Source organism: Gobius niger (assembly GCF_951799975.1).
Source record: "Gobius niger genome assembly, chromosome: 3".
NCBI classification, from domain to species: Eukaryota; Metazoa; Chordata; class Actinopteri; order Gobiiformes; family Gobiidae; genus Gobius; species Gobius niger.
In genome coordinates, this window is record NC_136854.1 from 10,161,222 (window position 1) to 10,230,721 (window position 69,500).

Below are 69,500 nucleotides of genomic sequence, written 5' to 3' on the forward strand. Positions count from 1 at the left end.
GGATTAGTTATATAGGCCTATAACCACTTGGTTTTGTTCTGCCTACCTTGTGGCAGCTTCACACAGTTTGATTTGGTTCAGTAATGCCCCAACGGGTCTATATAATTGGCCCGATGTTCTTTGGGATACATTATCTAGAACGTAACACATAACATGAGATCTTGTAGGCGTGATAGCATAGCCAACATGAGAGAGTTGTAAGACCTAACACCAGTGTCCAGTGACCCCATGACATACCGCACCTACAGCCACATCCTGCTTGTGCAACCAGGGCTAAAATGGAAAGCAACATTTGAAAAGTATAGATGAAACACATGAAGAAATCGAAGGAATCCTACTGTCAGAGGAGAAGAATCCAGCAGTTTCCTGAGCTTGAATGGAATCTCTCCTCTGGCCCATAGTAGTGTTTTGGTGTCTTGGGTGAAGGTTTCACATTTCCCCTTTATGTCCGTTATTGTAAACAGCCCCAGGACATGGGCAGCAAGCTTTCCAACCTTTCGTTCGTCTATTAGTTTTCTTTTTCTCACTTTTTTGGCTACATTTTCCAGAGCTTTTTCCGTTAATGCCATCTTTCACTTTGGGACAGCCTCCTGCATGCAACATTTCGCTGGATACAAGTGAATTAATGGCATCCTCCTCAATCTGGACAATGGGGGGATTAAAATGGGATAACAGAATGTAGGATATTTGATTATTTTTGGAGCCTGGCTGGGGAGTCTTGCCTCTCATACATATATCAAATAACATGGAGTGTATTGGACGGTGAGTTGTTATTTTGTCCTCATTGCGAACATAGTTGGTTGCAATACCCTGTCCCAAGTATGTGGGTGACCGAACACGTGTGTGTTAACAATTCTTACATAATATAAACATGTAGGAGTTTTATATAAGGGACATTATCCAAACAAAAGAAATGCACACTATCCAAAGAATAGGCTATAAACTCCCAGTGAATGGCCCCATTTCATCTCTCCTCCAGTCCATTTGTCTGTGGGTGGTAGGGACTGCAGTAGCTCCTGGTAACGCTTCGCTTTTTTTTTTTTACAGAGAATAGAAGAAAAAAAAAAGATGAAGTAAAGACAACAATGGGAAAATCTGAGAACACGTAATTCTCCTCACAGAAGTGCTCCTTTGACTCCTTGTGCTAAAAGAATAGTTTACCATATGACACAAGAAGTGCAGAACTCACTTCCTTCATCTGTCAGCAGTATTTCTGGTACACCAAATTTGTAAACAAAATCAAGTTTACAATTAGTGACCTCGACTGCAGTTTTAGTCTGTTGTGGGTAGGCCTCGGCCCATTAGGTGAAGTAATCTACCATAACGCAAATATACTGGTTACCACCGTTAGTTTACCCATCAGGTCCATTCCCACTTGTTCAAACGGCTTTTTAGTTCCTTTATTTTTCTAACAAATGAAAAGTTGTTGGTGTATAGCTTACTTGTATTGGGCAGTACTCGCTCTCTTCTTTAATGGCTGATCTGGCCCTTTTGAGCTGTAAGGATATTACCCATTACCCATTTCATAATGCCCCACTCCATGCCAGGCCATTAGTACCTGGCTAGAATTACAGCCCTATCAGGCTGTCATGGAACTGAAGAATTCACCCGCTTCTTCCACTGTTCAGACCACCTTTGCATAATGGGTGGTCCCCTCTCTTTGTCTAGAGGTAGAACAGTTTAAATTAGTAATGATTTTAAAGAATAACAGAACATTTGTTGTACTTTATTGATTATATTAAAATGCTTGTATTTCCACACCTGCAGTAGATGGCATTGTATCCACTATAGCACTGTTTAATCAGTGATGGGCTGCTTTAGGACATTTCACCAAGTGCATCTCCAAAGTTCAGAGATGATTTAGATCTAATATGCCACGATGTTGGTATAACTTGCCTTTTTTTCAATCTGTCTCCTCTTGGGTGATATTCCCAGAAATAATGTATTGCCAAGTGCATTGATGACGCGCTGATACTCCTTCACTTCCATTTTTGATCTGTTGAACCAGTTGGAAGGTGTGACACTTCATATATCTAACCCTGTGAGCCAACATCCTGTTACTCCACAGTCTCTCTGCTTCTTAAATGCTTTCAAAGTGTTTGACTGCAGCAACTGAGCACGCATCCAAACTACAGGGATGATTTAATGTGGGTTTTTAGCCGGTCTTACACTGTCTGAAAGCCCGTCTCAGAGGGAGCCATTCTCTCCCCGCTGTGAGGATCTCCATCAGGCTCAACGAAACAACATCAGCACAGAATCACAACACAACAGGACTAACACAACACTTTTCCCTGGAAGTAAACACTGCTAGCATGCGGCAGGAGCTAATTCACTTTTACGTTAACCTGAAGCTCAATTGTTTATGGAAACAGCTGTGGTGGAGTCGCTTATACCTTGGTCCCACAAACTGAAACTTTTATGTTTGACTTTACAAATCCATCCACATATGCTTAAGTGCAGGGATCATTTAATGTATCTGGAAATAATGAATAGTGCCTTAAAGGGATATTTCAGGATTTTTGACATAGGGCCTCATTTCCTAGCTATCCAGAGTGTTGCTGATTTCTGGAGATATTTTATCTTTGTAATTCATGCAGTTCATATATTTGAAGAGTTTCGTGGTGCTAGGCTAGTGCAAGGATGGCACATTTCTATGGTATCAGCTACACTTCATTAAAAACAGTCTGACCCGCTCCACAGTGCACCTGAGGCAAATCACTTATAACACCAGACTAACCATATAAATGTCTGTGTCCATAGAGTCATTTTTGGAATATAACTGACCTTGCATCACAAGAATGATTGCATTTTGAGGGACTATTTTCTAGCAGATCACTCCGCTGCTGCGTAGCTTATACAACCACGAAGCTGATGCTGCTCAAAAATAAAGTATTTTTAATGCAAAATGGTTAAAATGATTCTATCAACACAGAGGGCCCGATCTTGTGACTGGCGCAAGGATGTCGCAGATCAAGGCGAGGCTCCGAACCTGCACGCACACCATGCATGCGCCAAGGTTTGCTCCCAATAGCTAGAGGGCGTCACTCTAAAAAACGGAGGTGGACTGAGGCGTGGCCTGTAAGCCCAACGAACCATATAAGGACTAGCTCAATAATAATAATAATAATAATGATAATAATAATCCCCAGGAGCCACCCAGCTTTAATAATAATTCCCTTGAGTTGTGCTCTACAAATAAATTTTCCTTGTCTTGATCAATATTAAAAGGCTAATGACTACAAATTTAGAGCCAACAGCGAGCCAATGAGACACTTGCGTGTGGCTACAAATAGGCAAGGCCCACCAAACCAAAGCGCGGAAGTCAATTCACAGAAAGTGTAAGTTGAACGCCCTTATTCTCCTTAAGTATGCACATAATTATGACGTATTCTTGTTAATATTTCTCACAGAAATATGGAGTATGTATTGGCGCTGCGAAGGCAGAGGCGTGAACGCGTTCACCGGCCGCGAATCACGTTTTTAAACTATACAGAGAACGAAGCAAAAAAAAAATTGAGAATGAGCAGGGCAGCGGTGGCCGACTTGTGCCATCTGCTCTCAGAAGAGCTGGAGACCAGCTCCGTAAATCCCTATGCCCTCCCCGTTGCTGTCAAAATCACCGCAGCGCTGCATTTTTATGCAACTGGGTCGTTCCAGCATGCTTTGGGATCAATGGGTGGCATTGCACAATCTGCCATAAGTTCAGCAATACATGCAGTAACGTCAGCCTTAGTCCGACATGCCCACGAATACATCAAGTTCCCCGTATCTCCTGACCACCAAGAGCGGGTGAAGGGTGAATTCGGGGCTAAGTTTGGGTTCCCTGGGGTCCTCGGTGCGATTGATTGCACGCATGTACAGCTACGTGCGCCGTCAGAGAACGCTCTGATCTACATCAATCGTAAAGGAACTCATTCAATCAACATCCAGGTAATTTGTGATGCAATGTGTAACATAACACATGTATTTGCGAATTACCCCGGATCCACCCATGACTCCTTCATCCTGGCCAACTCAACCATTCCAGAGCTCTTCCAGGGGGATCCCCCTCTGGAAGGGTGGCTACTGGGGGACAACGGTTATGCTCTGAGGACCTGGCTGATGACACCATTCATCACGCCGGGAACTCGGAGTGAGTTGGCCTATAATCGAAAACACTCGCGTACGCGTAGTGTGATCGAGAGAACATTTGGGTTGCTAAAAATGCGCTTCAGGTGTTTGGATAAGTCTGGTGGGACATTGCTATATAGTCCTCAAAAAGTCGCAGCATTCTTTGTGGCGTGTTGTGTTCTGCATAACATGGCCATTCGCCATGGGTGTCTGCCCGACATAAACGAGGAGAGAGTGCAGGACTATGTGCGACATGATGCAGAACTGCATGTGCTGATGCCCATTGACCCAAATGCACCACAGGCAGCACGGGCGAGGAGGGAGGAGTTGGTCCAGGAATTCGGCCGCCGCTAGCCAGGTATGTTCTGTAATATTTAATTGTTCTTGTATTAATCAATTTATCATTTAACAATTATTTTGTTTTGTTTTCAGAGCTTGAGATCCAGGAGAATGTTCTCCATGGACATTTTATTTCTCGCTTGGCTCTCACTTGGCACTTCAGCTTATTGATCTGTATTTATTTTATTTCGTTTATAAGTTATGGACTTTATTTTTCAATAAATTATTTCAAACGAAATAAGCCTGTTTTACTTTGTCCAGATGATGATCTCCTTTTCAGATGCTTCTATACCAAAATGTCGAATGTTTATGGTCAAATTTGTTACACATGGCCTATACAAGTATGACAAAAATCATTTTGTACATTTGCTATATTATGCATTAACCAGAAGAGACAACTGTTGGAAATATGGTGCACTGTGCGCTCAAGTGTTTGTGATGCTGAGGCGGCACATGCGGTGTGGGCGTGTGCACTTGCAGAAGTGTATGCGTAAAGGCTTACACCCGTTCATTCATTCATGTTTGGTCCTCTGTTTTTATTTTGTGGATTATTGCTAATAAAAACCTACCAAGCCTCATCATTGGATCACGTATCCCTGTGGCTAAACGGTTGGAAACCGCAACCGCCTCCCATTAATTGTTACATTTTTCCACTGCACTGTGTCCTTGGATGATTTAAAACAACAAAAACGCCTTTACATAAGCTCATGGCATTAAACACATTTAACCACACACAAATAAAATGTAGGGGCATAGCACGGTATTGAGTTTGGAAACATTTCACTAGGAACCAGAAATGATTTCGTATTTAGGCATAGGCATAGTTTTGCAGTATTTTTTTTTTTTGCCTCAATAGGCTATAAATTATACCAGACTCAATTCCAATCGGTGGGCTAGGCTACTCATCACCACACGTAGGCAAATCAGTGAAGAATTTCTTTATTAGCCTACAATTTTCGCCCTCCTCGGGTCCGCAGGCGTGGGGTGCCACGGCGGCGCGGCTGGTCACGGGAGGCGCTGGAGGTAGCAGAGGCCAGCGAGCTCCGAGTCCGACTCGCAGGTGGTGACCACGATGGACTGGGGATGGGGGCAGCAGCGGGCAGTGTGGATGGAGTTTCAGGTGGCGGCGGGGAGCTCTGCTCGGCGAGGCGCTCCACTGCTGCGGCTAAACGATTTAAAGGCTCCAGGAGCCGGGCATTGGAGCGCCTGATTGCCCGCAGTTCCCGCTGCAGCATGTCGAAGCCCCTTTTCTGCTGCAGCAGGAACTGGTCCTCCCCACCTGCCGCCACCTGTCGCGGTGTTGGGCGACGCCGCTGCTGCCCATCACTGCTCGTTCGGGTCACTGGCCTCTGCGCGCTTGGTCCAGCCACAGGATCTTCCAGCGGAGCTGAAACAGTTTTGACGTTTTAGAGAATTCGGCTAATTATCAATAGGCCTACTCGCATGAAACTTTGTTCCATACCTTCATGTCCAACCTCCAACCCTCCGAAACCCACCACGCTGTCTGGGCAGAGAGTGGAGGCGGCTATGTCCTCCGCTGGGGTCAGAGGATCCTGGGCTGGACTTGGTCCTCCTCCCGTGGCCCTGAGCTCTTTTCGGGAGGCAGCGACCTTTTGTTTTCCCCGTCTTCGGACATCATTATATCTTTTTCTGCATTGCAGCGGCGTTAGACTTCTGCCCGAAGACGAGGAAACAGCGGTCGCTACCTCCTCCCACGCCTGCTTTACCTACGAATACAAATTATTATTATTATTATTATTATTATTATTATTATTATTATTATTATTATTATTATTATTATTATTATTATTATTATTATTATTATTATTATTATCATTATTATTATTATTATCATCAGGCCAAATGGTCTCAATTTAAACCCAAGAGGTGGAATTTTCAGTGGCCTTAGAAACTTACATTGGAAGCTATGCGCACTTACCTCAGAGGGCTTTGGGCATTGTTTTGGCAGTCCATATATAGTGCATTTTCTTTTGGTCACCTCTCTGACCAGCACCATTGTCTCCTGCTCAGAGAAACGCGTGTTTCGGCTTTTTCCTGGTAACATCTTGCGTCATTTGAGTCAGAGGACTCCCCTTTTGTAGACACATGCCTTTCTCAGATTGGTTTATTACTTAGCCAATCGAGGCATTGCCACAACCCACGTACGGCCCACACCCAACCCACATTTTGCGCCATGTCTGTGCAGAAGATTTCACACAGCGCGACTCGTCTGCGCGTTCGCCTCGGGTACAGCCTGCGTTTGGATCCACAAGATCGGGCCCAGACATTTATATGGTTAGTCTGGTGTTATAAGTGATTTGCCTCAGGTGCACTGTGGAGCGGGTCAGACTGTTTTTAATGCAGGCTAGCTGATATCGTAGAAATGTGCTAGCCTTGCATTAGCCTAGCGCCACAAAACTCTTCAAATATAAGAACTGCATGAATTACAAAAAAAATATCTCCAGAAATCACTCTGGATAACCAGGAAATGAGGCCCTATGTGAAAAATCCTGAAATATCCCTTTAACCGTGCAATAGAAATGAAAGCTCATATTTTATCAACAGTAGGCTAACCTAGCTGCTTGCTCTCCTCTACTTCTCATTTATCAACGTTTTGGCCAAAAATGTTGAAATTAACACAAAATCCATCTCATTCGTTCCTGTCAGTCACTAATTAAGCGTTTATCTGATTCAGCTGTGTTAATGCGTTGCTATGGCGACGCCCACAGCGGAGTGATATCCCAGTGATTTAACTACCGGACTACGTGCGCGGTTATACGAACATAATGCACGCTTGTTAGCCTTGGAATTCTCACTGACCGTGGTATAACAAAAGATTCTGTTAAATATTGTGTGTGACATTATAAATGTTATGAATCATCTTATCCTAATACAAATCTCAGCAAACTTACCTTTAGACGGTCTGCTCCTCACTTGTCCGAGAGAAAGCTGCACTAAGTGGCTCCAGAGCAGTTGAGATTTGGAGGCTTTTGGTCATCCAGCTCTTTTTGCACCTGCAGAACCATCAGGGCCAGGTACATTCTTTCAATATTGGCACTTCAACCTAAAGCGTAAAAATACCAGGAGTACTTCGACATCTGCATAGTAATATCCTCACTTTACTGTGCGAGGAGAGGCTAAATCGTCTGTGCTGTGTTTACGTGACTGAAGGCACAGGTGAAGACCAGATAGGTACAAATGAACTCGTCTAAGCTCAGGTAAGAACAAATCTCAATATGTCAAAACGGAGGCCTGTTCCTTTAACATCTTTTGCTATCTGGGAATGTCTTATTTAACAGTCAACAAGTGTTTGCAACCTTTCTGTGCGAGTCCTTTTTTAATCCATATTTGGCACAAAGACACCACATCTGTCTCGGTTATTACTGATGAGAATAATGGCTCTTATAAGTGAATCCATCCATTTTCGTCCGCTTTATCCGGGGCCGGGTCGCGGGGGCAGCAGTCTCAACAGAGATGCCCAGACCCCCCGATCCACACACGCCTCCTCCAGCTGTTCTGGGGGGACCCCGAGACTCGGAGACATAGTCCCACCAGCGTGTCCTGGGTCTTCCACGAGCCTTGTCCCACTAGGACATGCCTGAAACACCTCCCGCAGGAGGCGACCAGGAGGCATCCGGAATAGATGCCCTAGCCACCTCAGCTGGCTCTTTTCGACGTGCAGGAGCAGCGACTCTACTCCGAGCTCCTCCCGGATAGCTGAGCTCCTCACCCTATCTCGAAGGGTGCGCCCAGCCACCCTGCGAAGGAAACAAATTTCAGCCGCTTGTATTCGCGATCTTGTCCTTTCGGTCATGACCCAAATCTCATGACCATAGTAGATCGATCGGTAAATCGAGAGCTTTGCCCCGACTCAGCTCCCTCTTCACCACAACAGACCGATACAGCGACCGCATCACTGCTGACGCCGCACCGATCCGTCTGTCGATCTCACACTCCATCCGTCCCTCACTCGTGAACAAGACCCCGAGATACTTGAACTCCTCCACTTGAGGCAAGGACTCCCCACCGACCTGAAATGAATCCATTCATTGAAAAGATCCGCACTGCAAGTTTCATTGTCACCTTTGAAATGTGTGTCGTTGTGTAAATCCAACTCTGTGCCACCAATAAGGAAACTGTCTTAACAAATAATCATTAGTACTTTTTCACTCTGGACATTCGGACAGTACAAAATGCTGCCGCTTCCTGAACTCAAGAGTCGGAAATCCTTCTCCCTCCGCCCCAGAGCCCTGTGTTTGTTCGAGCGGTGGATTTACGGCTCTTGTGCTGTGTCCCGTACAGAGGCCGACCCGCAACCCGGTGTTTTATGACCAGGACCACAGTCGTAAAAAACAGCTCCTTTAGCCACGCATGCTCTCACTGCGCCAGGATCAGAGGAGGACACAAGGAGGACTGTGGGAGCAGGGTAACAAGAAGAGAAGCAGGGTAACATGGCCTGGACACAGCGGATCACACAACAGTCTTATTTTGTACTTTGCACACAATCATCTGGTAGACATGAGTGTCGGTACAGCGGTTAGCGCTTGTGCTTCACAGCAAGAAGATCCTGAGTTCGATTCCCACCTGGACGGGGCCTTTCTGTGTGGAGTTTGCATGTCCTCATGTTTAAACTGAGTGTCACACACGACTCATCTACTAAACTCAAAGCACCTGCACAGGTTTTTCCAGGTGTCATTAAATTGCTTCACTTTGGTTCAATTGTCTCAGTTAGGATCAATATGGGGAGGACTGCAGGCTGGACAACTGGCCAGAAGACCATCTTTGATACCCTCCATAGAATGGGTAAGCCACAAAGGTTCATAGCTAAAGAGGCTGGCTGTTCACAGAGTGCTGTGTTCAAGCATAGCAATGGAAAGTCCAGTGGAAGGGGAAAATGTGGCAGGAGAAGATGCACCAGCAGAAGAGCTGACCATGGACTTCAGTGGATTATCAAACAGAGAATCTGGCAGAGATTCGGAAAGAGTGGAATGAGGCGGGAGTCACAGCTTCAAAAACCACCACATTCAGACGCATCCGGGAGATGGACTACAACTGTCGGGTTCCTCGGGTCAAACCACTTCTGAGCCTGAGCCAACGTAGGAAGCGTCTTAACTGGGCCAAGGAGAAGAAAGACTGGACTGTTGGTCAGGGGTCCAAGGTCCTCTTTTCCCATGAAAGTCATGATTTGAGGTGCAATGTCCACATCAGTCTACCAGAATGTTTTGGAGGACTTCATGATTCCTTCTGCTGAGGATCTGTATGGAGATGCAGATTTCATCTTCCAGCAGGACCTGGCCCCTGCCCAAACCGCCAGAAGCACCAAAACCTGGTTTGATGCCCATGCCATCACAGTGCTTGACTGGCCAGCCAACTCGCCGGACCTAAACTCCATTGAGAATCTATGGGGTTTTATCAAGAGGAAAATGAGGGAGACCAGACCCAAAAACAAAAAAGAGCTGACAGCAAGCATCAAGGAAATCTGGGCTTCCATAACTCCCTGGCAATGCCACAGGCTGATTGCCTCAGTGCCACGGCACATCGAGGCAATGATTAGGCAAAGGGATTCCCTACAAAGTATAGAAGATTGACGTATCATTTTGAAAATTTGAATGCATTTTTTTGCTGCAAAATCTGAGAAGTAAATGGTGATCTCTTCCCAGTATTCTAATTTTTGGAAATCCTGTTTTCGTGGGTTTGGTGAGCTGGAAGCCCACATTATGTACAACTAAACAACTACTACTTGAAATCCTTTAGGTTGCAGGCCCTGAATGGAAGTTTAACGTTTTGAATGGAATAATGGAAACAAATAAACTTTTCCATGTTCTTAATATAAGATATAATATAAGATAAGAGATTTGTGGATGATTCAGAGCACACTCGGGTTTGTGCAGATAAAGGCACAATATCAACACAATAGATTAATAGAACAGATGCTACAAAGCAGCATACAGGTATTTGAAGCTGCTGGCGCCTCTGGAGTCTCCTAAACATCAAGGTGTAGGACCCTCCAGAGGCTGCAGTTGTGCATAAACCTTCTATCCGGCCTCCCCTAAACTGTTAATTGAAGCTGATGAACAGAAACGGCTGCAGTGGCTCAGAAATACATGAGGACTCATTTTCAAACATATTCTTATTCTTATTCACTGATGAGTGAATATTTTTTTGGGTTGAAATAGCTTTTGATTTCAGTAAATATGACCTCCTAATGCTACAAATCCAACAAATGACAATTTTCAGTTAATTGCAAGGTTTAAAATGTATTGAAACGATGAGTTGCATAATAATTTGGAACAGTAGATTTGGAGTTTTTTACTATATTTATTTTTGAAAAGAAATACTGTTATCACTGGGAGATTTTTTTCAACCACATTTAAATGATCCTCTACCAGTTAAAGACTTGAAAATTATGCTGACTCTCATTTGAGTTGACAATTTAGAAAATCTTAGAAAAATGTCATTTGCATAATTATTTGGAACGCAGTGTAGAACAAAGGTCTAACAGATAAAACCCTCTCGGGCTGATACAAGTAAAAACAAGAAGAAAAAAAAACAATCAAGATAAAGTGAGAAGAGGTAGTGGCTGAGAAGGGGAAGACCAGGGTGAGTCACATTTTTGGAGATTGAACATTTTCTTGGAACATTCTAGATTGCATCACTACGTCATTTGACAGACAAAACAATTGAATCAATAAACATCCAAGACTATATAGAACAAGAAGTGAACTGATCTTCTGTAGTTGTACTGTTAATCACTGTCATGTTCCCAAAGAAAAGCCTCATGTTTTTGAGTCACGCCCTGTGAGCATGCCCAGCTCACGGTGCGGCTCAGGTGACCGTCTCATCGGCAGTTTTCAGCCTCGGAGTGTCATCTATCAAGCTTATTCGCATGGGATTAGCACGACCTCAGGTAAAAAGTAAATACTACTAATGTCCTCTGAGGTTTTTTTGAAAAGTAAAATCTTTCTTATCTTCTAATGTGAGTTATAAGCTAGGCTACACATTTCAAATTTGTTATTAATGTTTTACTTTCAACTAAATATATACCATATTTATTATACTCCAGTAAAATACCACAAATTTAGATTCTACCTCTATCATGATTTTCAGGCGTACATAAAATGATCTCTGCATTTAAGCATATTTGTCTGGATTAGTGAAGTCAAACATAAAAGTTTCAGTTCGTTGGGCCCAGGTGTGAGCGACTCCACCGCAGCTGTTTCCATAAACAGTTGAGCCCGTTGAGCTAGCTAGCTAGCTTCAGGTAAAACAGCGTAAAAGTGAAATAACTCCTGCCCACGAGTGCCGCATATCGGTGTTTACTTCCACGGAAAAGTGCCGGGTTAGCCCTGTTGTGTTGTGATTCTGTGCTGATGTTGTGTCGTTGAGCCTGACTGAGATCCTCGTAATAACTGCGGAGAATGACTCGCTCTGAGACGAGCCTTCAGTGACCGGCTAATAACCCACAGAAGTCCCGGTGGTCTGGCATATTTAGTGAGTTTAGTAAATGAAAAAAACATTTATTATAAATGTTTAGTTTGTGGGACCCTGGTATAAGCGGATTAAGCGACTCGGAGCCGTGCATTAGACGTTATAATGACTCCGCTGCACGTCGTGGTGTTCTTGACTCCGAGCCGTGCATTATAACCGTCTGATGCACGGCTCCGAGTTGTTTAATCCTTACTTTACAAGATCTGTTTTTTGCTGTGTTAACTTACTCAACAACAACTTTCAACAACAAAAAGCAAGATACCCCAGCTTTAAAAGGTTTGAACTTACTTTATTTATAGTCCATATGAATTTGTGCATTTGTGCATTCAATTCATTATGCTCTCATTTTGTGCGTAAATAGATCCCTGTGTTCCAAGCTTAGGTGTCACTGCATTTATGCATAATGTACTAGCCTGGCACGAGCCAGACTGATCCTCCATGTTAAGAGATACATGGGGATACAGTCTGGAATTGTACAATTTGAATCTCGCTGACTCGCTAACCAGTGCTCCTCCAGGACGTAGCCAAAACAGTGAAGATGGCGGCCCTTTCTTCTGTTTTAAATGAGCTGGACTTGTCGTTAAAGCCACAGTAGGAGCTGTTCTGAGGACTTTCACTGGAACATTTACGCGACAAACAATCATGGCAGAAGGACGTAGCGGAGCGTAGGTGGCTTTGTGTTTATTGTATGTAATTATAAATATATACACCACGTTCCAAATTATTATACAAATTACATTTTTCTCTGATTTCCTATACTGTCAACTGAAATGAGAGTCAGTATAATTTTCAAGTCTTTCACTGGTCGAGGATCATTTAAATGTGGTTGAAAAAATCTCCCAGTGATAACAGTATTTTTCCCCCAAAAATAAATATAGTAAAAAACTCCAAATCTACTGTTCCAAATTATTATGCAACTCCCAGAGCTGTTCCAGAAAACACTTATATTTATCACAAAAATAGTGCTCCATAGTGGTAGAGGTACAATACATCATATACAGTATATGCCTATACTCAACTTTGGAATGGCTAAAATAGCAGGATACAGATCCTTTAAAGTTACTTATATTGTCATTATACAACTGGACAACGGCATGATTTCTCTGCATTTGACCCATTATTCGATGCCCCTGGAGCAACAAGTGAACTGGAGGCAGACATTTGAAATTGAATATTTCACTTACTTCCTGGCACATTAACAGTGTAAAACCTCCAGTGGGACACTGCCATGTTAGGATTGTCAGTGAGAGTTTCTCGTGGTTCAACTAACTTTTTTTTCAAAGACCATTTCTGTAAAACCATTCACTCCATAACATTTACATGTAAATTAGAAAATATTCTAAAATATATGTAAATTGATCTACCTTGTATTTTTGTTATATTGTTTTCACACAATAACCACCAAAACTCGATCTCCCCATATCACGTTGCGACCATTTTATACATAAAAGTTGCAAACAATTGCTTTTCGCGTTTTTGTCTTCTGTACGCCTTCCTTTGTTGATGAAACAACAAACATCGGACTCAAACAGATGGACAGTGTCCGAGAGGAGGAGCTTAAACAAATCATTTGTTTGAAAGTTCAGATACAGACACACGGAAACACCTCACTCGTCTCTATCCACTGCACCCACTTTGAAAAGGTAGGATCATTTCATGCATTTACATCCTTTTGAGTGTCTGAAGTTCTTTGCCAAAGGTATTTTGTTGTGTCCAATGTTGCAAAGCAATTGAAAACAGTGGAGTATCAATGATGATTTTTTTTTTTTTACTACATTTTCGAGTTTGTATCTGTACTTTCTTCTCCACATGAACTGGACTGTAAGCGAAAGCGTGTTGAAGAGGGGTTTAAACACATTTATTTATCCCAGTGACCTTTTTACTGTGGGTTTTAAAGTGGGTTACTGGCGTGTTACTGACGTGTAACCCACTTTAGTCCTGATCTAAACCTGCTTTAAACCTATGTGGACAACAGCACAATTCTTCATTAAAAAATACACTTTTGAATCTATCAAGTATAAAACCATAACAATAAACTGTATATGATGGATCAATAGTCTGCAGATGTAAATCAGTTTAGACAGAGTGTGTTTGTGGGTGTTGTGTGTTCCGTGTTTTTTGTAATCCAGTACAAAAGGGGAAATGACATGACCAACAGCAATATACAGTATAAAAAATCCTCCTGCTGCCACTGACTTTAATGACTCAAACACAACAATGACTAAAAGTGGTTTCAGATTTACCTTCCACACTTACAGCTTCATCACAAAAATAAGAAAAATGCTCTGGTCAAATATTCCACCAAATCCGGTCCTTTGGTTCATTGCATTAACATACAGTGAGGTTTGATCCTCCGCAGTGAAATGTATGCAAATGATTAAAGTTTCCTCTAAATTGAAGCAAAAGCACAAACTGCCTCCATTAACTTTAAAAACAGTGACATGTGACTGTGCTGTGATGACTCGAATGTGTATTTTGTCACTTTTATAAAGTTTGGCTTGTGCAGAATCTTTATTTATTTATTTTTTATCAATCAAGAGTGGTTGCGCATGGAGAATCACTCGGGGGCGGGGGAGGCGGGGAGGAGGAGATTGTGGGGCGGTGGCTTATGGGATGGCACATTGATCTGATCTGACAGCACCATTCGGACCCTTCTTGTCATAGCGGACGCTGACGCACATCCGGTTTGGGCTTAGACCCCTTACCAATTTGCTTGATTTGGATGTACCCGAAGGAAGGAAGGAAGGAAGGAAGGAAGGAAGGAAGGGACGCAAGGAAGGAAGGAAGGAGGAGGGAAGGAATCAAGGAGGAGGGAAGGAAGGAGGAGGGAAGGGAAGGAATGGAGGAGGGAAGGGAAGGAATGGAGGAGGGAAGGAATCAAGGAGGAGGGAAGAAAATAAAGAGGGAAGGAAGGAAGGAATGAAAGAGGAAGGAAGGAAGGAAGGATGGAAGGAAGGAAGGAAGGAAGGAAGGAAGGAAGGAAGGAAGGAAGGAAGGAAGGAAGGAAGGAAGGAAGGAAGGAAGGAAGGAAGGAAGGAAGGAAGGAAGGAAGGAAGGACATTGTGTCCAGGCTTTCCAATGATGTGGAACACAACCCGACAACAGGCGTATGTATAAAATTTGTTTGGTTAAGCCTGTGTCAACTACGCAAACCAAAGCAGCAGTGCCTCCTCCCCGGTGTTTACCCAGTATATAAATACACACAAAGTCCCGCCCCTACTGTACGCTCCCAAATCTCCCAAAGCCGGTTTGAACCTAAAGGTTTACCCTTGTGTCGTCCCTGGGGTCAATAATGACCCCAGGGCCACTTTGTCGATGCGTATCTCTGTCATAGTTTTATCAAATGGTCTGAATTTTCGGATATGCGTTAACATCCATGACTTTTACCAGTAATTTTTTTTTTTTTTTTTTTTTGATTATGTGATTACAGTGTTACAATGCACATTTATTAATACAAAATCATCTTTTTTGATCATGATCTCTTCCAAAACTACTCAGAGCACTAAAATGCATCAGATTTTATGATCTGTGATAAAGATTTGAGTGTTTACAGCCTTTTGTCTCTGCAGGTGAACAGTAGGGCAGCTCATGTTTGGTTCAGGTGACGTTTATAAACACTCAAACTAAACTGTACTAAATACAAATCTGCGCAGTAATCTTCACTTTACTGCGCAGTAATCTTCACTTTACTGCGCAGTAATCTTCACTTTACTGCGCAGTAATCTTCACTTTACTGTGCGGATGCCAAATTACTCCTAGTATTATTACGCCTTACAATATAGTTCCCCCTTTTTATCCGCTTAGAAAATCCACATTGTTTAATTTTGTGTAATTATACTTTGTAGTGTAACACTTCACGTAACCATATTTAAATAAGGAAAACGTGGAAGAGCTTGGTAGCTTCTATCTTGACCTGTTTTGGAGCTATAGTGGAGAGAGGGAGAGGCTAAATGCTGCGTCCTAAAGAACTCGTCAAAGCTAAGGTAAGAATCTCAGTATGTAAAAACGGTGGCCTATTCCTTTAAGCTTTATTAAGTAAGAAAATCCACAACAGACCTCTTCACTCTTCTGCCATGGATCAATTATTAGCACCTGCACAGAGGTTAGGGGCGGGATCGCTATGGCAACGCGGTGTCATCAAACCTGGCCGCGGCCGACTTCAATGAAATAAGGAACCTGATTGGCCAGTTATTTGTGTTAAAATCTTGATTTGGGTCTTAAAACACGTGAGGCAAGAATAACAAGCCTTTGTTCAATATTGACTAAGAGAGGGTCCAAAACGTTTCAATGGAACGTGTTAAAAAAGCAACTTGATCTGAATCTCCTGCTGAAATAACAACAGATAAAAGGCCAAAAACAATTTCAAACCTGATTCGAACAATACAACTCACCATTTCTCCAGGTAAAATGAATACATTAATAATACAGAAATAATAATTTGATAATTAATGTAAGAAAAGACTTGCTGAAGAAAATCCGGAGTAAAAGTATTTCTGTGTGCTCAGGTGTTTAGAAAGAGCCTTGCAGTGCACAGCAGGTTAAAATCAGCTCAATCCCATTATTATGAATACACTTGAGCTCCACTGGACCCATAAGTACAGCGATGACATTATCACTTAACAAACATATGGGATGACCATGTGTTACCATGGAGACGGTTCAATAGTAGGGCTTTCCCACCAAGGTGCTGGTTTCAGGCTGGTTCAGAGCTGGTGCTGGTTTCAGGTCGGTTCCGTACCAATTTAGTTTTCCTCCAGAATACGTTTGTTAAGTGTGACGTCACGACTTCCGCTTCCGGGTCCTAGCATACCGGCACATATGCGAGAAAAAAAACCATGATTAACTCTTTAATACAACAATCAATATTTCTGAAACTCAACAGAGAGTTACTGAACCTACTTATTTCTCAGACTCATTAGCCAAAATGCCGCTCCTACTGCTAAAAAAGCTGATTTACTTCAGTCGTGTTGTTTAGTTCAAAGACCTGTTGCTGTCAGGCTCTTCTCCGACTCTCGCAATGCATTGTGGTCTATATTGACTCGTTTAGTGACCATCGATGCTCACTACTTTTCGAGATGCATTGTGCCCTACTTTTTTCTCTCTGGACATTCGGACACCCCTACAAAATGGCGTGACCACTTTAGAGTGCACTATATTCACCTTATTCCGGAGGCTGGCGTGGGCGCCGCCATGAATTGTGCCCGCCCCTTTTCTCCTACGTGTTAACATGGGACTGGAGAAGTCCAAATAAAATCAGTTACTTCACGAAAACAAAGCCGTTTTTCGGCCGCGCAGAGAAACGGTGCAGTGTTGACATGTTGGTGCAAATGAACATTGGACATTTTGCACAAATCAATCGACTAAACATCACATTTGAGCGGAGAATATTTTCCCTCGTTCTCCGTTAAAATGAATGGGCTTCGTGCTCGACCGGAAGTGTCTGGACAACGGAAGTGCCGAGACAACGCAAAAAGTGGCAAAAGTGGGCGGGGCGGAATAAGGTGAATAGGGAATATTGTGGACATTCGGACACAGCCATGGATAGTAACATCTTTCTACTGTCGCTTATGGTTATACAAATACATACAAATAATTGATTTACTGTAGGGCTGGGCGATATGGACCAAAAGTCATATCCCGATATATTTAGGTTGCGTATTGATACACAATATATATCCCAATATTTATTCCGCAAAGTGAGAGCTGTGAAATGAAATGTTAAGTCAAAGTTAAAGCCAGCGAGTTTTATTCAATATAAAACATAAAGAAACAAACAAACAAAGCTCCGTAAGGTGCCTCTGATCTAAGTCTAGGATCTGACCAGCCTTTTTAGTGACCTCACTTTTGTAAGAGCAGGCTGTAAGAGCAGGCTGTAAGAGCAGGCTGTAAGAGCAGGCTGTAAGAGTGAAGTTTGCGCAGCAGACAAACTCTCTGCTGTCCTTTTTTAGCGATAACATCCGTGTTTACATCAGATTTCAGTTTGTGATCAAACTCAGTTCCCAAATACTTGCAACACCTCTTCGCCGTGAATGTTGCTGGCTTTATGCTCACAATCCAAAAAGCAGATGAAAAGTCTGCAAATAAGAAACGGGCGAAGGTTTTAGGTTTCTCCAGGTGCTTAAAAACTCTGTCCGGGATTAAATGTTTTGTATCATCTAAACCTTTGTGTCGCTGATATGCAAATTGCAATGGGTCAGGTTTGTTAATAGACACAATGATTTATTTTTAAAGTTTCTCAAAAGACTTCATTATTAAGGGAGTCAGGGCAGTTGGTCTAAAAAATTAAGCGAGCTATAGCCGACAATATAATATGTGCAGTCCTGCAGGAAAAACAACCAGACCTCTAAAAACTAGAATTTCAGAACACAGATCCAACGTTCGCAATCATGATGACAAAAGTCCAGTGGCGCTCCACTTTACAAATAACAAACACAAAGTCAGTACCCTGAGATATATGGGGATAGAGAAAGTGAGTCCATCAAGAAGAGGCGGCGACATCAATACCCTTCTGTTAAGAAGGGAAGCTTTTTGGATTCACACCTTGGACACATTGAGCCCTCAGAGTCTCAATGAAGACTTTGATATCAGACCCTTTTTATAATCTAAATGTCGGTACTCCAGTGCTGTGGTTTCTCTATATTGTGGTACACCATCGCTGCAGTGTTGCTATTTACTTTATTTTATGTCAACTTCCATTTTTCACGCGATGTCATACTATGTTGGTTGCTAAACACTACTTATACCTACTTAGAACCAACTTAGGACACCCTCTGCACACATAGAAAAAATACTGGCTACTCAAGATTACGGGTACCCTAAGATTGACATAACAAAAGCAAATGTTGCACACAATCTTTTAAGCTCTCTTTTTTGTATATATTGTAAATTATGTGTAAATACTGTAAATATTGCACTTTGATTGTATATTTCTTTTTGGTTGTTTCTTTTTGTTCAGACATGTGACTGGTCATGTGATTGCTCACGTGACCTCTCTAATCAAACGCACCCTATGTGTGTATTTGTCCTAGTCCTTCATGTCTGAGGAAGGGCGTAGGCCCGAAACGTTACATGTGGTGTAAGTAATAAACACTTTTTCTGGGAGCTACTTAGTTGTGCGGACTTTTCTCTTTTTCATCTTCACAGTCCTGCAGCTCCACCACATGAATGTTGTGGCCGCAATGGTCGCTTCTGAATATCTCTTTACGTCCTGCGTCTTGGCGAAGGCGCCAGAGCAGCACAACCCCTCGCGTCCAAAGTTGGTCCAGTCCTTAAGGAAGTTACAGCCATGTCCTGAGAGGCACCACCCTGAGCCACTGTGACTGAATGGCATATTTGTGGCTGTTTTATTTTTGGAGTTGACAAAAAACAGCCGAATTCAATGAGAATGATGAGGAAGAGGAGCAATAGAAACATGTGCCAAGATTTTACACACAGTAGGGCTGTGCAATTAACCGAAATTCGATTACAATTTCGATTATTACACTAAACAATTACAAAATTAGCATAATCCCCCAAAAAATTGTAAAACAATCATCAGCAAAAAAAAAAGTAGTTTAATTATTTTTTGCTAAGCAGACTTGCATTATTTCATGGCGCTGGGATTATTTTCCATTCGCATTTCACGTGCCATGGCTCATGCTTTTGCCTTACATAAAAACAAACAGCGCTGTGTGACGATGTCATCAGGCCGCGCTGCTCAGTTTACTTGTGCAGGTGTGAGGGCTGGCCAGCAGGGGGCAGGTGTGAAACAGAGACCTCTCCTTAATCAAGGCAAACTTGAAATCATTTGTGCTGTAATGACTGTTCAGAAAACAGAAAATATTCAGCATAGTTTTATAATTAATGAATATATAAATAAAATACAGACTTTTTTTTAAATCGTTTTAATAATCGTGATTTCAATTATGTCAAAAATAATCGTGATTATAATTTTCAACACCGTTGGGGATGACAAGCCCCGGACACACAAGGAACGGTCAGAGTTTTTCGAGCAGAGCGCATGACGCAACACTCTGCACAGAGATAGACAGTTGTGTGTGATTGTGCAGACAAAGGTGCAGGCCGGGCAGCTGTCCCTGCCCTGACCAGCAGCGAACACTGGCCGACTGTTGGGTGGGCCACGGACAATAGTCGGCCTACCCGTGGTGTAGGGCTGGGTGATATGACGATATTAGACCGTCTTACGATCTCCAGAGCTGACGATCTGTCATTTTTGTGAGATTGTTTGATCACGGTTTTGTGCACTTCAGCACAGTTTACTCTTTTAGTTTTCACTGCCGGTGAAAGAAATTCAAACCGCTAGCTTTCAGCTACGCAATGTCAGACGCTAATGCGAGCATTTAGCAGCGAGTCGCTCCACTCCAGGGCGCATATACGACCAGGCTCCTCAATCTAGAGCCTTAAAATGTTTTAAACCCAGCGTCCTGTCTCTATTGCAGCGGTGGAAAGACACTGACATGCAGTGCCGCTGCTCTGCGTAGATGCAGCGTGTGTTTATTTTTTTATCTGGCACATGTGCGAAGAAGCGATTGTGTCCTTCGACCTTTCAGTTCTGTCAGGCGCTGCATCCTCTCATTTGTTTAATTTAAATCCTGGGCTGTGTTCACATATACGCTGTTTATCTATGTCTTTGAAAATATAAAAGTTCTCCAAAAACACCGTGACTCTCAGTTCCTTATCAACAGAGATAAACTGCTTCCTGTTTGAGTTTTACACAATAAAAGTCACTGCATGTTATCGCTTTAGTAAGACTCTTATTGTGAAAGGGTCCAACAGTGACAGAGTGCTACATTTACAACAGCTCGACGTCATGAGAGAGACCTCTCAGAAAAGATGCCAAACACCAACAAACAAGCTTTTACCAACTTACTCTTTTACTTACTTCTACTTAATTTTAATATCTGGAGTTTTATTGTGTTTTTCATTTATAATGTGAGTTTGCTTTAGGTCCAAATCTGTTATTGCTTTGTTGATTATCACAAAGTTGAATAAATTAGTGTAGTATTTTTCTTCTTGTGTGTAATTTAAGTAATTTTGTCATTATAAAAAATCGTGATGAAATCGAAATCAAAAGTTTATACTAAAAAAAATGTGATATTCTATTTTTGCCATGTCGCCCACCCCTACCGTGGTGCCACGTGTGAAGGTAGCCAACCTCTAATAGGCTTGTTGCACAATGTGGCTACGCTAGTTCCTCTGAGCTGAAGCTGTGGGTGCTAGTACTTCCTGTTCGTATTCATTTCCATTAAGATTAGCTCAGACCAGTGAGTTCCTGGTAGAAATATTTCCATAGAGGAGACGTTTATGTTTGTGAGGATCAGTGAGTTTGTCTTGAAGCTAATTTAACCTCTTAACTCCCGCCTGAACCGAGAGGATCTTTTTTCCTCACGTCATCACATTTTTTTTCTCCATCATTTTTGTCACATTTTTGTCATTTTTTGGTCACATTTTTTTTTCTTTCATTTTTTCGTCAATTTTTTATCACATTTTTGTAATTTTTTTTGTCACATTTTTGCCATTTTTTGTCACATTTTTATCACATTTTTGTTATTTTTCGTCAATTTCTTGTGACATTTTTGCCACTTTTCCATCATAGTTTTCGTCGAGAAAACGTGCTCGGTTCAGGTGGGAGTTAAGGGGTTAATGCTTTACACAACTTGAAATAGTGCCTTTATATATATTTTCATAGCATGTTAGCCTTTAGCTTCAAGACAAACTATCAATCCTTCATCATCACAGGCGTCTCTGATCTGAACTTCATGATTTGAACACAGTAAATGATCATCTACCGGGAACTCACCGCCCACAACATAATCTTTAGAAAATATGATTATTATTCCAGGAAAAGAAAACAGACAGGAAGTCCAGGCGCTCACACCTTCAGGTCAGAGGAACTAGCATAGCCACACCGTGCAACAAGCCTATTGCTATGGGCCTGTTGTACCCCGGGCGTTTAAAAATAATTTGACTCTTCTAAAGTGGTCGCCATGAGTGTGCAGCTCTTTTACTCAGAACTGGAAGCTTTGCGCAGCAAGTCCCCAAGAACTCCTCCAGGTAAAGGACACCAGCCTGCTGCTGTCCTACTCCTCCCGGTGCAGCTCAGTCTTAATGAAGCAAACGAGGACTTTTTGTCCTCAACTCAGTCAGCGAGGAATGTGCTTCCCTTTGGTCCTCATGGCGGGGAGCTGACATTGCTGTCAATACCACCCCACTCACTACTTCCATCGCTGAAGGGTTTTTACTTCTAAGACAAGTCATTCTGCTCCTACACATCACATTAAATGCCATATGAAACAAGAGGGCACATTTCACCCTCACCATCTCTGCTATCAGTCCATATCAACCATTTCAGTCATTTACAAATAACTCACCGTCTCTCAGAGGAACACGACAAATGCAATCAGAACCATCAATACACAAGATGCAGCCCATTCCAACACACCAACGCCCTACTCAGTGATCTCTCAGTACCTAACCTAGTAACCTAGTAACCTAGTTAATGTACAGATATAAGCCCTTTTCAGTGATTATTAATTTGTTGTTAATGGACATTCATTAAGTTTAAAGTGACTATACCGAGTTTAAAAATGGTAAAATGATCTAATTTCCTCCCCCTAAATGTTCCAACAATGTCCTAATGTGTAGAATGAGCCCAGACCTGTTCACCACAACTGCCTTCATGCACGCACTTAATATAGAAGGTGCAGTTACACGTATGACCTGAGGTGGCAGTAGTGAGTATAAAATGGTTAACTTGCTAGCTCCTTTATAGTGTTTTTTTTTTTTTTTTTTTTAAAGGCACGATTAAACAACTTTGCTATTAAATATGTGCAGTGTCGATGCAACATGAACATACTGCATAACTTAAAACAGAAAGGGTAATATTACAACTCAGTAACTACGGAATATAGCATTAGTACTGTAAAATATTAGTCATTACATTTCAAGTAGCTTGAGTTACAAGTGCGTTTAAATGGTTTGTATTTATGTGTGAACGAAAAATCCCCAAAGCAAAATGAAGCAACAAATCAAGTTTAACACTGATGTGCAGTTATGTGTAGCTAACGGTGTCAAAACAAAACACGAGAGAATGGGCATAATAAAGGAAAAGGAAATCTTTGACTGCACTTCTCATGAGTGGCATTATTACTATTGTCAGTTTACATTTTCCCAAAAGTAACTCAGCTACATTTTTAAAAGAAATATGTAATACAAACTATTACATTTACAAATATAGACTGTATTACAATTTTAAAGTAAAATGCTCAACACTGAGGCTGTCGTAGCCCAACAGTTGTAAATCTACTGTTGTAATGCAACAAAGGCTTATTAATTTTGCACAAGTAACATATTTCAGCACATAATAAAAACTATTGGCTCACATAAAGATTACAATCATCTTATCTTCTAAATTCAAAATGAACTTTTCTGCTGCCTATGCTCCGCCCCTGCTCTTCACTTCATTTCTGACTGAGGTGCAGCCTCGCACAGGTCTGTGAAGTGCGGACTCTGGCTCCAGGCAACACAACAGGTAGCTACACTTGGTCTCATGTTTTTGTGCGTCGTGAGTCGGGTCACCATAGTTATAGTTATAGTTACAAGATTGAAGAACCAGAGGCGACTGGGGATTTTTGGCCGCAGGCAGAACCAGGACGGAGCGGGAGCAAACAGGTAAGTATATCTCAAAGGTGTAACAAGACAAAAACAGATCAGGCTTCCACCAAATGAGACGGAACTATCTGGCAGTTTGGAGGGGACTGAGCAGAGTATTTGCAGGTGCCTGCCACGCCGGAGGAGCGAACCATTATGAATAATAATAATAATAATGCATTGGCTTTATATAGCGCTTTTCTGGACACTCAAAGACGCTTTACATTGCACTATTCGTTGACTCCATACTCCATACTCCATACTCGGAATGGAGGGGGGTGCAAAATAAGTATATGATTTTATTCAAAAACACAGAATATTACACTAGAATTTGCTATGTTTAGGACCCAGTCTGACTAGAATATTTTGTCATAATTTTAGTCTCGGTAAAATTAAACTTACACTAAATTTAATGTTGTTTATGAGACTAAAACTGTGACTAAAATGTCCAGATATTTCAGTCAACTAAAAGATGATCTAATAAAAATAAGACTATAATCATTCAAACTTCCAATGAGGGTCTCATATTTAATTTACCTGCAATTTTTGTCGATTAAAACTAGACTAAAATGGAAGAAAATTATTTGATTTGTCTCAACATTGCTCAACTCACATCATTGACACAAGTCAGGGTTGTGGTATGTCTTTGAATATGTTTTCACTGTTTTGTTGTGACAGGGGCAGAAGCACCGGCATGAAGCTCGATGGTTTAAACATCACAAAAGGCAAAAAGAAGCACATCGTCTTCCTCCTGCTGATCACCACTGCTCTCATTGTTCTTCTCAGCAACACAAAGGTAGAGAAAACCCTGGTCACTAATGATGGTTTAACCCTCAACAACAAACAAGATGCTATCTTAAATGTTAACCCTGGCATTACCAAATCATTTTAAGACCCATACATTTTTTTTCCTTTAATATGTGTGGGGGAGATGACCTGCAATATTTCTCTAGTTCTTTACATGGCACTCTCATATTGTTGGCTCTTCAGCACTAAGGCTGGGTAACATTACATTTTTTTTTTTCAATACCAGTACTTTATCAATACTTTTCCCGATACCTATAAAAAGTATTGTCATATTGAACCATAAAACAGATTGAATTTTTTCTTCTTCCTTACATTCAATTGCATTTGTATCATTTATTTGAGATGAAACAACCAAGAAACTTCCTTTAACTACACTTTCCACATTCCTAAATCCACTAAATAGAAAATGTTGATGAAATAACTTCAACGTTAATGAAGCACTGCTTTGTTTTATCTGACTACAGGTTTATCACTTCATGTCAAATCAGTGGTATACAAAAGTTGTCCACTTCACAATACCAGATTTTGAGTTAAAGTCCTTGATGTCAGCACCTGAGCCCGCCAGCAGATCCTCTAACAGATCCACACCACAGCGCTGCAGCTACACATACCTCTCCCCTGAAAACACTCAAGAGGGACGCAGACTTCTGGACTCTATAACTTGGCCTGAAACTCCTCCTCTACCCAAACCGTTTTCTCTGGCTCTGACGACGAGCGGTGCCAAAAGTTCCTTCACCATCGTGCCGCGTGACGGAGGGTGGAGAGTGGGGGACGAGCTGACGGTGAGGATCCAGCTGAGGGACTACAATGGGAACCCAAAGAAGAGTGGAGGGGACTATCTCACAACCAGACTCCACAACCGAAAGCTGGGGGCGGGCGTGGTGGGACAGGTGCAGGACCACCTCAACGGGACGTTCACCGCGGTGTTTCCTCTGCTGTGGAACGGGGCGGCTGACGTAGAGGTGAGGTTTGACTTATATACAGTGGGAACCAGATGTTTACATACACTTTATAAAAAGACACATTTAATTTTTTTTCTCACAGTCTGACATTAAACCAGAATTAACTTTTACTATTAGAATTTAAAAAAAATATTTCTATTTGATAAATGCCAAAAGAATGAGAGATGGAGTTTTCAAAAAACAAAAGGTTTACGTACATTTCATTAATGTTTGGCTGCATTGCCTTTAAACTGTATAACTTGGGTCAAGCATTTTGGATTTCCTTCCACAAGCTTCTCACAATAGTTGGTAGGAGCTTTGGTCCATTCCTCCAAACAGAACTGGTGTAACTGAGACACATTTGTCGGCCACCTTGCATGCTCATGCCTTTTCAGCTCTGCTCATACATTTTCACCTTGAGATCAGGACTGTGTGATAATCCCTTCAAAACATTGACTTTATTATCCTGAAGCCACTTGGAAGACCCATCTGCGCCCATGCTTTAACTTCAGGGCTGATGCCTTGAGATGTTGCTCCAATATTAACAGGGTCATTTACTGAGCGTTTTAACACGTACAAACACGGTAGAGTGCACTAAAATGGAGCAAAAGCTAGTTTAAGTCCCAGATATGACCATGGCCTGCATGCTGGATGAGCGCATGGAGCGCTTGGACTTTGTTTTTTTTTGTTCCAGCAACAACACGTGCACTTACACGATTAAATAAGACAACAGACACAAATCAGGCAGTATCTACAGGCTATTTTTAAGCCAAGATGATTGGTTTGCTATAATAATTTAATATAATAATAAATAATATTCGTTTTTTAATTTAAATGATAATTATTGATTGCCGACATCTGCACAGCAGTAGCAGTTTTGCGCAGACTGTGCTTGTGTAGTAAACTCATTTGCGGCACTAATAATAAGCAGTTTCTAATAGCAAATCAGGTGCAACACGCCCACTGCTCATTTCACCATGATGTCATCTATTTTGTGAAGTGCGCCAGTCCCTCCACAGCATGATGGTGCAGAAACGAAACAAAAAGTATATCTCTCATTCTTCTGGCATTTTGCAAATAGAAATCATTTTTGCAATTGTAATTGACCTTGAAAAGAAGAAGTTCATTCTGGTTTCATGTCAGACAATGAGAAAAAAAATGCAAATGTGTCTTTTTATAAAGTGAATGTAAACATCTTGTTCCTGCTGTATATGACCTAAAGGAGCTGTAATGATGTATACAGACCAAATGTGACCGAGGCCTCAGGCCCGGGTCACACATCTCGTGTTTTTGTAAACGTTTTGACCCTGCATTGCCTCTTTTTGCTGCTTTTTTGTAAATTGCTGCTTTTGTTAGCATGCAAAAGTTTGTGCACACCTGTAGATTTTCATGATTTTCCTTTATAAATCCTTGGTTGTCTGGTTAAGACATTTCAGTTAAATATATCATATAGGAGTGAAATAACGTTTATAAGGTTTATGGAAAGTGTGCAAGAATTATTCAAACAAAATTAGTCATGTGCATAAATTTAGGCACCACAAATGAAAAATTTACTCAATATTTTTGGCCATTCCAGAACGTTGTACTTGTTCCTCTGCATGAGCCTTAGTAGTATTTTGAGCAGTGTTTAGGGTTGTTGTCTTGTTGAAGGATCCAGCCCTGGCGCATCTTCAACTTTGTCACTGATTCCTAGACATTGTTCTCCAGAATCTGCTGATATTGAGTGGAATCCATGCAACCCTCAACTTTAACAAGATTCCCAGTCCCTGCACTGGCCACACAGCCCCACAGCATGATGGAACCACCACCACATTTTACTGTAGGGAGCCGCCATGCAGAACGCCCCAAATAACTCTATTTTAGTTTCATCAGTCCACAGCACCTTATTCCAAAATGAAGCTGGCTTGTCCAAATGTGCTTTAGCAAACCTCAAGCCACACCGTTGTGGCGTGTGCAGAGAAAAGGCTTTTTCCGCATTACTCGTCCATACAGGTCCTTGTGTAAAGTGCGCTGAATAGTTGAACGATGCGCAGTGACACCATTTGATGATGTTGTAGGTCTCTGGAGCTGGTCTGTGAGTTGACTGTGACTGTTCTCACCATCCTGCGCCTCCGCTTATCTGAGATTTTTCTTGGTCTGCCACTTCAGGTCTTAACTAGAACTGTGCCTCTGGTCTTCCAATTCCTCACAATGTTCCTCACAGTTGAAACTGAGAGCTTAAATCTCATCACCGTCCGAGATGAGCCCGATGAGGGTAGTGTCGTCCACAAACTTCATCAGTTTTACGGACGGGTGACTGCAGGTGCAGCAGTTTGTGTACAGGGAGAAGAGCTGATGAAACAAGAGGCAGTGAGATTTGGTTTGATGCAGCCTCGCTTCATGTATATTTTAATTACAGAAATTATATTCAAATACATTACATTTCCCTCTCTGTATTTACCAAAAATCATGTCTACTTTTACTTTGTCTAATCATGTTTCACCTTCTTTTCAAAATCACATGTAACCTTTATACTGTACAAGTACCTTGTTACTACCTTATCTGGTTTATCACTGTTACTTTAAGCTTAAGCAATTTTCACCAGAAAATAGTGCTTTCACTTATATGCTGTGAAAAACTGCGTCTGTCTGGCTCATCTCGAACAAGCCTATTGAGTCGACGTTGCACTCTTCCCCAACACAGACAATAGGTGGCTGTTTCTGAATTGTAAAAGGGAGGGGGCTATAGGGTGAAGTCCATCAAAACACCTCTTGTCTTTGGGATTATTCTGCCCACAAACCAAGAGTTACTCTGGTTTATGGAGGCGAAGCGAACACTCTAGTGCAAGTGAGTTCGCTGGGCGTGGGTCACTCAGGTTTAGAGAAAATGAGTCAAACGTCAATAAAACCCTCTGCTCGGGACACGAGAGGGCCCGTTGGCAAATCTGCCTTGGCCAAAGGGAGGGGCTATAGGGTAAAGTTCAACAAAACACCTCCAGGTGCAATATATCTATACGGATCACAAGTAGACTATTGTGCACACCTCTTGGTGTGCCTTTGGGATTATTCTGCCCACACATCAAGAGTTCCCTATGGTGCCTGCAGGAGTGGGCCTATTGGCCTGTCTGCCTTGGTCAGAGGGAAGGGGCAATAGGGTGAAGTCCGTCAAAACACCTCCAGGTGCCATCCATCCATCCATCCATCCATCCATCCATTTTCTTCCACTTGTCCGTTTCCAGGTCGTGGGGGCAGCTGTTGGAGCTGCCCAAATCACATTGCACCAGCCCCTTATGGCTCCTCGTACAGGTGGTGGGTCCACGGGAGGACGGCCTCATGGTTCTAGCTGGGCCTGTTGGTCTCTCATACGGGGCTTCTAAACCACTCTTTGTCTGATCCGTCACTTAGGACCTGTTTGCTATGGGAGACCCGACCAGGGGCACGAAGCCTCCGACAACATAGCTCCCAGGATCATTCGGGTGCTCAAACCCCTCCACCAAGTTAAGGTGGCGGTTCCAGGGGGGGATTTCCAGGTGCAATAGATCTATACGGATCACAAGTAGACTATTGTGCCGTGACACCTCTTGGTGTGTCTTTGGGATTATTCTGCCCACACACCAAGAGTTCCCTGTGGAGCACAAATGAAAGGGCCCATTGGCCAGTCTGCTCTGGCCAAAGGGGGGGTGCGGGGAATAGGTTTAAAATCCTTTGAAACACCTTCAGGTATGTTTTATTCCCTATGTAGCACACAGGAGAGGGGCCGTTGCCAAGTCTGCCCTGGCCAGAGGTAGGGGTCTGAAGGGTGAAGTCTGTCCAAACACCTCCAGGTGCAATAGATCTATACGGATCACAAGTAGACTATTGTGCCGTAACACCTCTTGGTGTGTCTTTGGGATTATTCTGCCCACACACCAAGAGTTCCCTATGGAGCACAAATGAGAGGGCCTATTGGCCAGTCTGCCCTTGGCAAAGGGGGGTGCGGGGTATAGGTTAAAATCCTTTAAAACACTTTCAGGTATGTTATATTCCACACAGGAGAGGAGCCGTTGCCCAGTCTGCCCTGGCCAGAGGGAGGGGTCTGAAGGGTGAAATCTGTCCAAACACCTCCAGGTGCATTAGATCTATACGGATCACAAGTAGACTATTGTGCCGTAACACCTCTTGGTGTGTCTTCGGGATTATTCTGCCCACACACCAAGAGTTCCCTATGGAGCACAAATGAGAGGGCCCATTGGCCAGTCTTCCCTGGCCAGAGGGACGGGGCAATAGGGTGAAGTCCGTCAAAACACCTCCAGGTGCCATCCATCTTTCCATTTTCTTCCACTTGTCCGTTTCCAGGTCGTGGGGGCAGCTGTTGGAGCTGCCTAAATCACATTGCACCAGCCCCATATGGCTCCTCATACAGGTGGTGGGTCCACGGCAGGATCGCCTCATAGTTCAAACCGGACCTGTTGGTCTGTCATACGGGGCTTCTGAACCGCTCTTTGTCTGACCCGTCACTTAGGACCTGTTTGCCATGGGGATCTGGAGAAAGCGTTTGACCGTGTCCCTCGTGGTGCCCTGTGGGGGGTGCTCTGGGAGTATGGGGTCCAGGGCCCTTTGCTAAAGGCTGTCCGTTCCTTGTATGACCGCAGCAGGAGCTTGGTTCGCACTGGTTCACATTGGTCTTGTTCCCGAGTGAGGGACGGATGGAGCGTGAGATTGACATACGGATCGGTGCAGCGTCAGCAGTGATGCGGTCGCTGTATCGGACTGCCGTGGTGAAGAGGGAGCTGAGTCGCGGGGCAAAGCTCTCGATTTACCGATCGATCTACTCACCTATGGTCATGAGATTTGGGTAATGACCGAAAGGACAAGACCGCAAATACAAGTGGCAGGGCACGCTGGTGGGACTATGTCTCCGAGCTGGCCTGGTTTCGCCTTGGGGTCCCCCCAGAACAGCTGGAGGAGGTGTGCGTGGATTGGGAAGTTTGGGCATCTCTGCTGAGAATGCTGCCCCGCGACCCGGCCTCGGATAAAGCGGAAGAAAATGGATGGATGGATGGATGGATGGATGGATGGATGGATGGATGGATGGATGGAAGATTCACGTGTGAGACCATTTGCCAATCCCACACCCCTTCCCCCCTCTAGCCAGAGCAGAGGGTGGTGGGGCGATTGGAGGTTATAGGGTGAAGTCCATCAAAACTGTGGGGCCATGAAGGCAAAACAAATGCTCTCCCCGGTGGTGAACTGACTTCTGATAGTACTGCGATCCTATGAGGCTCAGAATGACATACATGCCGTTGCTCTTGGCAACGCTGTCAGGAAACAGGAAGTAAACTCTGTGCACGGAATGTTGCAATTAGTGATGATGTCATCCCAATAGATACAACGGCATCTCTGGAATCTCTAATTCTCTAATTATTCAAAAACTACTTTACAAATTCAGAATATGAATGAATATTCTATGAATATAGTTTTCTACGAAATAAAGATACAAACACATGGGGAGGAGCAAAGTGGTTCAACAGCCCATAAATACATAAATAACGGAGAATGCTAAGATAATGCTTCATGCTAGCATCGTTCTAATGCTAATGCTAGCTACAACTGCCGTTTTTTTCCATTCTACTGAACAATCAGCTGTGAATAAACATCCATTTGGACCCAATTTAGACTTGACTTTACTTGTATGATAAATAAGTTTCTTTTTTCCCACAAATTGGCTAAAAAGTGAAAAGATTCTGTTTTTATGTATCTGTATTTATGTATACCATCTGTATTCATGTATACATTTTTCTGGCAAAGATGTAACAGTCCATGGTCAAATAGCCTAATGATTCTGGTAAAGTGGGTTCAGTTAAAATTGTATGTTGGTACAATTTTAAGGGCAAATAGCTTCCACCACCCCTGGTTGCTGAAAAAAATTCCTTGCGGTCAGTTTCAGTGACTGCTAAGGATTTGTGATGATGATGACAACTTTGAACATCATGCTCTCAAGAGATGGGACAAAGATTCAAGAGTAGAGGCTACAAAGAGGAAGTCATTGAAACAGCTTATCAAAAAGCTAAAAGTCAAAATCGTAATGACCCACTAGCTAAGAAGCAAAAACAAGAGGATCGTGTTAATCAAGTATACTTTGTGACACAATACAGCTCTGAAGCAAACAAAATTAAACAAATTATAAAACAGAACTGGATTATCCTCACAAGCAACAGCCTACCGAGAGAAGCTCTCCCAGAAACTCCAACTATCAGTTTCCGAAGAGCTCCTCCTCTACAAAAGAAAACTTAGCTTAGTTCAAAACCAGGAAACTACAGATGCGGTAACTGTACCCACTGTGACACCATTAAGACCACTAACTGCTTTATGGACACTACATCAAATAAAAAATGTATTAACTGTAACACCAGTTATGTGGTCTACAGGCTTGAGTGCCCATGTGGCTGTTTCTATATTGGTAGAACTAAGCGCAAGCTAAAATGTAGATTGGCAGAACATAAACAGGCCATACGTACAGGGAATCCTCTATACCCCATGGCACTGCATTTTAAACACTCTAACCATGGACTTAACACCTTAAAAGCCTTTGGTATAGATCACATCCCTGAGCCCTTAAGAGGAGGCGACAGACTTAAAAGTCTCCTGCAGAGGGAGTCCTTCTGGATCTACACTCTTAAAGCAACAGAGCATCCAGGTCTCAGTGGGGAACTGGACTTTACCCCTTTTTTTTAATGCTTCTGTTTATAGAAGATGTTTGTATATATGACTGTAAATGATTTGTAGATATTTGTATATCATCTTGATATGTATTTCTGTGTTCCTAGTATTCTGAAATCCTGCTCATAGGATGTACTGCATCAGCTGACCGAGTTCCAGCCCATATGGGTCATGTGACCACTTAATACAGTTTAAAAGCTGCATGCTCACACATCACTCGAGTACTGCCCTGACCAAGGCCTATACGGCTGAAACGCGTAGGCAATGTTTTAATCTAATGGCCATGCTGCAATAAAGGCCTTTTGCCTATACTTTTTCGTTGAGCGCCTCTGTTTTGTATCTTTTTAATGTATGTTGGTATTTTTTAAGAGGGAATGGTTCACTGGATATTTTTCTGACATTTTTCTGAAGATTCACATGACCTTTATGGACAAAATCTATAGGCGCAGCCAGGGGCCGGAGGGTGTCCGGTTTGGGAGCCTCAGAGTCTCATCTCTACTGTTTGCGGACGATGTTGTTCTGTTGGCTTCAACAAATCAGGACCTTCAGCTGCTCTGGGGCGGTTTGCAGCCGAGTGTGCAGCGGCCGGGATGAGGATCAGCACCTCCAAATCTGAGGCCATGGTTCTCCTCCGGAAAAAGGTGGCTTCCCCTCTACAGGTCGGTGGGGAGTCCTTACCTCAAGTGGAGGAGTTCAAGTATCTCGGGGTCTTGTTCACGAGTGAGAGACGGATGGAGCGTGAGATCGACAGACGGATCGGTGCAGCGTCAGCAGTGATGCGGTCGCTGTATCGGACTGTCGTGGTGAAGAGGGAGCTGAGTCGGAGGCAAAGCTCTCGATCTACGTTCTCACCCTCACCTATGGTCATGAGATTTGGGTAATGACCGAAAGGACAAGATCGCGAATAAGAGTGGCCGAAATGAGTTTCCTTCGCAGGGTGGCTGGGCGCACCCTTCGAGATCGGGTGAGGAGCTCAGTTACCCGGGAGGAGCTCGGAGTAGAGTCGCTGCTCCTTCACATCGAAAGGAGCCAGCTGAGGTGGCTAGGGCATCTGTTCCAGATGCCTCCGGGTCGGGAGGTGTTCCAGGCATGTCCTAATGGGAAGAGGCCTTGTGGAAGGCCCAGGGCACGCTGGTGGGACTATGTCTCCGAGCTGGCCTGGTGTCGCCTCGGGGTCGCCCCAGAACAGCTGGAGGAGGTGTGTGTGGATCGGGAAGTCTGGGCATCTTTGCTGAAACTGCTGCCCCCGTGACCCGGCCCTGGATAAAGCGGAAGAAAATGGATGGATGGATGGATGGAAGATTCACATGTGTAAATTGTAAAGCTTTTTGTGCTATATTAACGTTGGAAAACTCTTTATAGCTTATTCATTTGTTTTGGGTTTGTAGTTATTTGCAAATGAGATTTAAAAAGGAGAATAAATCTTCTAATCTAAGAATGTTTATCCACAAAACAAGTGCAAACAAGTACAAATTCTCATATTTTTTCTTATTATTTTAGGCTTTGGTATTTTTTTTGTTTTGTTTATAAAGTGTCGTAGCTCTATCTGTTTTTTTTTTTTACAGCACTTCCATTGTAATTAACCTTCAAAGCCTCACTTGAACAGAGCACATTTTCTCCCAGCTCTAAAGGTTTCATCAAAGAATTGTCAAAAGAGCAACAAAAACAAGACACAAATGTGACAAATAAGTGATGTAGAAAGTGGCAAAGCTGCGATGAAAAAAATGTCAAAAAAGAGATAACTTTGCCAGGAAATAGATCAGTTTAGATCGGTTTTGTAGGTCTTCAAATGAGGCGTTACACTGAATGTGTTCTCAGTGCAGGCTGTAAACTAGTTCCCTCTCTCTTTGCAGACTCACTCACATTTAGATTTTTCACCCGAGAATAAACCAACCCTGTTCATCATAGTGCCCCGGGACATTATTGCCACATCTGGTTTATCATGGCTTTGAAACCCGGCTGCTTGACAATGCTGCTCAGGTGCAGACCTTGAATGACAAAGTTCCAAATGAATTCATCCACGCTCTTCTGTGAGACCCTCTTGACATGCCACAATTTAAGCTGTTTGGATGAGCCTTCATCAGATGAGGCCGACTTCCTTTTCAATGGAGCTGCAGTGAGATTTTTGTATCTCTCCAGATGATTGGCATGTTTCCTCTGTTTGCAAACAAATCTAAAAACAGGTCAGCTTAAATGTATTCCTTGCATTTAAAAAATACAGTCACCTATTTGTAATACTGAGATACAATACAAATTAATTAACAACTTGATTTGGTAAATTTAAGTAAATTTATGTATTTTTGATTTGACTATGATAATATGAAAGCTAACAATAAAATAGTATTTTCCTCCCCCTACATGTTTCAACAATGTCCTAATGTGTAGAATGAGCCCAGACATATTTACCACAACTGCCTCTAAAATCCTGCACTGTCACTCAAAACGGTGTTAATTCGGGTCAGAAGTGCCGTCATGCACGAGCTTAATATAGAAGGTGCAGCTACACATATGACCCGAGGTGGCAGTAGTGAGTATAAAATGACCAACTTGCATCTAGCCCCTTTAAAGCCAACAGCAACAAAAAGTTCTTTCAGGTAAGGCCATGGGTGCCGTGTTTCCTGTCTTTCCGTGTCGGTAAGTAGAAAGTAGAAAGTACAGAAACATGTGTTTTAAAGGTAAGGAGTAAAAATAAAAAGTTGCCAGGAAAAAAAATACTCCAGTAAAGTACAGATACCTGAAAAATCTACGTAAGTACAGTACTTCGTTACTTCCCACCTCTGGGTACAGGGACGATGGTGGCCCCCCGCCTGGATCACACCGTGAGAAATTGGAACATTAGCCTACATAATTCTTAAAAAACAAAGAAAAAAACAAATGGCTAAAATAAAATTAATAAAATTATGAACATATAATGGCACTCTGGTAAAATAGCACGCACATACGACAATAAAATATTATAATATGCGCTAATAAAAATATGTATATTTTATCTACATGATCTGGCGACCCCTCAAATTTGTCTCACGACCCCCTTGGGGGTCCCACTGCCATAAGCCACTGCGCCAAACCCCCTCACCCCCCTCGCCCCCACCCTCGAGTGATTCATGCGCAACCACTGTTGATTGACAGGAGCACATTTAATAATAAAAATAATAATAATAAAAAAATAAGATTCTGCACAAGCCAAACTTTATAAAAGTGACAAAATACATGTTGGTCTCCACAGCTCAGTCACATGTCAGTGTTAAAGACTCAGTAAACAGATTAAATGCTTTTGCTTTCATTTAGTAGAAACTTAAGCCACATGGATCATTTGCTACTGTAGCTTTATGAAACACTATGGGACACTAACACTAAAGGGAAATGTATGGCTCATTTGGATTTTTTTTTTCTCCTTAAATGCCTTTGTTTGGACACTATGTTGTTGTTGGACACTACAGTAGGTGGCGACATGCACTTTTGTTTGGCCTGCACTCCACCAATAACTTTAAAGGAGAAGAAAAACAGCTGTTGGTGATGTCACTTCCCTTTCCCCTGCTTAAGGATGGACGGATTGTTCAAAATGCTGCTGAAGCTCTAGTTCACTAACTGCATAGATCTAACAGTCGACCCCATGAAAGGTTAAGGAGTTAGTTGCTAGTGTTAGTGCTTAGAGGCTACAATTTGATGGTTTCAGACGCAGCCCTTGTTTCCCTTGTCCTTTGTCGCGTCATTGTCTACGTCAGCCCCGGTTTGTTTGAGTTGTTCTCTGTATTTGGCTTTGGTTTGGTTTTCGTCATTTATTAAACTTCGCCAGTTTTGTTGCAGTCCAGCATTTTGGGTTTTATTTTCTTCGCACCATCGTCAACCATGACAGCGACAGTGTGCACCTGCGGGATTCGAACTGCCAACCACACTTTGTGTCCAATAGACAGAGCCCATTTCTTAGATTTTTATTAGACAATATAATGACACTAATAATAATTAAAAAATTAAAAAACTGACCCAAACTTGAGCATCATGCATGATACCTCTGTGCGATCCGGCCGGGCTTGGGCATAGAATCTTACCTCTAACATGGCTGAAACATGTTTAATAACAAACTAGGTGCGAGCTTGCATGCTTCCGGTGTGAATTCACCATTACAATTTCTTGCATGTCTTTCCTGTATCAACAGTTGTCTCAACCAGGACCCAACACTGTATTACATAAGTGAGAGGGCGACTGAGCGATGATGTGGGTTCAGTATATTATCAAGTCAGGTGCTCTTCCAGGATCCGTATGCAAAAAGCTTCATTCGAAAAAGAGAAAGGAGGTCTGACTTATAACTAAAAATCCTTTATTATGTGGAGGGACACCACACTGTACATGACATGTGAAATGTTAAATTGACTTGAACCCTCTGAATGAATGTTAACTGATTCCAGGTGCTGCTGGTGCAGACGAGTGAGTCCATCACAGTTTTAAAGCGTGTGGATGAGGAGCAGCCTGACAGGATCCAGTTTAGCAGTGACTTCAGGTTGGGAAGTGTCACCGAGACAAGCACTTGTAACGTGTGTCTGGATCCGGACAAGGCTCCTCTGTGCGACTGCACTGACCTCCACACTGGGGAGCAGTGGTTCTGCTACAAACCCAAAACTCTGGACTGTACCACCCGCGTGAGCCATGTGGTGGTTTGGCTCGGCCTGAAAATCAGCAAAGAAGAAAGTCTCCTCTTCCAAAGGTATAAACAGTACTTTTTACTCTGCTTTATGTACATTACAGTCAATGTGAATACTTTTCTAATCTTAGCTCTGTAGCTCAACGGTACAGTGCCTCTCGTGAGTATTCATACTCCTTGAACTTTTGCACATTTTGTCATGTTTTCAACCCTAAACATAAAGATTTTATTTTGATTTTTTTACTTAACGTTCACACACAAGTAACCGACAACTGTGAAGTGAAAGCAAAATGATCCATTATTCTGTTATTTTTCAAAAAATAGAAAAGTGAAAAGTGGGGCGTGCATAAGTATTCATACAGCATTTTCTGAGAGCATTAAATTGCCTTTATAACATTCCTAATGACTCCAGAATGTTCACACCTTGGCCTAACGTTTAAATAGAGGTCACCTGTGTGTAATCTACTCTCAGTTTAATTTCAGCTGTTCTTTTAGGCCCTCAGAGCTGTGGTCGGAGTGTATTGGTCACTAAACAACATCATGAAGGCCAAGGAGCACCAGAGAGGTCAGGGATAAAGTTCTGTAGAAATATAAAGCAGCGTTAAGTTATACAAAGATTTCCCAAGATTTAAGCATCTCCCGGGGCAACTGTTCAATCCATCATTCAGAAATGGAAAGAGTATAGCACCACTGCCAACTTACCAAGACACGGTCGCCCATCTAAAATATTAGATCAAACAAGGAGAGCACTGGTAAGAAATACAACCAAGTGCCCCAAGATAACTCTGGAGGAGCTGTGAAGTCCTGCCGCTGAGCTGGGGGAATCTGTACATGGGACAACTATAAGTCGTATCTACACAAATCTGGCCTTCATGGACGAGTGGAAGAAGAAAGCCATTACTGAAAGGAGGCCATAAGAAATCCCGTTTGAAGTTTACTAGAAGTCATATGGAGGACACAGCTCCATGTGGAAGAAGGAGCTTTGGTCAGATGGGACAAAAATTGAACTTTTTGGCCCAAATGCAAAACGTTATGTATGAAGCAAACCTAACACTGCTCATCATCCTGAGTGCACCATCCCCAGTGTCAAATATACGGGGGGGAGCATCATGATGTGGGGCTGCTTTTCCTCAGCGGGGGCTGGGGAGATTGTAAGAATAGTTGTGAAGATGGATGGAGCCTAATACAGAGAAATTTTGGAGGAAAACCTGCTGGAGTCAGCAAGAGAACTGAGGCTGGGGCGGAGATTCACCTTCCAGCAGGACAATGACCCTAAACACAAAGCTAAATCTACAATGGAATGGTTCAATAAAAACATATTAATGTGTTAGAATGGCCCAGTCAAAGTCCTGACCTAAATCCTATTAAAAATCTGTGGAATAATGTGAAAACTGCTGTTCACAAACGCTCTCCTTCTAATCTGACTGTTTTGTAAAGAGGAATGGGCTAAAATGTCAGTCTCTACATGTGCAAATCTTGTAGAGTCAAATCCCAAAAGACTTGTGCTGTTATTGCAGCAAAAGGGGGTTCCACAAAGTATTCATTCATGCTGTATGAATACTTATGCACGCCCCACTTTTCACTTTTCTATTTTAAAAAAAAAAACAGAATCATGCATCAGTTTGCTTTCACTTCACAGTTGTCTGTTACTTGTGTGTGAACGTTCAGTAAAAAAATCAAAATAAAATCTTTATGTTTAGGGTTGTAAACTTGACAAAATGTGCAAAAGTTCAAGGTGTATGAATACTTTCGAGAGGCACTGTATGTCAAATAAACCTGCACGCTTGATTCATGACGACCTCTCTTCGATTTTCATTTAATATAGTCTTAATGTTTACCATAACGGACTCAGCACACCAGTAACAGAGAGCACACTTTACCCATCCTCAATACAAGGTGTTCATTGAAATGTGAATGTTGTTGTTGCAAGTTTATTAGATCCATTCTGTATTTTCTTTGACCTCTCTGTTAAACCCAAGCCAACAGATGGTAAGTAAGTAAGTAAGCGCTTTATTGTCATTGTACAACGAAATAGTGTTCAGGAGTCAGTCCTGAGCCGCGCTGCCACTTTGTGTCAACCTAACCCGCATGACCTTGGAGGACCGGGAAACTGTAGCACTCGGAAGAAACCTGGCTGGCTGCCCTCTGTCTCCTCTGAAATGGCGCACCACCTCCAGGGTTTGTTCCAGGTGGTGTCCTGCACTGGTCAGCTTCCCCTCATTTGTCCCTTTGTTTCCTGTAGCTCCTCTTTTGACGCCTCCACTGTGCTGTGTGGGGGCTCTTGGTGCCTCTAAAGTGTTTCAGAAGAAGACATTTGTAGGTGTTTAGCTGATAAGCTAAGAATGGTTAAAAGCTCACAGTAGGTTAATCGTTAAAGTTCTAGGACGCATGGTAAACCGCTGTCACGTGTCATGAGCTGTAGCACGCCGCATTTGTGTCAAATGTGCACTCAATGGTGAAAATGATCATACCTCTTATCTCTGGTGATTATTAGATGCAGGACTAAACATGGTGAGTGGCGAGGGTGTCACAAGACGGAGAACATGCATCACGCAATCCAGGCTAGCTGCAATGGGACAATGAACTGCATTTGTGATCAACTTGGTGTAGTTTGTTGATTTGCGAACAATGCTATAGTTTGCAAATAGAACTATGCTATAGCGAACTATGCTATATATACTATGCTATATTCCAGGATGAAATTCCTTTAAATTTTCATGCACTTGTTTGTGTGACTGACTGTGGATACAAATTGTGAAAACTATTAGTATTGTTTATTCTTTTCTAGGGGCATCAACATGAAAGTTCTCATTAAGGCCTTGGGAAAAACAACAGTCACAATTTCAGCAAAAGCAGGTAAATTTTTTTTTTTTTTTTTACTTGGTTCTTATTTCATTTCCAAATTTTAACCCTTGCCTTAGACATTCCCCTTCATTCTGCGCATACATGAGAGATCAAGTGGTATCCCAGTTCTGTTTTGCAGTGAGAGGTACAGGGTCTACGCACACCAGCGACACGTGACTTCTGAGTAAATTCTCCAGACGCCGCTGTCCTTCCTCTCTGATTAGACTTCATATTTTTTATCTTTTTATTTTATCGATGCTAAAAATGAATGGGATTTTTTACGTCCAGAGGGATCCGTAGGGGTCGGGTGCCAAGAAGACTGGGTGGCGTGTGCGTAGCTTCTTGCGTTCGGGACATGGAACATCACCTCGCTGGGGGGGAAGGAGCCAGAGCTTGTGCGGGAGGTTGAGAGATACCGGCTACATATAGTCGGGCTCACCTCCACGCACAGCTTGGGTTCCGGATCCCAACTCCTGGAGAGAGGCTGGACTCTCCATTTTTCTGGAGTTGCCCACGGGGAGAGGCGGCGGGCTGGGGTGGGTTTGCTCATAGCCCCCCAGCTCAGCCGTCACGTGTTGGAGTTCACCCCAGTGAACGAGAGGGTCGCGTCCCTACGCCTTCGGGTTGGGGACAGGTCTCTCACCGTTGTCTCGGACTACGGGCCCAACATCGATGCAGAATACCCGGCCTTCTTGGAGTCCCTGGGAGGGGCACTAGATGGTGCTCCGACTGGGGACTCCATTGTTCTACTGGGGGACTTCAACGCCCACGTGGGTAACGACAGTGAGACCTAGACGGGAGTGATTGGGAAGAACGGCCTTCCCGATCTGAACCCGAGTGGTGTTCTGTTTTTAGGCTTCTGTGCTAGTCGCGGTTTGTCCATAACGAACACCATGTTCGAGCACAAGGGTGTCCATAAGTGCACGTGGCACCAGGACACCCTAGGCAGGAGGTCGATGATCGACTTTGTAGTTGTGTCGTCTGATCTCCGGCCGTGTGTCTCGGACACTCGGCTGAAGAGAGGGACTGAGCTGTCAACTGATCACCACCTGGTGGTGAGCTGGATCCGCTGGCAGGGGAGGAAGCCGGTCAGACCAGGCAGGCCCAAGCGTGTTGCGAGGGTCTGTTGGGAACGTCTGGCGGATCCCTCTGTCAGTGGGGTCTTCAACTCCCACATCCGGAAGAGCTTCACCCAGATTCCGAGGGAGGCTGGGGACATGGAGTCCGAGTGGACCATGTTCTCCTCCATTGTTGATGTGGCTGCTCGCAGTTGTGGCCGTAAGGTCTCTGGTGCCTGTCGCGGCGGCAATCCCCGAACCCGGTGGTGGCGCCCGGAAGTAAGGGATGCCGTCAAGCTGAAGAAGGAGTCCTACCTGGCCTTGTTGGCTTGTGGGACTCGTGCGGTCACAGAGGCAAAAACTCGGGTCTGGGAGGAATTTGGAGAAGCCATGGAGGAGGACTATCGGTCGACCTCGAAGAGATTCTGGCAAACCATCCGGCGCCTCAGGAGGGGGAAGCAGTGCTTCACCAGCACTGTTTACAGTGCGGGTGGGGGGCTGCTGACCTCGACTAGGGATGTTGTCGGGCAGTGGAAGGAGTACTTCGAGGATCTCCTCAATCCCACCGTCACGTCTTCCTCCGCCATTCATTGCTGCCATACGCGCATTCACTGTATTCAGCCACAACTCATTCTATCATCTTTACAGCAGGTTTTTTTTTATGTAAATAGGCAGTGGATTTTTCTAAAATAAGCAGCTTGTGAATCAGAGAATGCTTTTATGGAGTTTAGTGTCTCCTATTTTCCACATTGTGTGCTTCTGTGCGCAAGTTCACATTACCTCTGCTTTTTGGTATGCCCCTCTCCTGATCCTGGCACTCTCAGCAGGGTCAACCCGTCATTCCGACACTTTTTGATACCTCTATTACGACAATAGCTTTGAGTTCAGTTTGTAAACTCCACTATCCTTCAGTCTAGGGCTAAGGTAAGTTTAGGATTAGTTTGTAAACTCCACTCTCCTTAAGGTTAGGGCTAAGGTAAAGTCAGGGTTAGTTTGTAAACTCCACTCTCCTTAAGGTTAGGGCTTAGGTAAAGTTAGGGTTAGTTTGTAAACTCCACTCTCCTTAAGGTTAGGGCTTAGGTAAAGTTAGGGTTAGTTTGTAAACTCCACTATCCTGAAGGTTTGGGCTGAGGTAAAGTTAGGGTTACTTTGTAAACTCCACTATCCTTAAGGTTAAGGCTAAGGTAAGGTTAGGGTTAGTTTGTAAACTCCACTATCCTCAAGGTTAGGGCTAAGGTAAGGTTAGGGTTAGTTTGTAAACTCCACTATCCTTAAGGTTAGGGTTAGTTTGTAAACTCCACTATCCTCAAGGTTAGGGCTAAGGTAAGGTTAGGGTTAGTTTGTAAACTCCACTATCCTCAAGGTTAGGGCTAAGGTAAGGTTAGGGTTAGTTTGTAAACTCCACTATCCTTAAAGTTAGGGCTAAGGTAAAGTTAGGGTTAGTTTGTAAACTCCACTATCCTGAAGATTTGGGGTAAGGTAAAGTTAGCTTTAGTTTGTAAACTCCACTATCCTTAAGGTTATGGCTAAGGTAAGGTTAGGGTTAGTTTGTAAACTCCACTATCCTGAAGGTTAGGGTTAGTTTGTAAACTCCACTATCTTCAAGGTTCGGGCTCAGGTAAGGTTAGTATTATTATTATCTTGTGTGACGGAATGGCAGGACGTTGCACAAAAGATAAAAGTGTCACCACAAAGGGGGAAAAAAATTTCTGACAATTAGACCTCAATGTCGGAAAGGCAGGGTGTAAACCCCCTGCCAGAATTAAGAGAGAATGCGAGGGGATAAGACATGCCAGTCTCGTTCATTTTAAGCGCATTTTTGCATTGAATTAAAGTCGTGGTCCATTCAGACAGATCATACTGATAACGCATACATTTAATGGTTGGGGGTCGGGTCAGGTGGTTAAAATAGAAACAATGTTGCGGTGCTGAAAAAAACCCTGACCCACGCATCTCTAATGAGAAATTATGGGAGAAATAAACATTATCTTTCTGTTTTCTGGTTCTAGATTACAATTATTTTAGTATCGAAAAACAAAAAAATCGCTCAGGTATAGGTATCGAAAACCAGGCATCATTGAAGCACCGGTATCAAAGAGAATTTAAAAGGTACCCGGCCCTTGGTGTAATGAAATATAGCCATAGTAAAACAATATTACATCTTTTCTTTGTACAGGTGAGACTAAGACGATTACTACTGAACCTTCTGGATATTACTATGCAAACGAATGGCGACCACTTGGGGGCTCCAAGGTTCACCAGTTTAATGACGCCTCGGTCATGACTGCCTGCCTCAAGGGTAAACGGCTGCATATGTTTGGAGACTCCACCACCAGACAGTTCTACGAATTCATCACACTAAAGCTACCAAGTAAAGTTTTTTTTACATACTCTATGACTTAAGTGTATAAGTAGACAGTACAATTCTGATGCAGAACTAGAACTCCTTTTAACAGGTTATCAGTGTATATGCAGTGTATTGCTGCAGAAGTGGACCCAGAAGTGGACTCCATCACCCCTGCTGAATTCACAGAGGTAGTTAGAAAGCTCCTCGGTGGGATGGCTCCAGACGTGGATGAGATTCATTCTGAGTACCTTAGTCTCTGGATGTTGTAAGACTGTCTTGGCTGACACATCCCTAAAATCGCGTGGTGGTCCCTCTGTTTAAGAAGGGGAACCGGAGGGTATTCTCCAACTATACTGCAGAAGGATCCCACTCCTCACTCGCCAATGGTCGAACCTTGGATACAGGAGGAACAATGCGGTTTTCGTCCCGGTTGCGGAATACTGGACTAGCTCTATACCCTCCATCAGGTGGTTGAGGGTTCGTGGGAGTTTGCCCAACCAGTCCATATTGCCGGCAGTAAGTCAGACCCGTTGGGGTGTCCAGTTTGGGAACCTCAGGATCTCATCTCTGCTTTTTGCAGATGATGTTGTTCTGTTGGCTTCAACAAATCAGGACCTTCAGCGTGCACTGGTGCGGTTTGTTAGTGTGAAGCAGCCGGGATGAGGATCAGCACCTCCAAATCCGAGGCCATGCTTCAAGTGAGAGATCAAGTATCTCGGGGTCATGTTCACGAGTGAGGGATGGATGGAGTGAGATCGACAGACGGATCTGTGCGGAGTCAGCATTAATGCGGTCGCTGTATCAGACTGTTGTGGTGAAGAGGGATCGGTTTGTGCCTGCTGCTGTCAAGTTGGATCCGTAAAGAAACTGGTGTTGCCCCAGAACAGCTGGATTTGTGTGTGAAAAGGGAAGTCTGGGCGTCTTTGCTTAGACAGCTGCCCCTGTGACACGGTCCGGATAAAGCAGAACAAAATAGATAGATAGATGGATGGATACAGTAAATCTGTATCAATTAAAGACCAGTGCCCCCGAACAACTCCCCCGTCATTCTGCGTCTACCTCAACACGTTTCCTCAGCCCCACCCCCTGGTCAATGGTCGGTTGTCGTTCCTGTCACTCAGAAAAAAATCCAACACGTGACCTCGTGAACTGTGTATTTCCCATGTCTGGATGGTGCTTTGCCTTAACTTTAACCTGATTGTATTTTTGCATAACTTCTTTTGTAAGGCACATTGAGTTGCCTGGTGTTCAAAATGCGCGCTATAAATAAACATGCCTTGCCTTGCCTTGCAGTGTCGTGGGGCACTTTTTTTTTTTACCAATGAGTTAAAACGTGTCCTAATTTACTTGACTCCACAATATGGTCAAAATGAAAATCATTCATTCAACGCATTCAATGATGAAATGACAGAATATTCAGTTATTTCTAAAATACAAAGGTCTTCAAGGCTTGGAATCAGCACTACATTCCTGTTTTCATGAGTTTTTCTCTTTCAGATCTGCTGAGGTTTGAAAAGCACAGTACACCTCAGTGTGGCCCGTTCTTGGCTGTCGACCACACCAACGACATCATGATGACCTTCCGCTGCCACGGCCCTCCCTTGCGCAACTACAAGATCAACCTGTCTCAGATGCAGTACGTGGCGAACGAACTGGACCGACTCAACGGCGGACCGGACACCGTGGTCGTGGTGGGCGTCTGGGCGCACTTCGGCTCTTTCCCCATGGAGGTCTACTATCAGCGGCTAATGGCCATTCGCAGGGCAGTGGGACGCTTGCTAAACAGAGCTCCAGGCACTAAGGTGATCGTTCGAACTGCAAACATGAAAGACATGAACGTGGAGGGAAGCCTGTACAACAGCGACTGGTTCTCCCTGCAGCGTGACAAGGTGCTCCGGGCCGTCTTCAACCATCCAGGTGTTCTCTTGTTGGAAGCTTGGGAGATGGTACAGGCCCATTACCTTCCTCATAACCTCCATCCTCCAGCAGAAATCATCAAACTCATGGTTGACATGATTCTGTCCAACACATGCCCAGAAAACGGAGGCTGACTGTTAATGATAGTTGGGATATACAGATCCTTTATTATTAGAATATTAGAATATCATGGAAAAGTTGATTTATTTCCATAATTCCATTCAAAACATGAAACTTCCAAAGATTATAGATTCAGGGCCCACAACTTAAATGATTTCAAGTAGTTAGTTGTTTATTTGAACATAATTTGGGCTTCCAGCTCACAAAACCCACAAAAACAGGATTTCCAAAAATTAGAATACTGTGAAGAAATCAGCCCAAACTTTGCAGGGCATGAATGTTTTAAACTGAGTGTCACACACTACTCAACCTGCACAGGTTTTCCCAGGTGTCGTTCACTTTGGTTCAATTGTCTCAGTTAGGATCAATATGGGGAAGACTGCAGGCTGGACAACCGACCAGAAGACCATCATTGATACCCTCCATGGGTAAGCCACATTAGTTCATAGCTAAGGAGGCTGGCTGTCCACAGAGTGCTATGTCCCATATCAATGGAAAGTCTAGTGGACCACCACATTCAGACGCATCCGGGAGATGGGCTACAACTGTCGGGTTCCTCAGGTCAAACCGCTTCTGAGCCTGAGCCAACGTGGGAAGCGTCTCAACTGGGCCAAGGAGAAGAAAGACTGGACTGTTGGCCAGTGGTCCACTGTCCTCTTTTCCAATGAAAGTAAACTGTGCCTTTCATTGGGGAATCAAGGTCCAAGGGTTTGGAGGGTGTTTGAAGGGTTTGAAGACGGGTGAGGAACAGAACCCAAGCTGCTTAAGGTCCAGTGTGAAATATCCACAGTCAGTCGTGATTTGGGGCAATGTCCAGTGCAGGTGTTGGTAAACTCTGCTTTCTTAAATCCAAGGTCACTGTATCAGTCTGCCAGAATGTTTCAGAGGACTTCATGATTCCTTCTGCTGAGGATCTGTATGGAGATGCAGATTTCATCTTCCAGCAGGACCTGGCCCCTGCCCAAACCGCCAGAAGCACCAAAACCTGGTTTAATGCCCATTCCATCACAGTGCTCGACTGGCCAGCCAACTCGCCGGACCTAAACTCCATTGAGAATCTATGGGGTTTTATTAAGAGGAAAATGTTGGACACCAGACCCCAAAACAAAGAAGAGCTTACAGCAAGCATCAAGGAAATGTATATCTTAATTAAATTAAAATAACAAAGGTATCGAAAAAAAGTACTGTTAAGGCACCGGTACCGAAAAGCAGGTATAGTTAAAGTAGTGGTGTCGAGAAAGAAAACTGTACCCACTACCCAGCCCTATGCATAAGTACCGGCCCCCCTTTCCTTTTAGTGCAACCAACTGTCTTCAGAAGTTGAATGAAGATTTCTGAATGATCAAATGTTGACCCAATGACTAAATAGAGTCTACCTGTGTGTAATCCTATATCTCACTTCATATACAGCTGCTCTGTGATGGTCTCAGAGGTCTTTTAAGAGACTATTGGGCATCATGAAGTCCAAGAACACACCACAGGTCCGGGATAAAGATATTGAGAAGTATAAAGCTGAGTTAGGTTGTGAAAAGATTTCCAAAGCTTGGAACATCTCTCAAAGTACAGTTAAATACACCATCCAGGAATGGAAAGAGTATGACATCATCAGAGCTGTTACCGAGAAGCCTATGATGACCCTGGATAAATTGCAGAGAGCTACAGCTCAGGTCGGGGAAACTACACAAAACAAGTATTAGTCATACACTGCACATATCTGACTTTTATGAAACTGTGGCTAGAAAAAGCCATTTTTGAAAGAAAACCGTTAGAAGTCCCGTTTTCTGTTCAGCAAACGGGACTTCTTATGGTTTTCTTTTACAAATGCCACTCTGCCATAAAGGCCAGATTTGTGCAGTGCACGACTAATAGTTGTTCTGGGTATAGAAGTTTCCCCCACCTGAGCTGTAGCTCTCTGTCCTTGTTCGGTCAGTAAGTTTAGGGGGACTTAGTAGGTTTGCAGTGATGCCAGACTCTTCCCATTCCTGGATGGTGTATTTAACTGTACTTTGAGAGATGTTCACAGCTTTGGAAATCTTTTTATAACCTAACCCAGCTTTATTCTTCTCAATAACTTTATCCTGGACCTGTCTGGTGTGTTCTTGGATTTCATGATGCTTCTGCTCTCTTAACAGACCTCTGAGACCATCACAGAGCAGCTGTATTTGAACTGACATTAGATTACACACAGGTAGACTCTATTTAGTCATTGGGTCAACATGTGATCATTCAGAAATCATCATTCAACTTCTGAAGGCAACTGTTTGCACTAAAAGGAAAGGGGGGCCGGTACTTATGCACATCCCACTTTTCAGCTTATCATTTATTTAAAAAAAATCTAAATCATGTATAGATTTCACTTCACGATTGTGTCACTAGTGTGTAGAGACTGCAGTTACACATAAGACCGCAGGGGCGTCTTGAGAGGGCGTTGCAAGAGGAGGTGACCGCTCTGATGGGAGCACCTCATTTATATTGCACTGCCTTGTGTTCTTCCTTAAGCATTTCTAGACAGTCACATGTAGAAATAAAAACTTTATAAACCCCATTGTGAGCTGAACAAGGTTTGTGTCTTGAGAGAAAGAGATGTCGCCTATAGCCGGTCCCGCTGCGGCGCGGATCGGCTCTCACTTGGTCATAAATGCGTAGCCGAGACAAAAACAAATGCACATTCACCCCTCATTCCCGTACAACCCCTCGCCCCTTCCTGGTCGTGGAGTCTGGTTGGAGGAGAAGGCTGTTTCCTTCACCCCACGTACTTCCCACTTAAATGAGCTAAGTCTGGAGTGGCAAGATCTCAAAGTGTGCTCCTCATAGACTGTATATAAATGGACAGCTTTTGCTCACTCCTCCCTGTTTACCATAATGACTATGGTCGTGGGAGAATTCATGGCGGATTTACAGACTCCCCCTCCCCGGCTCTGACGAAGCATGTTCCTAAAAAGGGCATAAGGGCGGGATCTTCACCGTAGACTCGGCCCTTGCGTGACGTGTAGCTCGCGCTGCTCCGTTGCTAACAGTCCGACCCTCATTAAGTACGAGCAGAGCCGGTGCTGGCCCTTCTGGGGCCCTAAGCAAAAATCCTCACGGGAGCCCTACAGTAGCGTCCCATGGCTATTCGACGAAGAGAGAATCCATTTATGGTTAAAACAGTTCCACTGTTCCAGGGCAGAAGCAGAACATACAGACCTCAATTCAGACCCTGCCCCCTGTGTGAGGACCACTAACCATTAAACCACAGTGAGACTGGTATTTAGGACGACTACTAGTCTATTTCCCTTTTTAAAATAGTAAATGGCAAATGGTCCCATTCTCTCACCTCTGGTCCCTGACCCACAGATTGGGAACCGCTGATTTAAAACTAACTGAAACCTGCTCCTGACGGTTGTTTCTGTCTTATCGCTGAGAATTTGCCTGTGAGTCGCCCAACCCGTTTTAGACTGTGCACATTCAGAGAACCAGAGTTACCGTAAGTAACTGTGCTCATGAGAACCATGTGGATTAAACTCAACAAAAAGGCCAAGAACAGCTTTTTACTCTCGTCTACTCGTCAAACTACTGTCCTGATACTCCAGACTCACCAGACACAATAAGAAGAGAGTTTAAATGAGAGTGAGGCCCAGAGTTGAGAAAACATGAGAGCAGCGCCCGGGACACGGGTGACGTGATGCACCCGCGGAGGAGCCGCGCATGAGGCGAAGCGAGCACCTGGAGACAGATGGCCGAGCGCGGACATGAGCAGACAAGCACTTGCGCTTTGGAAGAGACAGGGGGAAGGCGGTCGGTCTCTCCTGCTCATTCACTTGCAGACTGCTCCGTTTTGGTGTTATATGTGGCAAAGTAGGCGGAGAGTGAGTGCGCGCTGGAAGAGCCTGTCCCCGTAACAACGCGTTGATTAATCAGTGAAACAACACCGTAGTTTGACTGAGATGCGGGGCCCTTGCGGCTGCGGGGGCCCTACGCACTTTGCGTAGTTTGCGTATAGGAAGAACCGGCTCTGAGTACGAGATTTCTAAAATTCTTCTTACGAAAACCAGCCTGGTTTCTTAAATTGTGACTAACCCAGCGTTATCTCAGGAGGAATATCTAGCCTAATCTAGTGTTAAAAAAATTGAAACCAGGCGTTAAAGCTGTTTTTAAGGTGTCTAAACTCCAATGCTTTTCAATGGGGCACTACCGATATGGAGGTACTACAGCAATGGCGGCCTCCAGTGTCGTGGTCATAAAGCAGAGCAGCCAGCGGACATTGGTGCTCCTACTAAGCACAAAATGTTATGCAATAGTCTGCGTTTAGAAACACAAGATCGGACAAGTATAAAACCAACTTCCATCTAGCCCTAATTTAAAAAAAATCAGTGCTCTATTTTATGTGACCCCAAACTTTTGAGTGTTACTGTTAGTGTATCCCGATATACAGGTCGCAATACGATACGATATGATATTGAAGTATTAGATGATTATTGCAATTTTTTTATATACTTTGCAAACAACTAATCAGTAAACTCGCAGACCTTCTTTAGATTTGTTTCAAGTACATTTTATCTATCTATCTATCTATCTATCTATCTATCTATCTATCTATCTATCTATCTATCTATCTATCTATCTATCTATCTATCTATCTATCTATCTATCTATCTATCTATCTATCTATCATCTATCTACTGCACACTGTGCAATATATGATATAAATGCTTTTTATTCTTATGCATGTGACTTGGTGTTCTATGGTGATTATGTAACTTTGAAAGTTTTGAGCAGAATTTCACCTGCTCAAATAAACAAATACACAAAGCTAAACTTAAAGCCACACCGCGTAGAATTTTACCCAAAAAATAAAATTGAAATACAAGCTTTTATTTTATGACAAATATTTTCAGCATTGAAAAATATCTCAAAAAAACATGTAATTTTGCTGTGAGCGGCCTCAGCTCTCCTAAGAACTGACAGAACTTTAACAGGAGTGGGTACGTCTCCAGCTCCTTTCCATGGAGATGTGACTAAAGTCAGCAGAATTTTGGATTTAAACAGATATGGTCCTCCTCATCCAAATCTATTCTTTGATCACCCACTGCAGAAATGGCCTTTTCTGAGTCAAGCTGCATTAAAAAAATGTTTTGTACTAATGGCAAAAGTATAGTCCAAAATGTTACGCAGTGTGCCTTTAAGTAAAACAGATTTCTTGGAAGACCAGTAAATGAAACCATCTAAACTGGGGATGCAGTACTGTATATCTATAGTTGGGCTTACTTAGCCATCAGTAATAACTGAACTTAGTCTGTTTCATCCATTATAACATACGATCGCTCAGACGGAGCATTTAAAACCTTGTCTAGGTAACTCGTTAGGTAACAACAAGTTTAACTTGTCTCTGTGGCTCATCTGTGCGTTAGATGGTTGACATAATGACAACCTTGGCATCACCATGACGACGAAGTATAAAATGTAAACTCAATGAAAGTTAAACTCTTAACTCCCGCCTGAACTGAGAGCATTTTCTCCAGTTCAGCTTTACCCAAATCCTGTAGGCCAGTGTAACGCCTCATTTGAAAGCTAAGATCTACAAAACTCATCTAAATGGATCTTTTTCCTTATGTCATCAGATTTTTTTCCCATCATTTTTTGGGGGTATTCAAATCATTTTTGTAACTTTTTTGTAATTTTTGTCTTCATTTTTTTTCACTTTTTGTCACATTTTTGTCTTTTTTTGGTCATTTTTCCGGCAATCTTTTGTCACATTTTTGTCATTTTTTGGTACATTTTTTCATAATTTTTTTGTCACTTTTTTGTCAGTTTTCTCACTTCTTTTTATTTTTCTTACTTTATTGTGCCATAAGTTTCATTTTTACAATTTACACAATTAGCGTGTCAGAATTAACACAAATATTTTTTTGTTTTGTTTTTTACAACCAGTGCAGAGAAAGCAAATAAATGGTAATAATTATAATAATAATAAAAAAGAACAAATAAAAATAATAATTATAGTACTGCAACCCCATGAACTGCTACCTTAACGTGGTGGGGTTGTTTGAGTGCCCGAATGATCCGAGGAGCTATGTTGTCTGGGGCTTTATGCCCCTGGTAGGGTCTCCCATGGCAAACAGGTCCGAGGTGACGGGTCAGACGAAGAGCAGTTCAGAAGACCCCAATGGACGTACGACATTCAAGGACCGTGACGTCGCCCGGCATGGCGCAGCCGGGGCCCCACCCTGGAGCCAGACCTGGGGTTGGGGCCCGAACGCGAGCGTCTGGTGGCCGGGTCTCTGCCCACGGGGCCCGGCCGGGCCCAGCCCGAAGGGACGACGTGGGCCCGCCCTCCTGTGGACCCACCACCCGCAGAGGGATCCGTAGGGGTCGGGTGCGGAGAGGACTGGGTGGCAGTCAGAGGCAGGTGCCTCGACGACCTGGTCCGCATGCACAGCTTCTGGCGTTCGGGACATGGAACGTCACCTCGCTGGGGGGGAAGGAGCCTGAGCTTGTGCGGGAGGTTGAGAGATACCGGCTAGATATAGTCGGGCTCACCTCCACGCACAGCTTGGGTTCCGGATCCCAACTCCTGGAGAGAGGCTGGACTCTCCATTTTTCTGGAGTTGCCCGCGGGGAGAGGCGGCGGGCTGGGGTGGGTTTGCTCATATCCCCCCAGCTCAGCCGCCACGTGTTGGAGTTCACCCCGGTGGACGAGAGGGTCGCGTCCCTACGCCTTCGGGTTGGGGACACCGTTGTTTCGGCCTACGGGCCCAACATCGGTGCAGAGTACCCGGCCTTCTTAGAGTCCCTGGGAGGGGTACTAGATAGTGCTCCGACTGGGGACTCCATTGTTCTACTGGGGGACTTCAACGCCCACATGGGTAACGACAGTGAGACCTGGGAGGGGGTGATTGGGAAGAACGGCCTCCCCGATCTGAACCCGAGTGGTGTTCTGTTATTGGACTTCTGTGCTAGTCACAGTTTGTCCATAACGAACACCATGTTCGAGCACAAGGGTGTCCATAAGTGCACGTGGCACCAGGACACCCTAGGCAGGAGGTCGATGATCGACTTTGTAGTTGTGTCGTCTGACCTCCGGCCGCGTGTCTCGGACACTCGGGTGAAGAGAGGGGCTGAGCTGTCAACTGATCACCACCTGGTGGTGAGCTGGATCCGCTGGCAGGGGAGGAAGCCGGTCAGACCTGGCAGGCCCAAGCGTGTTGTGAGGGTCTGCTGGGAACGTCTGGTGGATCCCTCTGTCAGTGGGGTCTTCAACTCCCACCTCCGGAAGAGCTTCTCCCAGATTCCGGGGGAGGCGGGGGACATGGAGTCAGAGTGGACTCTGTTCTCCTCCTCCATTGTCGATGCGGCTGCTCGTAGTTGTGGCCGTAAGGTCTCTGGTGCCTGTCGCGGCGGCAATCCCCGAACCCGGTGGTGGCGCCCGGAAGTAAGGGATGCCGTCAAGCTGAAGAAGGAGTCCTACCTGGCCTTGTTGGCTTGTGGGACTCCTGAGGCAGCTGAGAGGTACCGGCAGGCCAAGCGTGCTGCGGCTCGTGCGGTCGCGGAGGCTAAAACTCGGGTCTGGGAGGAGTTCGGGGAGGCCATGGAGGAAGACTATCGGTCGGCCTCGAAGAGATTCTGGCAAACCATCCGGCGCCTCAGGAGGGGGAAGCAGTGCTTCACCAACACTGTTTACAGTGCGGGTGGGGAGCTGCTGACCTCGACTGGGGATGTCGTCGGGCGGTGGAAGGAGTACTTCGAGGACCTCCTCAATCCCGTCGTCACGTCTTCCAATGAGGAAGCAGAGGCTGGGGACTCGGAGGTGGGCTCGCCCATCACCGGGGCTGAAGTCACCAAGGTGGTGAGAAAGCTCCTTGGTGGCAAGGCTCCGGGGGTGGATGAGATTCGCCCTGAGTACCTTAAGTCTCTGGATGTTGTAGGACTGTCTTGGCTGACACGTCTCTGCAACATCGCGTGGCGGTCGGGGACAGTGCCCCTGGATTGGCAGACCGGGGTGGTGGTCCCTCTCTTTAAAAAGGGGGATCGGAGGGTGTGTTCCAATTACAGAGGAATCACCCTCCTTAGCCTCCCCGGTAAGGTCTATTCCGGGGTGCTGGAGAGGAGGATCCGGCCGATGGTTGAACCTCGGATCCAGGAGGAACAATGCGGTTTTCGTCCTGGTCGTGGCACACTGGACCAACTCTATACCCTTCATCGGGTACTCGAGGGTTCGTGGGAGTTCGCCCAACCAGTCCACATGTGTTTTGTGGATCTGGAGAAAGCGTTCGACCGCGTCCCTCGTGGTGCCCTGTGGGGGGTGCTCCGGGAGTATGGGGTCCGGGGCCCTCTGCTAAGGGCTGTCCGTTCCCTGTATGACCGCAGCAGGAGCTTGGTTCGCATTGCCGGCAGTAAGTCAGACCTGTTCCCGGTGCGTGTTGGTCTCCGCCAGGGCTGCCCTTTGTCACCGGTTCTGTTCATTACTTTTATGGACAGAATTTCTAGGCGCAGCCAGGGGCCGGAGGGTGTCCGGTTTGGGAGCCTCAGAGTCTCATCTCTGCTGTTTGCGGACGATGTTGTTCTGATGGCTTCAACGAACCAGGACCTTCAGCACGCACTGGGGCGGTTTGCAGCCGAGTGTGTAGCGGCCGGGATGAGGATCAGCACCTCCAAATCCGAGGCCATGGTTCTCCACCGGAAAAAAGGTGGTTTCCCCTCTTCGGGTCGGTGGGGAGTCCTTGCCTCAAGTGGAGGAGTTCAAGTATCTCGGGGTCTTGTTCACGAGTGAGGGACGGATGGAGCGTGAGATCGATAGACGGATCGGTGCGGCGTCAGCAGTGATGCGGTCGCTGTATCGGTCTGTCGTGGTGAAGAGGGAGCTGAGTCGGAGGGCAAAGCTCTCGATTTACCGATCGATCTACGTTCCCACCCTCACCTATGGTCATGAGATTTGGGTCATGACCGAAAGGACAAGATCGCGAATACAAGCGGCCGAAATGAGTTTCCTTCGCAGGGTGGCTGGGCGCACCCTCCGAGATCGGGTGAGGAGCTCAGTTACCCGGGAGGAGCTCGGAGTAGAGTCGCTGCTCCTTCACGTCGAAAGGAGCCAGCTGAGGTGGCTCGGGCATCTGTTCCGGATGCCTCCTGGTCGCCTCCCGCGGGAGGTGTTCCAGGCATGTCCTAGTGGGACAAGGCCTCGTGGAAGGCCCAGGACACGGTGGTGGGACTATGTCTCCGAGCTGGCCTGGTGTCGCCTCGGGGTCCCCCCAGAACAGCTGGAGGAGGTGTGTGTGGATCGGGAAGTTTGGGCATCTCTGCTGAGACTGCTGCCCCCGCGACCCGGCCCCGGATAAAGCGGAAGAAAATGGATGGATGGATGGATTATAGTACTAATATTAATAATAGTTGAGAAGACATATAAGCATATATAGACATATATATATATATATATACATGTATATATATCTGCAAATCTGCAAAGTTTTCTCACTTCTTTGTCACATTTTCATCATTGTTTTCGTCTCAGTTCTGTTGCTATTTTCCCACCTTTTTTCCAGAAGCTTTTGGATTGGGGTAAAGCCAAATTGGAGAAAATGTGCTCGGTTCAGGTGGGAGTTAAGGGGTTAAACTACTAACACTTTTTTTGTGCTGGCTTGTTCAAAACCTTGCACTAGTTTCAATTTTATGTTAGCCGTTATGAACGTGGAGGTTTCCTCAGTGAAGTCGTTACGTCTCACATAATCAGAGCCGTTTTTTCCAATATGTCATATCAGTCAAACTAAGGTGTCGTTTCACTGATTAATCAATGCGTTGTTATGGGGACAGGCTCGTGAGTGTCAGGTTCTCCGAAGTGAGACATTTACACTGAAAGAGAAGTGAAGCGTACACCTCCTTGAACAAAACAAACAAAGAAAAACTAAAAACACTTACAGGACTACACCGGTATGAAGTGTTTATGGCTGTTAGTCCTCAAAGACACTAAACACATAACAAGTTTCAACCAACTGCTTATTACCTTAATGAGACTGAGAGGTAATTTGATGGTTTCACTTTTATCTTATCTTTTTGATGTTCATAGTTCCACTGTTTCCAGAGTTTTTACCAATGTGATTAATGTACTGAATGATATCTTTGTACCAGTATGTGTGGTATGGCCAGAAAGGGAGCGTGTAGAAACATCTATGCCTATGTGCTTTAAGAAATCCTTCAAACATTGCATATCAATTGTAGATTGTTTTGAGATATTCATGGATAAACCAAAAGATCTGAAGGCAAGGGCACAGACATATTCTCAATAGAAATTTCACAACACCGTGAAATACCTTATAAGCATTACTCCTCAAGGCGTAATTTCCTTCATCTCAAATGGCTGGGGTGGACGCACGACAGATGCACACATTACAGCAAACAGTGGCTTTTTGGATCACCTTCTACCTGGAGATGTAATCCTCGCTGACCGGGGTTTCACAATCCAGAACCAAGTCGGGCTGGACTGCGCAAAAGTTGAAACACGTGCGTTCACACGGGGCAAAAAGCAGCTGGGTGCAGTTGAACTGGAAGACAGCCGAAGACTTGCAGCAGTCCGCATACATGTTGAGAGGGTCATTGGACAAGCACGCTCAAAGTATAAAATGTTGCATGGACCGGTGCCCATTAGTCTTTTGTCCAGCGACGATGCAAAGTGCACTACTTTGGACAAAATAGTGAGAGTAGCATGTGCCCTAACAAATCTGTGCCCTTCTGTTGTGCCAACAAATGTTTACTGTACACATCTACTGTACAGTTAGTAAAATGAAATCAGAAGAAAGAAGATAGTGCAAAATCTAATTTATTTGTGTACTGTAACTTCACACATCAATGAATAAAAATTCAATTGAACATGCGTGTTTTTGTACAACAGAAAACATTGTGCAAGAACTGCAATTATTGACATATATAACAGTATATTCCAAACATAGACCAGTTAATATCTTACTATTTCAGCTATTAGTAGCTGAAACAAATCGATTTTAAAACCTGAACTATGAATACATTTTTTACAAATAGGTTGCGTTCACATTATGGAATTCTATTTCCTGGAGGGCAGGTGTCAATACAACAGAGAGAAACAGTTTTTGAAAGAAATTCCCAAAAAGAATATGTCCAAATGTTTTCCTTGATCATTATTTGATAGTGATTGTATTCAAAGGGTTCTCCCGCTGTCTCAGTGAAGTGCGTTGCTTTGTTTTGTTTTGTATATTACCTTGCCTGTCAGCAAGACATGTTTAAGTTTGTGCTCCATACCAAGTATATGGTGCAGAGCGAAAATAATTAATGAAAACAAACCTGACCAACATCACGCACATGTTTTTGAACATTGTCTCTCCACTTTTTTACGCCTTTATGAGGAAACCATCAGACCATAGTTCACATGTGTTGGATTATATGAATTTGAACTTTGTGACAGTTTAATAATTACAGATAAATTTGCAATAAACGAGAACAAAAAATAAATGGTTACACTAGTCACTGCCCTCCACGTGACACATCAACATTCTTAAGAGCCTACAGTTTAATATTGAGGTGAACACAACCTATTGCACAGTCTTAACACAAACCACTGTAAACAAGAATGAAGAGAGCTGTTATAAACTTGGCTTTACTACTCCTTCTCTGTGTGGTGTCTGATAGTTGCATTTCTGGACATGTATATTCTTGGCCAATAGCTCAGGTAAAATTGCTGCCCTATTGAACATTTCTACATGTTGCAATGCTTCTGTAAAGACACTATCAGGCATAATCCTTTGTAAAAAACAATCTGATTCAGACCATACCATGAAGTCACAGAACATTCGCTCTGTCACAAACAACTGAGTTTGCACCTGGTTGTAGTACACGTGATCTCTGCTCAGTGTGTAAATCCCATTTGTGTTGTCAAGGCAGAAATGCTTCTTGTCTGTGGCACCGAGAACTCCAGCACCTTTGGCACAATGTGGACACTTAATCTCCAAAACACCAGTACCACAGCAGGTGCAGGAAAGCAGTGCATCTGGAGAACCCCCGAGGTTTGGCCATCGAGGGTTGATGTGCAGTCCGGAGTCACTAACTCTCAGGTCCTGATGCTGTGGTCCAGCGATGGCTTCATATGTTCGCATCCCCATCTAAACAAGAAAACCAAGTTATTATGATTTCAACCATTTCCCTTAAGGGTTTATACACACAGAAGCGAGTTCAATTTAATGCTTTTTAATGTAATTTCAATGCCAAAATACTATATTTTATAATGGTTCGGCCCTTGCAAACTTGCCTACCCCTGTTTTAGACCATCATTTTGGTATTTTTAATGAACTTATACAGTAAAATATGTTGAGTGATGTCATAATTTTTCAATAAATTAAATGACTTTTGAATGACACTTAAGGCCTTGATTTTGGCACAATAAATTTTTTTGTACCCGCAGAAACCCTGTTCTCAGTCTTTAACTACAATTTTCCTATAAGCTCCTGAGACCGTTCCTTGAAAATTTCCTTAACATTGTAACACGTATAAATAGCCATCCATCCATTTTCTTCCACTTTTCCATTTCCGGGTTGTAATCCCATGGCACCAGCCGCCTATGGCTCCTCCTGCAGGTGGTGGGTCCACAGAAGGACGGCCTCACGATTAAACAAGCCTGTTGGTCTCTCATAAGGGGGTTCTGAACCGCTCTTTGTCTGATCCGTCACCTAGGACCTGTTTGCCCTGGGAGACCCTACCAGGGGCACAAAGCTCCCGACAACATAGCCCCCAGGATCATTCGGGTGCTCAAACCCCTCCACGGTTCCAGGAGGAGACGCATAAATGTGCTAATTCATATTTGATTTGAAAGATGTAAGCATAATCTCACTATTAAAACATGTCTTGAATGTTCGTGTCATCATGCACATGCCTTGTTGCCACTGTCGAAAAGCGGCCCTGGTTGGGATAACATATCTGCCTAATCAAAGATTTGGAAGGATTTGTAGGGTCGGTTCTTGCTTCTGATTTGAACCTGGACGCTGTCACCGTGCCAGCTCTCATGTCAAACCATAGCCTGGACTGTCCCTGTTGCCGTGTCTCTTCCTCTACTTTGACTGCCTACAACATTCAAAATAGCATTAAAACAACAATCGCAAATCAAACTTCAGTATAGCTTTGATTAAGAAAATCAGTTACCTGCTCCTGTGTGACTTCCATGTTCATGAATTCCTCATCACATTTCATCATAAGGTCAGACAGGACAACCCGCGGTTATGAGACTTGCATAACTCTGTCAGAGGCTGTGGTAGTTTGAGAGAAATTACCTTTGGCACGAACTATACTCTGGTAATACCCTCAGGAGGCCACTCTTCTCTGATGCTGTTGGGGCTGCATCGTCCTGATCTTTATAGATTTTTTCTATGGCAGCCGTAGACACATCTCTTTTCGCTCTTCTCTTTTCAGGTTGTCTTGCATGGGACTTGGTGTTTGTGTCATGTTTCTTGGCTGGATTTGAAAAGTTAATTGTGGTTGCTTCTTCATAAAGAGCTTTTCCTGTTTGGAAAGGAGGAAGGCCCCACTGCCTAGGCCCATCGGTGCAACTTTTATCCTCTGAACGCTTCACCCCAGAGTCAAGTGCGTAGAGGAGCGCTGTGACATGAGAGCACACTTCTCCCAGGCCCGCTGTGCATGTGCAGTGGCCACACATTACTGTTCCATCCTTTTTGACCGACACCCAGGGCTTAAGAGGAGCTTCAGACAGAGACTGACTGTGACGAACCTGAAATGATAAAGAAAAGAGACGCCTTTATATTGTTATAGTGGTGGACAGTGTTAGGTAAGTTACTTAAAAAAAAAAAAAATTCTAGATTAGTAGTTACAGCTGTAAAAATGTACTATGTTTGCCGAGTTACACTACATTCCTTGGCAAAATATGAACTGAATATAGTAATGAAGCCATCGAGCAAAAGTGCAGATTTCCTTTTCATGCGCTTTCCCCCATTCTTTTGTGTTTAGTTTAGACGACATTAAGTACAGCCTGCAGATCTTATTCACCAGTGTCCAACTTGTTTGGCATTTTTTTCCTTCATACATTTAAAAGCTCTTGTAACTCAAGTTACTTGAATTGTAATGACTAATATATTCCTGCATTTTGTATAAGTAATATGCTATATTTCTTAGTTACGGTCAGGGGCAGACTGGGACTGAAAAACAGCCCTGGACCCTGGCCAGCCTGGCCCAAATTAGCTTAAATGCGACATATCCACAAATACATCTGTTAACCTCTTACCACCCGCCTTAACCGAGAGCATTTTCTCCAGTTCGGCTTTACCCAAATCCAAAGGCTTCTTGACTGGAGAGCAACACTGTTACGCCTCATTTGAAAGCTAAAATCTAGAAAAGTGATGGTAGCTTTTTGTCACGTTGTCGCTCCATTTTTGTTTGTTGTTGTTTGCTTTTGTTGCTTTTTGCTGCTTTTTCATTACTTTTTTTGTGGCTTTTTGGCGTGTTTTCGTCACTTTTTTGTCACTTTTCCGTTGTGTTTTCGTCTCTTGTTTTTCGGGGGGTTTTTTGTCATGTTTTTGTTGTTTTTTTCACAGCTTTTCTCATTGCTTTGTCACATTTTGTTGTGTTTTTGTCACTTTTTTGTCACTTTTTGGTTGCTTTTCCAGCACATTTTTGTTTTTGGATGCTTTTCTTTTAAGCTTTTACATTTGGGTAAAGCTCGGTTACGCCCGGGGGTAAGGGTAAGGTAAAGTGAGGGGCCAGACCTAGAGCCAGTGGCCCTTCTGTGCTCTTCCAGAATGGACATATGGCCAGTCCGCCCCTGGTTACGCTACTGAAAAAAGTAAAAAAAAAAAAAAATGTAACTCGCTACTTTTGTAATACGCTACCTTCTAACACAGTGGTGGACAGGCTTTTCTGTGGGTTATTGTAAAAATAATATTGATCCAAAAAGCCTACATGCAAGGCCATGGGAACCCAGGGTGCTGAGGGCGCTGCAGCACTCCCTGGTGGATAGTTTGTGAACTGCGGGCAATATTAACCCCTTAACTCCCACCTGAATCGAGCACATTTTCTCCAGCTTTACCCCAATCCAAAAGCTTCTGGAAAAAAGGTGTGAAAATAGCAACAAAACTGAGACTAAAACAAGGATGAAAATGTGAAAAAAGTCAGAAAACATTGACGGAAAAGTGACAAAAAATGTACAAAAAATGACAAAAATTGACAAAAATTTGACAAAAATGTGACGAAAAATGTACAAAAAATTGACAAAAAAGTGAGAAAAAATTGACGAAAAAATGACAAAAATTGACAAAAAAATTGACAAAAAAGTGAGAAAAATTTGACGAAAAATTTACAAAAAATGGACAAAAAAGTGATAAGAATTTGACAAAAAAATGCGAATAATTTGACGAAAAAGTGACAAAAAAGGAAAAAGATCAATTTAGTTTTGTAGGTCTTTCAAATGAGGCGTTACACTGGCCTACAGGATTTGGGTAAAGCTGAACTGGAGAAAATGCTCTCGGTTCAGGCGGGAGTTAAGAGGTTAATGAATAGGATTTATGCACAGAAAAAAAGTATTTTGGGGGTAAATTTTGTCCCTCAGCGCCCCCTAACTAAAATATCTTCCCACGGCTCTGCGCACTTGTCAACACAAACACTGTAATGAATAAGCATTGACTGAGTAGGTCTTACCTTTGCCATTATGAGATACACTGTCCCTCCAGTGTGACAGTCGCATCTCGTCGCGGTGACCCAGCCAGCAATGGTAAGCGTCAAGACTTTTATACGCTTTTAAATCAGCTCCAGTATAAGGAGATACCCGTTTACCACATTATGGCATACATCGTGAGGGGTGAATTCTGGCAAAATCGGCGCTTTGATCAAATCCGTAAACAGAGCAGAAGGAGAAGGAGGGTCTGTTGTCAAGCTGGCTATCGCTAACATGTACATCCCTCAGCCTGTGAGTCCCGACTACATGTGCTCCTTCAGCGAAACAACAACAATCGCAGTCCTGGATGTTGCCCTCAGTGTAACACTTCCGTCCGGACCCCCGTCGCTCTCCGTGACGTCCGTTCCGGCTCACCCACACAACACCAAAACGGAGCGGTCTGCTGGAGTGGATGAGCCGAAGAGGGGCGAGTGCTTCTGCGCTCGTGTCCCCCGCTCGGCTGTCCGTTTCCCGGTGCTCGCTTCGCCTCCTGGGCTCCACCTGTCACCGTGTGTCACCCGTGTCCCGGGCGCCGCGCTCATGTTTTCTCTGCTCGGACTCTGGGCTGGATCGTCTGTCGCAGTGTTTCCGGACAGTAGTTTGGCGAATAGACGAGAGTAAAGCCGTTCTACACTCCAAAAACTCAAACTGGTGGGCTGTTACATTAACTAAATTGTACCGTGTATAATGTAAGCTATCATTTTATGTTTCTGAGATGAACATGATCAAATGGAGGCAGGAAGTTAGATTTCTATCTATTTCCGTTGGAGCTGTCATGGTAACGATAAACAACGGTTTAACTGTTTTTAGAAATATCAAATAAACCTTATTTTATTGTCTCAAATGTCATTCCTGTTGTTCTGACACCTTAAGCCACAACAAGACCACATTTTTTAGTTGTAGTTTTACACTAATAATGGCTAGTTTTAGTTTAATCTTATTTCTTGATCACTTCCTGCCTCCAGATGATGTCACTAATGATGTCAGCAGCCGTAACACCTCTTGTGTCTTTGGGATTATTCTGCCCACAAACCAAGGCTGCGTCCGAAACCATCAAATTGTAGCCTCTAAGCACTAACACTAGCAACTAACTCCTTAACCTTTCATCGGGTCGACTGTTAGATCTATGCAGTTAGTGAACTAGAGCTTCAGCAGAATTTGCACAATCTGTCCATCCTTAAACAGGGGAAAGGGAAGTGACATCACCAACAGCTGTTTTTCTTCTTCATTAAAGTTATTGGTGGAGTGCAGGCCAAACAAAAGTGCATGTCGCCCCCTACTGTATTCACCTTATTCCGGACGTTCGCGTGGGCGCCGCCATGAATTGTGCCCGCCCCTTTTCTCCTATGTGTTAACATGGGGCTGGAGAAGTCCGCATAAAATCAGTCACTACACGAAAACAAAGCCGTTTTCAGGCCGCACAGAGAAACGGTGCAGTGTTGACATGTTGGTGCAAATGAACATCGGACATTTTACACAAATCAATCGACTAAACATCAGATTTGAGCGGAGAATATTTTCCCTCGTTCTCCGTTAAAATGAACGGGCTTCGCGCCCGACCGGAAGTGTCAGGAAAAAGAGGCGCCGAGACAACGCAAAAAGTGGCAAAAGTGGGCGGGGCGGAATAAGGTGAATAGTGTCCAACAACATAGTGTCCAAACAAAGACATTTAAGGAGAAAAAAAAATCCAAATGATTCATACATTTCCCTTTAGTGTTATTTTATCTCAACAGCTGTTTCATAAAGCTACATTATGCAAATGATCCATGTGGCTTAAGTTTCTACTAAATGAAAACAAAAGCATTTAATCTGTTTACTGAGTTTACTCTTTAACACTGACATGTGACTGAGCTGTGGGGACGACAACATTGATTTTGTGCAGAATCTTACTTTTTAATTATTATTATTTTTATTATTAAATGTGCTCCTGTCAATCAACAGTGGTTGCGCATGAATCACTCGAGGGTGGGGGCGAGGGGGGTGGGGGGATTTGGCGCAGTGGCTTGTGGGATGGCACATAGCTCCTAATCACCGGTTAGTTAGCATCAGAGGTCCCTATGCTAAAGTGGCCATGATAGTTAGCATCAAGGCTCCTTTTCCTAACTACTTCCTAACTGACTTACCAATTCGGAGGCAACTTGCCATGGCGGACGCTGACGCACATCCGGTTTGGCGTAAGAGCTCTTAGCAATCTGATGGTTTCGGAAGGAGCCCAAGAGTTCCTCTGGGTTATGGAGGCGAAGCGAGCGCTCTCCTGCAGGTGAGTTCGCTGGGCGGGAAAAGCAAAGCGCACATTGGACGAGAAGACACAGCTCTCGTGATACTTCACAAGGAAACATGGGAAGAAGACCTCCTGGCATGCACATGGAAATGGTAAGCAGAAATTCATTGTCATCCATCAAAATGCAAACGAAATACTATGCAGAAATAGCAGTAGTCCATCATTTTTGGCGATATTTGGTCAAAATTATGTATTTTTTAAAAATCGACCGTCTGACAGGGATCTAGACTGAGGCTAAAGTGCATGTGCGACCGTTTTTTTAAATTATTAAGTACAAATTGTGAGTACAATTTTAAAAAAGGGCGCGTCTGTGAGTGATCGAAAAGCTACTGAAGTTTATCAGATGTGTTTTACACTGGGCTCCTCATCGCTCCCTGCTCACAGCAGCAACACCTGCAGAAAAGGAGCCTCTGCTCTGGCGCAAGCAGGTAAACCTCCGCTTACTGCCACCGCTGACGCTTAAATCAAAATCTGGCCTAAAAGTTTATTTTATTTTGCGGGACGACGCATCACATACATTTAAATTGACACGGCTGCACACTAATTCTAGGGCTTATCTATCTGCTAAAAATGCAAACGATTGTTTTCCTCTGTATTTTCCGCTGCCGTTTGCTTTGGGCTTCATGTGATGATGGGCCCGATACCACAGGCTTGTACTCATACTCGTACTCATTAATGTGGTCTTGATAACAGTAACTGATACCACTTGATGTGCGGTGCAGCGCAGCTACGGGACACTCCTCTCAGCTGAGGAGAGCTAAGACCAACAATCTGGTGAATAGGGGTTATGCGCTAACAACTTCCGCATTCCACCAAGTGAGTAAACCACTTCCGGTCACCGTGTTAATTAATAGGAGCAAGAACATTTTAGCAGCTAAAAACACTGTCACATGTTTTACACATTGTAAAACGGGTCAAAATAGCTTTGCTACATAGAGTTACAAATTCTTCGTTGCTCAAATGAGAGATTCCAGGAGTAAAAGTCGCGTATTTATTGAATGCTAAAGCTTGTGGACCCGTAGCTATCATTAAGCTAGCTTTAGCCGCCTCACCCAACGCACTTTATTTAAATTAATGTACTGCCCACGGACGTGTATTTGCATCGTCTGTGATCACAAACAATACACATAACCCCTATTCTTCCGTGGAAATACAATATTCCACATAGAGCGGACTTACTCACAGACTATCTACCTAAATCAGAGCCAGTGCTGGATTTAACCAGAGCTAAATGTTGTCTTTGTGTGCCTCTGTGCTGGGTCTGCAGTGTTTACAAGTTAGCCGCTAGCGGCTAGTTAGTGGCTAACGGCTTTGGCGATTCTTACGCCTAAGTGCTTAATTTATCTGTAAAACTAACCCAGCGACTAAAAAGCAAATTATAGAGCTATAGCAAGTCCATATTGAACGAATTTTAGCTGGACCAAAAATAATCAAAATACTGTGGCCTAGGCTGCTGGCTAAATTGCTCGAATCTACAAAACACACATAAGGGGAAATCCAATCCACACAGAGTTGTAGTAAAGCAAAAAGAGGCCAATTAGCATTAGTGATAAGTACTATTCATTAATCGAATACAGCACAGGCAATGAGTAAATTCTGGACATAGACTTTCTGATGAGCAGGGCAATAAACAAATATTGAGTAAATAATAAATGTAAATAAGGAAATGTAAATGAGTAAAGGAGAAAAAGTCTGTCTATATAACGAGATGCATAATTGTAGTCAATTTCCTGTTCTGTTTCCATGAAAAATATTAGATAATATATGACTCAAAGTACAAGAAAAGCCATTTCATATTACTAATGATACAAAACATTCAAAAACGGTGCCAGAAATTTTTAAGATTGTATTTTGAACTCATTATGTCTATGTTTAATGTTTAGTGATCAATTCCTAGTCTGTCTGTGAGCTACTTGTTCATGCAGTGATTACATGCTTAAAACTAAGCATAGGTGTGTCATGGGCATTAATTGATCTAATTATTAATTGTTCTCTCCATTTTGTTACAGCAACTTCTGACCGCAGGAGTGTCCTGTCCGACCACACCTGTGTCTGCTGCCCTACTGCAGGAGTGTCCTGTCCGACCACGCCTTTGTCTGCCGTTCAACTGCATAACTGTTGGAACAAGAATAGCCCAGACTATTGAACAGAACTTCCCTGGCTCAACTGAAGTTCACCTTACTAAATGCGTGTCAAGCAAAGGTGTAAATTTCAGAAATCGGATGATAGTTGCTCACGGGTCTACAAGTGGACTGCCTGACTTTGGAGAGATTATTCAGATTTGCATTGTACATGAGAGACTGTGTTTCATGCTGAAAAGGCTTTCTGGGTGGTATAGAGAACTTTTGTCCTTATTGCTGTTAAAATTCAGATATACTCTTGTTAAAACTTACAATATTCCTTTTCCTTATTGTTCTTTCCACAGTCCGTCGTGTAATGACTGCCCCGGTGAAACTCAGAATCATGCTAGGAGGTAGCAATTCCCAGAGATTGATTCTTCCAGATGGGATTCCAGAGTCTGTCAATGATCTCGTACAGCAAATTAAGAGACAGTGTGGAATAGAGAGGGTTTTCAGGCTTCAATTCATGGATGCAGAATTTGGGAGTGAATTCAGCAACTTGCTGTCAATATCGGATGTCCAGGACAAAGGTACCATTAAGACCATCTATATTTCAGATGCCCAGCCTTTTGGCTACACAACCCCTCCTTCCGCACCCCCTCCCTCCTCAGCTTCGTCCTCCTCCTTTTCTCCAAATGACGACTCCTCCCTTACATCTGGTAGCTCTTTTGATACAGACATACTATCTTCTCCTGAGTCCACCTCCTCAAGATCGACTGCATGGCCTGTGTTCTTCCAGGTTCCCAGGTTCTCCTATGATGCTGAGCTACAGCTGGACAGAGCCAATGCTGCTTTCAAAGCAACCGGAATGTGTTCAATCCTGATGATCGCAGATTTCAAAACAAGGTGGCCGGCTCTCTTCCATGTGCGTGAGGTAAGAATGAATGTGTGACTGAACAAACATTAGTTTAATACACACTGCTACATTAAAGGAATAATGGCCCGCACTGCAACTGTCAAATGAATGTGATATTGATCTCAAAGTAGGCAGAGTTGAGTCCTGTTTACCATTGTCTCTTTTGTTGTTGTTGTAGGTCAGTTCCGAATTCAAGAGAATCACAACAATGCATCTGCTGTCAAAGTTCTTCGCTGAGCTGGATGCTCACTCTGCAAATCTGCTCAAGGTGTTTTCCAAGGAAGGTGGTGTTCAAGGGAGAAAAATCAAGAACATCATGGTGCCTATAACCAAGGTATGATAACAATGGGGGAAAAAAACCCTGTTGAACCTGTACTGCTGTCATGTTTTTAAACTTAACCTCTTAACTCCCACTTTAACCGAGCACACTATCTCTCGTTCAGCTTTACCCAAATCTAAAAGCTCCTCTACTGGAGCTTGCAACCTTATTGACTTTAAAGGGGGGGTATTATGCAAAATCGACTTTTTCAAGCTTTACATCATGTTATTAAGTCATTCCCTCATTAAAAACATGCCTGAAGTGTTGCCTTGGCACATTCACGTATTTTCGAGTAATCTGTAAAAACTCTGGTTGCAGCCATTTTACGGATAAAACGCCTGATTCCTTCTGGGAACGCCTCGACAGCCTGGAGACGCCCCGATCCTTTCGTCACCAGCCGAGTAACCCACCACTGCTCCTCAGCAGAACCCCCTCCCCGCAGTGTCTAGCCCAGGGGTCGGCAACCTTTAACACCGAAAGAGCCATTTGATCCGGTTTCCACAGAAAATAAAACACTGGGAGCCGCAAATACGTTTTGACATCTAATGCTGGGTTTACACATAATGACGACAAGTCACGAATGCCACGAATCCACATTCGTGGCCGAGGATCACGAATGTGAGTGATTCGGGGTAGAGGTTTCACGCGCCGCCACGAACTGTTGCGACCTGTTACTGCGTGTTACGATTAATGGCACGAATTATTACGCACGGTCACGAATATGCGTCCCGCACTGCTGCGTGCTGTTGCGTGCTGCTGCGAGCTGTTGCGTTCTGCTGCGTGCTGTTGCGAGTTATTGGGAATTGTCGCGTTCTGTCAAAAATCTGTCAAGAATTGGGCGAATGTGGACAAGATCGCCCGCGCACACCGGGTTGGAGGCGGAGCAGAGACGTCTCGCTCCGCCGTGCGCCCCTGACCCGTTGGGCTCTCGCCAAATCGGGTTAAACAAAAAGCAAATAGACCAGCTCAGGCCTGTCCATATACTGAAGAATAGCAATAGTTTTTCAGTCTGGGACAGTCACACCAGTTTAACCCCGCTCCTGTCAATGTGTAACACGGGCAAACGCATCAACAAACGCACGCGCTTCATGTCAGATAAGTCAGTGCAACAGCCGCACAATTTGGGCTGACTTTACTCCACAGAATAAGCATAAAAACACTACACTCACTGTGCACTCGATCTTCTGGGGATCCGTCGAACTTGCTGCTCTTAAACCTCTTTATCCAATGATTCTCACTCGTCTGGTCAGTCTCAGCTCCAGTTGGAAAAACTTTATAATCCACAAAAACAGGCCTGTCTTCACCTGCCCCGCGCCCATCATCGCTTGCTTTACGTGTCTAAGGTTGTAAATAAGCCTTAACTTATCTGTGGTGCAGCTGCTGGAACCACGCGCTGTTGTTTTGGTGCGAGATGCATTCAGGGACAGCGGGAAAGGCACTTCTTACTGTCCCTTTTTTCCCACAAACGCGGGGAAAATCGGGACAAATATATAACAGTGGGGTTCTCCAGCGGGGGGGCAATAGGGGTGGCAGGGACTGGCCCTCAAACATCAGGAGGAACGACCGCAGGAGGAGGAAAAGCCGGCGTTTTGGCGGGTATACCGGCTTTCACGAGTATGACGTTTATTTTGAGCGACGAAAAACAATAAAATATATTTATTCTAACATGTCAAGATCACAATAATCTTCCAATTTAGAGCTGAAATATTAAAGAACTAACACAAATAAAATACACTTCAATTAAATACTTTTTTAGTAATTTATTTTCCCATGCCACTCAGAGCCGCAGTATAAGGATGAAAGAGCCGCATGCGGCTCCGGAGCCGCGGGTTGCCGACCCCTGGTCTAGCCCTAAGATGTAAACAGAGTCATCATGGAGGATTAGCTTCATGTGTTGTGAACCGGAGCTACAGCAGCTCTGAGACCTTTACAAAGACACACATCAGTGTTTCTGTTACCGAAACACCTAGGATTAAAACCGGTGACAAGAAAGCTTATTTCAGTGACTGGTTCTGCGCTGAGAATGTCTTAGGGCCTTGATGATGCACAGAGCCTCTGGAGAAAGCTAATGCTAAGCTAAACCTCGAGTCATCACGTGAAAACGAGAAATATGCACACATAAAGTCAATAAAAAACACCACATACATAAAGAACCGTTTAACAATGATCACACATGGAGCCTGGCTTGTTCATTTGGAAGTTTATTGCTCACATTTCATCTACAATGGGTCATAGCCGAGTGGCTTTCTCCCGGAGCTAACAAGCTAGCAGCGACAAGCTAACGGGAAAATTCACTGAATACAAGCAGCATATTATGCACTAAAAACGTCACTAAAACAGGCAACTGCTTATAGCAGCCTTTATTATGATCACACACGGAGCCAGGCTTGTTGATTTTGCAGTTTATTGCTCACATTTCATCTACAGTGAGTCGTAGCCGAGTGGTTTTCTCCCGGAGCTAAGGCACTATTAGCCGCGACAAGCTAACAACCTTCACCTTCACAACATTCATTGAAAACAGGCAGCATATTATGCACAAATAACGTCAATAAAGCAGGCAACTACTCGAAGCAGCCTTTACGATGATCACACAATGAGCCTGGCTTTACACATTTGTGGTTTATTGCAGACTTTTCATCAACAATGAGCTGTAGTCAATTATAACAAGCTAACGGGTAACCTCGAAAAACCATTGTCCACCTGCACAGATAATGTCCGTCTTTTGAGGCGTATGGGCTCCTGCAGATCCTGGTGTCGTCCATGGGGGTATAGTTAGAGATCCATAGGGCATGGCAGATGCAAAGAGATAGCCTCCAAGCATCCGGTGTGGAAGGTTCGTCTCCAAATCATATCCTATGTGGCCATTGTTCACAAGTGATAAACAGTAGCTCCTTTCCAACAATAAAAGTTAAAATGCACCGATCGTAGTTTCAATACTGTTGAGACAACGAGCGGAGTGTTGTGATGCCACAGACAGCGTGTGGAGGGGGCGTGTCGGAAAGGGTCAGTGGTTCTTAAAGAGACAGGGGCCTATTTCAAGCCATTTGCTACGGCCATTTTGAAAGAACAATTTTATACAAGGCAGTTATTCTAATTTACTGCATTTACAGACCAACAGAAGGTTTCGTCATCATTGTAGTGTGCTATAGACTGGTGCTATGTGGCTGAAAAAAGCATAATACCCCCTCTTTAAAAAACGATCGAAGACTTTTCCTCTCATTGTCGTAACTTTTTCATTATTGTATTGTTTTTTTGTCTGTTTTGTTGCATTTTTAAGCTTTTTAAGCGTTCTCATTCTCACTTGCGTCTCATATGTCTTTTGATGGGTTTTTGTTC

General features: G+C 43.8%; 1 protein-coding gene across 1 annotated transcript; it reads left to right on the forward strand.

The window, feature by feature from the left end:
* Window positions 1-9,490: 9,490 nt before the first annotated feature.
* LOC306960469 (NXPE family member 3-like) lies at window positions 9,491-44,967 on the forward strand (the record flags this gene model as incomplete). Its single annotated transcript, XM_079552899.1, has 8 exons — window positions 9,491-9,593; window positions 9,658-9,778; window positions 24,265-24,382; window positions 24,858-25,355; window positions 36,418-36,713; window positions 39,439-39,506; window positions 42,729-42,923; window positions 44,397-44,967. The coding sequence occupies 8 exons, from the start codon at window positions 9,491-9,493 to the stop codon at window positions 44,948-44,950; spliced, it is 1,953 nt and encodes a 650-aa protein (XP_079409025.1). The 3' UTR covers window positions 44,951-44,967.
* Window positions 44,968-69,500: the final 24,533 nt, after the last annotated feature.